The 72,089-nt window shown below is 36.4% G+C and overlaps 1 protein-coding gene across 1 annotated transcript; it reads left to right on the top strand.

The window, feature by feature from the left end:
* The first annotated feature begins 48,719 nt into the window (after nt 1–48,719).
* Nucleotides 48,720–50,708, top strand: LOC149925893 (uncharacterized). The gene has a single exon (XM_090161813.1). The coding sequence runs from the start codon at nt 48,720–48,722 to the stop codon at nt 50,706–50,708; it is 1,989 nt and encodes a 662-aa protein (XP_090017939.1).
* Nucleotides 50,709–72,089: the final 21,381 nt, after the last annotated feature.

Below are 72,089 nucleotides of genomic sequence, written 5' to 3'. Positions count from 1 at the left end.
GGCTGACTGCATGACACACGTGTATTGCAGTAAGCCTACTTCCAGTGAAAGACAGAGTAAAGCGAAGATTTATGTAGTCGGCCTTTAAAGTTTACCATAAGAAGGCGATAGAGTGTAAACTGCGAGGGTAAACATAGTCATTCTTATACAAAAAACAACCCTTTTTTTAAGTGGGTACGGGTTTTTTATTTCGAACCCGGCTTTAAACAATCGATTGATTGAAAATTCTATAATTTGACATACAAAAATACAAAGTAATTACGAAAAAAAACATAAAATAATTAAGAAAATTTAAAATATTTTATCTAAATTATTAGTTAACGCTTTACACTGGAGGTAGCGTCAGGCTCGCGTATTCAATGTTAACTTCACTACTTTAACCTTAGTTACCTTACTACTTTCATAGTCTTTCATGGTAACACCTTTCGTAGGTTGTAAAGAAGTTCACCCTAGAGTAGTGGTTTTCTACAAGTGGAGCATGGACAATAAATTAAGAGGACAGGTTTTCGATACCCTTCCACAGTGCATTTTATTTCTCCCCGCGTATCAATCAGCTCGAGAGACTCCGAGGGAGTCTTGCAAGGTCGTTTGTACCACGTGATCTTAAAATTTCAAAATGACAATCTAATGCGGTTGATATTGTTACGTAATTTTTTTCGCTTTATATTTTAGTTATTTTTAATTGTGGTTTTTTAATTCAATAAAAACTATCAACTGATATTTAGTATATCATATTTAATCTATAAAAACGTGAAAAAATACCGTTTGGCGTAAAAATGTACTTCGTGTTTATCTTTTTTCTTTTTTCGAACAGTATCGTCCACTCTTAGCGATACTTGGTTTTTTCCAATAACCTTGGACGACTCCCTTAGTGTGATTGGCTTACGGGGGCTAAATACCAGGCTTTTTACCGATCCTCTAAAATCTACTATCCATGCCTGACCAGGGCTTATGACTAAAACTCAGTTCACACTATACAATTAATTGGGCCACTTAAAGGTATCCAACTAATTGTAATCAAGAAAATTGCATAGTGTGAACAGAAATACTTGGAACCATTGTTACAATATTTCTGTTCACACTATATATTTTTCTTCCTTACAATTAAGTGGCCCAATTAACTGTATAGTGTGAACTGGGCTTTAAACGCCACCAATTTTGAAATTCTGTTGACGCCACTATATTAGGATACTCTGGCATTTTTCAAATCACGATAAAAATAAAATCTGTAGCTTTTACAGCAGCATAAAGATAGAAAATTATTAAATCATCAAAAGACACGTTTCGTGAAGTGAATCGAAAATATTCTGAAATTGTAGGTGCAGGGCCGTGCAGAGGGGTCGGGGGCAGGGGGGGCAAAATCCCCGGGGCCCGGGTGAAAAGGGCCCACGAGGGGGGCCCATAGCTGTAGGGCCCATCGAAGAAGCTCAAGGGGGGGGGGGTGTGCAAATCGAAGGGGCCCGCGAGTAAGTTTGCCCTGGGCCTCAGGATACCTCTGCACGGCCCTGTGTAGGTGGCGCTTTTGAAATGTTTCAGGTGGCTCAAGCTAGTAGTTTGCCAATGGTACAAGCGCCGCGTAAAACACCCGGCCATTGTCCTAATAATCGAGGGAGTTATGCTAGTGTTATTTACCACTCACGTGTTGTACTACACCAGAAAAGCAATAGAAAATAACGAGTACACTTAACGATACACTGATTTTGCACGAGTGAATGCAAATGTCGCCACTAGATGGAGTGCCTTTATTTCGGATGTTGGAAGTTATAAAAAGAAGCTAATTTAGTGCGTCCATTGCAATAAAACTCCCCCTTTTCTCAGTCGTTTGTCGTTGTGATTAATGACGACATTCTTTTCGAACCCCCCCCCTGCCTTCCCACTTTTTCTTTCGTCGTCGCGTTCGCACTCTATTAGACCCTTTTATTGTTATTTACTCGCGACCAAACAAGGCGTCGCGGGCCAACCTACTCATCCGGGAAATGACAATTACTTTTTGAGGGCTTTTGATTTTTTAAACTTTTTATCGATATAAAATGTCTAATAACAGTAAACTTTCTACAACATTAATAGGGTTACATTGTTAATCAGTTTAAAGTTAATCTAGAGGTTTAGTTTGACTTTTTGATTCGAAAAAATGAGGCGAAAATGCCGCTTTATTTAAATTTACAAAAAATATTAGACTAATCATGGAATGAACACTTTTTTCCCCGGAAAAATACGAAATATTTTCCGACTTACAACACTATGTTCATTAGATATTATAAAAGTTACTGAGGTAAGTTAACTTCCGTATTCAACAAAACAGGTCTGTGCAGAAACTCCAAATAAGCTATCTTTCGTATATCTCTACTAAATTGTTGTAATGAAACTTAACTAACTAACTACTTAAAATAATTCATTAATAAATAAATTTACTAGCAAATGCTTGTCTCGTAAGCACATTCAAATCTAATCTTATAAGAAAACACATTGATTTTAAACAGGGCAATTTCGACTCTTTTAAATTTATCCCATTTTAAAATGGCCAGTGAGAATGTAAATTATTTGTGTTTAGCTAAGGTGACCTACGTGAACAGAGTATTTTTCAAAATACAGAAATTTTATAAAAGGAATAATCATACAACATTTTGATATCGTTCTTTCACTGCCTACAATAGGTTGTATTAGAAAAGTTGTCCGATAAATAAGTTGGGTTTCGCACTTAGATTTAATATCCGGTATGAGGACAGGAGGTATGTGGGACGAATTTTCCATAACCCCACCTTCAATCACTGCTAAGTAAGCTGCAACGGCAAGAATCTTTCAATTTTCCAATATTCAATTGAATGACTGACTGCAGTGTCGAAATACAAAATTCTGGTAAATTGCTACTGTCATACATGGTTTTTTAGCTATAACGACAATAGCAATTTGTTAACGTATTAAAATAAACCTAAGTACTAGTAGAAATAATTAAACCTGGCACCAATGTTATGTTAGACATACTCAGGGACCGAATGCAACTTTTCACTGTCTTAACAAGCTTTATCTGCTGCGAAGGAAGATAATTTCAATTTTCCAACATCAATCTCCCTGGTGGACTCCATTGTCAAATTACAAATTCTGGTAAATAGTTATTGCCAATCTAGGCTTTAAAGGCAGAAAGACACTGGTAATTTGCCTATGAACAAAATCAAATCAAATACTGACAGAAATAATTTAGCCTGGCGTGCTGCCAGGCTAAATTATTTCTGTCAGTATTTGATTAATATAACTTTTCAGTATCTAAGCCACCTGGGTCTTCTTAAAGGGAGTATAACCCGTCTTGTTTGGTAGGGTGCGCTTAGACTATACTGAGTAGCTTCCACCAGCCTTACCAGCGAGGGGGGGGGGGGCAGGGATTAATTTTATCAGTTTTTACTCCCAAATTCTGACAAAGGTTATACACCCTAACTAAACTAACATCTTGCCGCCCCTCGCTAACTAGGAAGGCTTGTGGAAGCTACTCTGTATAGTCTAAGCGCACCCTACCAAACAAGAGGGTTTATACTCCCTTTAAGAACGAAGAATTTTTCCATTTTCCAATATTTAATTTAATGGCTGACTGCAGTGTCGAAATACAAAATTCTACAAAATTGCTAACCATAACTTTTCGGCCAAAGCTATAGTAACCATGGCAGCCCTATACCGAGCCAAAGGTATCCTAGGGGCCCCGGTTTGATCAAACGAGGTACACTTCTCCCGGGTTCCTATCTTCTGTAGAAACGGTTGTCTTGGGGCCCGGGATTATTATTTTACCGGGGCCCGGACCCGCTCTTGAGGGCCCTGACCATAGGTGCCCGCTGCAATTTTTTGAAAAGGGGGGGGGCTTCGTACCTTTATAAGTGCATTCATAGCTCGGCCCCATTTAACCTCCCATGATAGCGACACAGCCTTATCATCTCATCCTCCGTTATAATCAGACAGACATATACGACCGCTAAATAAGCCACCCTAGTTTATTTGGTTCCAGACTATACTCCCGTTTAAAAAATGAGCGCGTCACTTGCAAAATCATCGGCGTGAAAGGGCGGACACCAGCTTATTTTCCGTCGCCTATAGTCAGGCGGGTGACCGCTCCTTCGCTCGAACGAAGCCAGGGATTAGGGTAAAGTCTTTGCTCTTAAATCTGACGCGTTTCTGTCGTGCTGGAAAAAATGTAGTAACGGTTGTTAGAAAGTAGGCCTACTAATCCGCTTTCCGACTTCATTTTCTGGGTCAAAAAAAGTCGAGCGAGACCACTATATTACCCTCCGTCTGCACTCCTACGTAGTTAATTTTCATACCGATTCGAATAGTAATTTTCAACTCGGTTATTCGAAAAACCAAAATAAATTAATTCTAAAAATTCAGATTTTCAAAAGGAGCATTCAAATTAACGAATATTCGGTTTAAACGGTGAAATTCGATTTCTAAACGATTATTTTTTCGAATATTACGTTTAAACGGTAAATTAATCGAGGTGTGATAGAGGAAAAAGTCGGATAAAACAGTATATCCCAAAGCTATAAAAAAACTAAATTAATTAAATTAAATTAAGTTAAGTTAAATTAAATTTAGATTGAATTAAATTAAATTAGATTAAATTGAATTAGATTGAATTAGATTAAATTGAATTAGATTGAATTAGATTAAATTGAATTAGATTAAATCGAATTAGATTAAATTGAATTAGATTAAATTGAATTAGATTAAATTGAATTAGATTAAATTGAATTAGATTAAATTGAATTAGATTAAATTGAATTAGATTAAATTGAATTAGATTAAATTGAATTAGATTAAATTGAATTAGATTAAATTGAATTAGATTAAATTGAATTAGATTAAATTGAATTAGATTAAATTGAATTAGATTAAATTGAATTAGATTAAATTGAATTAGATTAAATTGAATTAGATTAAATTGAATTAGATTAAATTGAATTAGATTAAATTGAATTAGATTAAATTGAATTAGATTAAATTGAATTAGATTAAATTGAATTAGATTAAATTGAATTAGATTAAATTGAATTAGATTAAATTGAATTAGATTAAATTGAATTAGATTAAATTGAATTAGATTAAATTGAATTAGATTAAATTGAATTAGATTAAATTGAATTAGATTAAATTGAATTAGATTAAATTGAATTAGATTAAATTGAATTAGATTAAATTGAATTAGATTAAATTGAATTAGATTAAATTGAATTAGATTAAATTGAATTAGATTAAATTGAATTAGATTAAATTGAATTAGATTAAATTGAATTAGATTAAATTGAATTAGATTAAATTGAATTAGATTAAATTGAATTAGATTAAATTGAATTAGATTAAATTGAATTAGATTAAATTGAATTAGATTAAATTGAATTAGATTAAATTGAATTAGATTAAATTGAATTAGATTAAATTGAATTAGATTAAATTGAATTAGATTAAATTGAATTAGATTAAATTGAATTAGATTAAATTGAATTAGATTAAATTGAATTAGATTAAATTGAATTAGATTAAATTGAATTAGATTAAATTGAATTAGATTAAATTGAATTAGATTAAATTGAATTAGATTAAATTGAATTAGATTAAATTGAATTAGATTAAATTGAATTAGATTAAATTGAATTAGATTAAATTGAATTAGATTAAATTGAATTAGATTAAATTGAATTAGATTAAATTGAATTAGATTAAATTGAATTAGATTAAATTGAATTAGATTAAATTGAATTAGATTAAATTGAATTAGATTAAATTGAATTAGATTAAATTGAATTAGATTAAATTGAATTAGATTAAATTGAATTAGATTAAATTGAATTAGATTAAATTGAATTAGATTAAATTAAATTAAATTAAACCAAACTAAATTAAATTAATAATCTTATTTGAATATGAATAACCGTTTTATCACCTCGGCAATGATAATAAACTGTAATTTTTAATTTTGCACTTATTCAGATTGACGACAGAAAAACCCAAAAATTTTTATAGTTAAAATAAGAATTTCATAGTCATTTTATAGTTAAATATAGGAAATTATAGGAGTAATTTTAATAAAGATAAAACCAATGCTTATAAAGGAACTTTGATTTAATAGTTATATCACATTTAATATGAAAACATCACAGACTTTGTGACTAGATATATGAATTAAGGTAATATTACATTTTCATTTTAAAACACTAGAATGCCTTAAAAGCTCACGAAATTAGTGTTATAGTATAAGGTTGGCAGTTTTTGAGCGCCTTCTAACGAACTATATTGAAAGCAAAGCTAGAAGTACGAAAAATAGGAAATATAGGAAAATTGTCAAATTAAAGGAATTTATAGGAAGACAATCTAAATATAGGAAAAATGATAAAATATAGGAAGTATGGTCACCGTGCTTATTTCTTAATCGGATGGTTTTTAAAGAATAACAATTAAAGCTCTATCATTGCCACCTGTATTATGAAAAGGCCCCTGTTATTAGAGATGGCCATGAATCTATCCGAATCTTCGAAAAAAATGACTTTCGTGGAGAGCGTGGAGCCATCTATTAATGGGAACGGAAGCTAAAATTCAAAATAGCGAAACAATAACGTCGTCAGAGAGTCATTATAGAGTATTATATTTAGACCACTTTTACTCTACTTACGAGGAGACGACCCGAGGTGGTTCAAAGTTGGGGGATTGTTAGACCTATATGTAACATGAAACCCGTTAAAGGGAAAAGTTACGCTGGGCTTCCGTTTTGCCATGGCAACCAAAAATGTTTTTGACAACATAAAATAAGAAAAAGTCTATGTAAAATAACATGCGAAAATGTCAAATTCTAAGGGTTTCCCCCCCCCCCCCCTTGTGCAAAACTTCAATTAATCAAAAACAAATAGTAAATTTAACATTTTTGGATTACTTTGGACAAATAGGGGGGAATAAAAACCATTTTGGGTGAACTCGAGCGAATTTGAATAAATACGTCGAAATTTTAGGTATAATACAAAATTTTTGTAAAACTTATGCCGTGATAACTGCCATATATTTTCGCCGATAAATCTTAAAATTTCTATATTACATTATCTGAACGATGTAAACAGATTTTTAGATTTCGATAGAAAAACGACGCCATTTTATAAAATGGCGGATATAAATATAAATCATGGTGCAATAAGTTAGGTAATTTGTATCCGATTAACCTAAGATTTTCTACGTTACATTATCTGCCCGAATTAATTCGTACTATAGATTTTTATAAAAAACCGACACCATTTTGGAAAATGGCGGATTTCAATAAAACTCATCGTGCGATAAGTTCGGTAAATATTCGTCGATTAATCAGAAATTTTCTACGTTTCATTATCTGCCTGAGTTAATTAGATCTATAGGTTTTCCAATAATAATCCGACGCCATTTTGAAAAATGGTGGATATAAATATAACTTATGATGCGATAACTGCCGAAATTATTTGTCGATTTACGTGAAATTTTCTACATTACATTATCTGATCAAATAAATAAGCCCCTTACACTGTGATAGAAATATGACGCCATTTTACAAAATGGCAGATATCAATATCTCATAATGCGATAACTGCCGAAATTATTTGTCCAGTTACTTGAAATTTTCTACTTTACATAACCTATTAAAGATAATAAATCCTATTAATTTTAATAAAATTCGAGGCCATTTGGGAAATGGCGGATGTCATATAAGTTCCGTAATTATTCGGCGATAAATCTGAATTTTTCTGTTTCATTAAATGATCGAATAAATAAGTCCTTTCTATTTTGAATAAAATGGGTAAATTTTAATACATTTCGGCCAAATCCAATATTATTGGGTAAGTTCTTATATCATTGGATTAATAGAAAAAAATTATGGTTAAATTTATCATTTAGGCATAATTTGGGAAAAATGAAATATTATTAAATTAGTTCAATTGGAATTGTAGAATTATTGGTAATTTGGGAAATTATTGTTAATTCAGAAAATGGTTGTTATTCAGGAAATTTTGGGTAATTTGGAAAATTATTGATAATTTGGGAAATAATTCGTAATTTGGGAAATAATTGGTAATTTGGGAAATAATTGGTAATTTGGGAAATAATTTGTTATTTTGGACACTATTGGTAATTCTGGAAACTATTGGTAATTCTGGAAATTATTGGTAATTCTGGAAATTATTGGTAACTCGGGAATTTATGGGTAACTCGAGAAATTATGGGTAACTCGAGAAATTATTGGTAACTCGGGAAATTATTGGTAACTCGGGAAATTATTAATAACTCTGGAAATTATTGATAACTCTGGAAATTATTGGTAACTCGGGAAATTATTGGTAACTCGGGAAATTATTGGTAACTCGGGAAATTATTGGTAACTCGAGAAATTATTGGTAACTCGGAAATTATGCGCTATTTTGCATACGGCAGATTTCAAATTAATGTACAAATAATTTCGGCAGTTATCGCATTATGAGATATTGACGCCATTTTACAGAATTGATATCTGCCATTCTGTAAAATGGCGTCATATTTCTATCACGGTGTAAGGGGCTTCTTTATTCGATCAGATAATGTAATGTAGAAAATTTCACGTAAATCGACAAATAATTTCGGCAGTTATCGCATCATAAGTTATATTTATATCCACCATTTTTCAAAATGGCGTCGGATTATTATTGGAAAAACCATAGGTCTAATTAACTCGGGCAGATAATGAAACGTAGAAAATTTCTTATTAATCGACGAATATTTACGGACCTTATCGCACGATGAGTTTTATTGATATCCGCCATTTTACAAAATGGTGTCGGATTTCTATAAAAATCTATAGTACGAATTCATTCGGGCAGATCATGTAACGTAGAAAATCTTAGGCTAATCGGATAAAAATTACCTAACTTATTGCACCATGATTTATATTTGTATCCGCCATTTTATAAAATGGCGTCGTTTTTCTATCGAAATCTAAAAATCTGTTTACATCGTTCAGATAATGTAATATAGAAATTTTAAGATTTATCGGCGAAAATATATGGCAGTTATCACGGCATAAGTTTTACAAAAATTTTGTATTATACCTAAAATTTCGACGTATTTATTCAAATTCGCTCGAGTTCACCCAAAATGGTTTTTATTCCCCCCTATTTGTCCAAAGTAATCCAAAATTGTTAAATTTACTATTTTGTTTATTTTTTTTAAATTATTCTTTTTTGATTAATTGAAGTTTTGCACAAGGGGGAAAACCCTTAGAATTTGACATTTTCGCATGTTATATTACATAGACTTTTTCTCATTTTATGTTGTCAAAAACATTTTTGGTTGCCATGGCAAAACGGAAGCCCAGCGTAACTTTTCCCTTTAACGGGTTTCATGTTACATCTAGGTCTAACAATCCCCCAACTTTGAACCAAATCGGTGAGAACCACCTCGGGTCGTCTCCTTGTTAGTGAACTTTAACCTAAATTATATATCCCATATAAAATATATTGTAAACAATTAATATAATTAAAGTTAATGACAAATTTGCAAACGAGCCAATCAACGCGAAGCATACTTTTATGTCCCGCCTTTTGGGTCAAAATGTAGCTTCAGCATCTTCTTTTGATTTCGACGCTAGCGACATCTGTTGAAAAAAAGAGCTACTTCACCTAGAGCCGACACTTGCTTTAAATAAGAAAATCTGTCGTACAGAGTAAATATTTTACGTTAAATATCGATTGATTTTGGAATACACTAAGGTCATGTAGGGTACCTTAGGTATAAAATAGAAATCAAATCAACCACTTCTAGATTAAAAACACTATCAAAAATTAGGTTCACCGTCGAATAATTTATATAGGTGTTTTAGAGGGCGGGTTTTCAGCCAATTCGAGATTAAAAACACTATCAAAAATTAACGGCTTCGATTCTTCACTTCGGAGGCCAAAAGATTTATTACTATTTTTTAACTTGATCATTTTAATTCAGAACACATAATGGGTTTTTCAAAAGTGTTAAAAACATTTTTATAGTTTATTAAAAATTAAAAAAAATTAAAATAAAACATTTATCGTATTAAAATAATTTCAAGTACAGAAAATGAATTATACATATTTTTATAGTTTTCTAAAAATTACAAAAAAATATTTAAAATAAAACTTACATTTATCGTATTAAAATAATTTCAAGTACAGAAAATTTAATTATACATTTTTAACAAACATCAAGCAAAAATTCGAATAATTAGCTTCTTAATGTTGTGTCTTTTAAATGTAAATAAGTTTTTCATCCTTTTAATTTTATTGGTTAAAGGGAACTTAATCTTAAGTTTTATAAATGACGATTTTTCCAACAATATTTGTTTAAAACTATCTAATTTCAATATAATCCAAGAGGCAAAATTCAGTTGTTTTTAAGAACAGTCTCTTTAGAAAAGACGCATTAGACTGTCTGATTGACGAAAAATATTTTCGAACGCTCTTTAAGAGAACACGGAGAACGTATTCAGGTCAACAGAGAATATGCAGGCCTCTTGATTCTCGGGCAAATAAACCACGCCCCTGCGCTTTTCCTGGCGTTATCTTTCCCCTTTATTTTGTTAAGAGGGGGAAGACACTCCAGTACAATTGCAGGCTCTCTCCGCGTGCGGGGGGTCATAAAAGCTGAAGCTAAAGATGCAGCCACACATTTTCTATTAACCTGAATACGTTCTTAGTACAACTGACGAATATGCGACTGCTAAGCGTAATGAAAAGGGTACTTTGACAGATTTGAGGTAATATAATTTTGAATTTTTATCTCTTACGTGCTTAGCTGTCTTCAGAAGCTTTGTTTAGGACCTTTACTCTTTATATTTAATCTGAAATCGTTTCCAATTTTAAATAGCCTGGTTCACAAATGGCTTACATGGATACAAACATTTAAAAGGTTCTATTTTTAATGCGTTTATTTATAATAGATGGCTGCCAAAATTAAGGTTTTTAATGGGAAGAGAATAAATTTTTAACTGATTTACGAGGGGCAGGTCTCTAGGCCTTACGGTGTCCTGATAATCATGATTAAATAATTAACAATTTAATCACGATTTAATCTATTTAATCTAGATTTAATCTATTTAATCTGGATTTAATCTATTTAATCTGGATTTAATCTATTTAATCTTGATTTAATCTATTTCATCTTGATTTAATCTATTTCATCTTGATTTAATCTATTTAATCTTGATTTAATCTATTTCATCTTGATTTAATCTATTTCATCTTCATTTAATCTATTTAATCTTGATTTAATCTATTTAATCTATTTAATCTTGATTTAATCTATTTAATCTTGATTTAATCTATTTAATTTTGATTTAATCTATTTAATTTTGATTTAATCTATTTAATCTTGATTTAATCTATTTAATCTTGATTTAATCTATTTAATCTTGATTTAATCTATTTAATTTTGATTTAATCTATTTAATCTTGATTTAATCTATTTAATCTTGATTTAATCTATTTATTCTTGATTTATTCGGATTTAATCTTTTGAGGGTGTCGTAATAATCATAATTCTACTCAGAATAATTTCACGAAAAGAAAATAATATTTTTAGCGGTTTTTAAATAATTTTAAATTTCTACGTTCCAGACTATTGGCGCCATCTGGTAAGACTTCGGGTATTTAGAAATTAGGCATCTCTGTTTGCAAAATGTGTATCGGTCTATACGGGTTTAAACAGGGCTTCCAATGGCCAATTCTTTTCAGATATCCGAATTTAATCAGTAAATCAGATCAAATTATTTTTGTATATTCCCCTCGCCAAGAAATCTCGAATTGTATCTGAGTCATTATCTGAAGTAACCGATCTGAACTGATTTGCTATAATTCATATCATCAGGTTCAGTTAGCCGAACAGTTATTTGACTTCTACGTTTGGTTTTGATACCATCTTCAGAAAAGTCAATAAAAATAAACAAATAAAAATTTCTTAAAGAACTTAATCGAGTGATATGTAAAATTAGAGACTCGATACCAGAAACCTTCAAGACTCTATTACTGTAATAATTTTTTCAATCATAAGCTTCTTGCTGAAAATATTTTCCTATTGCATACTTCTCCCTTAATGGTGAACATATCGAGGTATGCTTAACATTTTAAACTAAACACTTAGATTTTAGCCAAGCGGCAAAGAAGCTTATTATTAAACTCAAAATATATATTTTTACGAAGTCATCCATTTTGATCAAAACAAAATATTTTAGAGTTGATTATCTAAACCTAAATGTTTTATTTAAATTTTTCGAAAAGTATATTACAGAATTACACCAACAGTTATGAAGAAAGGTGTATCAGTTACTCAGTAGATGTCCTTTTGAAGTAATGTAGCTTTAGTTATTGACCAATAAGCAGCGACATAACCTACAACCCAATAATAAGGGTCAGAGGTACGCGCAGCTTTATGTGCAAGTTTCTCTACATGTACTATATAAACTCTAGTTTAAAGGACCACATAATCTTTTGAAAATTTCGACCAAAATTTCAATAGTCCTCTCGTCACGATAGCAGATGCAACCAATAAAATTCTTGTTACTGGCGGGGAAATGACTGAAATTCAAATAATACTGTGTCCCTTTAAGATTTGTAGACTACTCTTTGTGGTAAATTACTGAAATTCAAATAATACTGTATCCCTTTAAGATTTGTAGACTTCTTAGCTGTAGCAAAAATAAATAGACATTTTTGGCTGTAGGTACTCTTCGAAGAAAACATGGCAGAAATAGTATTAGAAGACGGATTCCAGGCCCTTTTAAATTTCATGCAAAATTTTAGTCAATTTAATTATCATGTCGATAAAAATATTCTTGTTGTGCAATTTACATCAATCATAGCAGAAGTCAACAGTAAACACCTTGGGAGTTAAAGGTATGTGTCGGCTCGACGTGAAGTAACTCTTTTTTTTCAACAGATGTCGCTAGCGTCGCGATCAAAACAAGATAGTTAAAGCATGGTTAAAGCGAGTGTCGGCTCGACGTGAAGTAGCTATTTTCAACAGATGTCACTAGCGTCGAAATCAAAACAAGATGCTTACGCTACATTTTGACCCAAAAGGTGGGACATAAAGTACCCCTCGTGTTGATTGGTTCGTTTGTAAATTTGACGATAACTTTTAATTACACTAATTTTTAACAATACTTTTTATATGGGATATATCTTTTAAGTTAAATACCACTAAGTCAGAGTATAAAATGTCTAATTGTTATTGTTTCGCTATTTTGAATTTTAGCTGCCATTAATAGATGGCGTGGTGCCATCTATTAATGGCAGCTAGAATTCAGTAAAGTCGTTTTTTCGAAGAATCAGATAGATTCATTACCATCTCTAATAACATGGGCCTTATCATAATTCAGGTGGCAATGCTAGAGCCGACAGTTGATTGAAGTATCTAAGGCCAGTTTTGACCTTGTAATCCTTATTTTCCTCGGCTAGTAGGGACTACATTCTGAATTAGTATTATTTTTTAAACTACCCTTATTTGATAATAATAATCAGCTAAGGAACCACACAGGCCTAAGTCAACTAGTGACTTGTGTACCCAATCACCCAAATATTTCGCACTATTTTGTTAACGCGTAGTTAGATACTTCCCCTTTGGGAGTTTATTACGAACATCTGATAATACTTATAAATTTAGCTGCTAAAACTTAACAAAAAAACCCCCGTCGATTGTAAAACAATTGTAGGTCCTATATGCAAATGAGTAACAAATCACATTTTTTTTAACGGAAAGCAGCCCCTTTAAGTTTAACTTCTCCTCTTTCTTCCACCAATTTCCTGCCTGGGTACGAAAAAAAAGATTACTACCTTTAAGGGCTTTTTCTCCAAATGGGGAACCGTATAAAAAAGAAAATAACCCCCCCCCCGAACTTGGCAAATTAAATTAGGTCTTGCATTGATGGCCGCATTTTGCGAAGTTCCGATTTTATTTGTTATATTTTTTCATTCAGCTTCGAATCGACTTTTGTCGGGCGGTTCTTAAATGCAGCCGTTGTCGACTTTCCTCGCCTTTCACTGCACTAAATATAGGCCTTGGCTTTATTTTTAACGTTGTTTGGGAGGGGTGTAACAGTGAAGGTAGTATATTAAGTGTATAGCATATTATTTAGTTTTATTAGATCAATTTGTGTTAGCCATTTAAGAATAATTTTTTTTAAATATTTTTAATCTTGTTCTAATAAATTTTATATCTTAGGACCTAGATAACAAGCATGTTTTTGCCCGATTGTTTCCCATTTCTTTATATCCAGCGTTATAAGTTTTTGTTAATTTCATACATTCCTTACGTTTAAAAGTGTATTAGAATTTCCTTAGTATATAAGTGTGTAACAGAATAAACTTTAAATTCGTTATATAACGATTTGGGTAATAATAATTGCGTTTCAGACAAATACGTAATATTTTTCTTTGTAATATTTCTATTGGTGCAATAGTGGTTTCCAAAGTGCCACCCCAGCCGATTATTCCAAATAATGGTAAATATATATTGTTTAATTAGATATTACAATATTTTGCTACATTCAGCTTCCTCCACTTATTAAAAGCAGTTTCCACTTCTAAACCAAAGAAAAACCTGTTACTACTTCTTATTTCGAACGTCTAGCAGACGAAATTATATGCGCATATATGCTAATCTAGTAACACTGCCTGCCGTAAAATGGCGCTATAACCTAAGCCAGGAATCCATACCTCTACTTGGAATGCTTATCGCGGCAGATTTTCTTCTCGATGTAGGTGACGGTTTTTTTACGTCACTATGTTAACTTAACAAACAACAACGTGAGAGGGGATTTTTTTTCTCTAGTAGGAGGGGCCAAAGCCGTCAGAGTGATCTTACCATACCTGATACGGCAGGATAAGCATTCCAAGTAGAGATTAGGTTTCCTGATATGATATAATTGATTGAATTAAAGCAAAGTTTACCTTTTTTAACCAAGGCAAGTCTAGAAAATGTTTTATATCGCGGAAATTACACATACATAGTCGAATTTTATTAGTGATTTAAGTTACATGTTCATTCCACTTTAGATTACTATCTATTATTTACCCTAAATATTTAATTTAATTTACTCTGCCTAATTTTAAACATTTTGTAACGCAATTTCTTTTATTACTTTCGTGAATCTTGAATTCATATGGTAAATCTATAATCGTTCTTGAAGAAAGGCAGATATAATTAGTTTTACTTATGTTAAGTGTTAATAAATTTAATATAATGGTCTTATGAATTTCACCTAATATCATTACTTGTAAGTCATTTACGTAATATCCTTTGCTACCATTCCAACAAAAATTAAACAGCATGTGCATCCGAAAACCCACCGGAGATGGCGCCACCATGCGCCACTAATATACACGAAACCAATGGATTTTTGTTCCCCTAATCTCGCTTGTACAGAATTCTCAGAGATCCCCGAAGTAATCCGGAACCACCTCCCAAATAAGGAAATATTTTTTTGGCGCATCTCCCGTTTTGAAGTGAGCTGATTAACTTGATAATGAGAGATGTATAATATTTACTTCCGAATTATCTCAAGGCGATGACGGCCGGGTAGGTGGGGTAGGGCTAATGTTTAAGCCATTCCTTTTAAGTGATTGGCCCAATTAAAACTACTTTTCACGTCCTCCTACTCAGAATTTGTTCTCTAATTAGCAAAAAAGGTTCATTTGCATATTTTTTTCCCTACGCTCTTTGCTATATTGTATCTTTTACTCGATCTCGACCTTTTTTCTATCAATTTGAGCATGTACGGTATTTTTAATTAGAATTATAAAGACTTTGTTTTTACAAACCATGACCGGCAACACTGCTCTAGGGGTGATTTATAAATATACATTGTATAGCAATAGTAGTTGCATAAGTTTCCCGTTATGAATACTTACACTCGGCGTAATCTGCGTAAATATTGTAATCTTACTGCGCGTCCTCCTCGGCGTGATCCGCGTACCTCGCGTGATCTTACTGCGCGTCCTCCTCGGCGTAATCCGATTACCTCGAGTGATCTTACTGCGCGTCCTCCTCGGTGTAATCCGAGTACCTCGAGTGATCTTACTGCGCGTCCTCCTCGGCGTAATCCGAGTACCTCGAGTGATCTCACTGCGCGTCCTCCTCGGCGTAATCCGCGTACCTCGCATGATCTTACTGCGCGTCCTCCTCGGCGTAATCCGCGTACCTCGCATGATCTTACTGCGCGTCTTCCTCGGCGTAATCCGCGTACCTCGCATGATCTTACTGCGCGTCTTCCTCGGCGTAATCCGCGTACCTCGCATGATCTAACTGCGCGTCCTCCTCGGCGTAATCCGCGTAGCTCGCATGATCTTACTGCGCGTCTTCCTCGGCGTAATCCGCGTAGCTCGCATGATCTAACTGCGCGTCCTCCTCGGCGTAATCCGCGTAGCTCGCATGATCTAACTGCGCGTCCTCCTCGGCGTAATCCGAGTACCTCGAGTGATCTTACTGCGCGTCCTCCTCGGCGTAATCCGAGTACCTCGAGTGATCTTACTGCGCGTCCTCCTCGGCGTGATCCGCGTACCTCGCGTGATCTTACTGCGCGTCCTCCTCGGCGTAATCCGATTACCTCGAGTTATCTTACTGCGCGTCCTCCTCGGTGTAATCCGAGTACCTCGAGTGATCTTACTGCGCGTCCTCCTCGGCGTAATCCGAGTACCTCGAGTGATCTGACTGCGCGTCCTCCTCGGCGTAATCCGCGTACCTCGCATGATCTTACTGCGCGTCCTCCTCGGCGTAATCCGCGTACCTCGCATGATCTTACTGCGCGTCTTCCTCGGCGTAATCCGCGTACCTCGCATGATCTTACTGCGCGTCTTCCTCGGCGTAATCCGCGTACCTCGCATGATCTAACTGCGCGTCCTCCTCGGCGTAATCCGCGTAGCTCGCATGATCTTACTGCGCGTCTTCCTCGGCGTAATCCGCGTAGCTCGCATGATCTAACTGCGCGTCCTCCTCGGCGTAATCCGCGTAGCTCGCATGATCTAACTGCGCGTCCTCCTCGGCGTAATCCGAGTACCTCGAGTGATCTTACTGCGCGTCCTCCTCGGCGTAATCCGAGTACCTCGAGTGATCTTACTGCGCGTCCTCCTCGGCGTAATCCGAGTACCTCGAGTGATCTTACTGCGCGTCCTCCTCGGCGTAATCCGAGTACCTCGAGTGATCTAACTGCGCGTCCTCCTCGGCGTAATCCGAGTACCTCGAGTGATCTTACTGCGCGTCCTCCTCGGCGTAATCCGAGTACCTCGAGTGATCTTACTGCGCGTCCTCCTCGGCGTAATCCGAGTACCTCGAGTGATCTTACTGCGCGTCCTCCTCGGCGTAATCCGAGTACCTCGAGTGATCTAACTGCGCGTCCTCCTCGGCGTAATCCGAGTACCTCGAGTGATCTTACTGCGCGTCCTCCTCGGCGTAATCCGAGTACCTCGAGTGATCTTACTGCGCGTCCTCCTCGGCGTAATCCGAGTACCTCGAGTGATCTTACTGCGCGTCCTCCTCGGCGTAATCCGAGTACCTCGAGTGATCTTACTGCGCGTCCTCCTCGGCGTAATCCGAGTACCTCGAGTGATCTTACTGCGCGTCCTCCTCGGCGTAATCCGAGTACCTCGAGTGATCTTACTGCGCGTCCTCCTCGGCGTAATCCGCGTACCTCGAGTGATCTTACTGCGTGTCTTCTTCGGCGTGATCCGAGTACCTCGAGTGATCTTACTGCGTGTCTTCTTCGGCGTGATCCGCGTACCTCGCGTGATCTTACTGCGCGTCCTCCTCGGCGTAATCCGAGTACCTCGAGTGATCTTACTGCGCGTCCTCCTCGGCGTAATCCGCGTACCTCGAGTGATCTTACTGCGTGTCTTCTTCGGCGTGATCCGAGTACCTCGAGTGATCTTACTGCGTGTCTTCTTCGGCGTGATCCGCGTACCTCGCGTGATCTTACTGCGCGTCCTCCTCGGCGTAATCCGAGTACCTCGAGTGATCTTACTGCGTGTCTTCTTCGGCGTGATCCGCGTACCTCGCGTGATCTTACTGCGCGTCCTCTTCGGCATAATCCGAGTACCTCGAGTGATCTTACTGCGCGTCCTCCTCGGCGTAATCCGCGTACCTCGCATGATCTTACTGCGCGTCCTCCTCGGCGTAATCCGCGTACCTCGCATGATCTTACTGCGCGTCTTCCTCGGCGTAATCCGCGTACCTCGCATGATCTAACTGCGCGTCCTCCTCGGCGTAATCCGCGTAGCTCGCATGATCTTACTGCGCGTCTTCCTCGGCGTAATCCGCGTAGCTCGCATGATCTAACTGCGCGTCCTCCTCGGCGTAATCCGCGTAGCTCGCATGATCTAACTGCGCGTCCTCCTCGGCGTAATCCGAGTACCTCGAGTGATCTTACTGCGCGTCCTCCTCGGCGTAATCCGAGTACCTCGAGTGATCTTACTGCGCGTCCTCCTCGGCGTAATCCGAGTACCTCGAGTGATCTTACTGCGCGTCCTCCTCGGCGTAATCCGAGTACCTCGAGTGATCTTACTGCGCGTCCTCCTCGGCGTAATCCGAGTACCTCGAGTGATCTAACTGCGCGTCCTCCTCGGCGTAATCCGAGTACCTCGAGTGATCTTACTGCGCGTCCTCCTCGGCGTAATCCGAGTACCTCGAGTGATCTTACTGCGCGTCCTCCTCGGCGTAATCCGAGTACCTCGAGTGATCTTACTGCGCGTCCTCCTCGGCGTTATCCGAGTACCTCGAGTGATCTTACTGCGCGTCCTCCTCGGCGTAATCCGAGTACCTCGAGTGATCTTACTGCGCGTCCTCCTCGGCGTAATCCGCGTAGCTCGCATGATCTTACTGCGCGTCTTCCTCGGCGTAATCCGCGTAGCTCGCATGATCTAACTGCGCGTCCTCCTCGGCGTAATCCGCGTAGCTCGCATGATCTAACTGCGCGTCCTCCTCGGCGTAATCCGAGTACCTCGAGTGATCTTACTGCGCGTCCTCCTCGGCGTAATCCGAGTACCTCGAGTGATCTTACTGCGCGTCCTCCTCGGCGTAATCCGAGTACCTCGAGTGATCTTACTGCGCGTCCTCCTCGGCGTAATCCGAGTACCTCGAGTGATCTTACTGCGCGTCCTCCTCGGCGTAATCCGAGTACCTCGAGTGATCTAACTGCGCGTCCTCCTCGGCGTAATCCGAGTACCTCGAGTGATCTTACTGCGCGTCCTCCTCGGCGTAATCCGAGTACCTCGAGTGATCTTACTGCGCGTCCTCCTCGGCGTAATCCGAGTACCTCGAGTGATCTTACTGCGCGTCCTCCTCGGCGTTATCCGAGTACCTCGAGTGATCTTACTGCGCGTCCTCCTCGGCGTAATCCGAGTACCTCGAGTGATCTTACTGCGCGTCCTCCTCGGCGTAATCCGCGTACCTCGAGTGATCTTACTGCGTGTCTTCTTCGGCGTGATCCGAGTACCTCGAGTGATCTTACTGCGTGTCTTCTTCGGCGTGATCCGCGTACCTCGCGTGATCTTACTGCGCGTCCTCCTCGGCGTAATCCGAGTACCTCACATGATCTTACTGCACGTCATCTTCGGCGTGATCCGCGTACCTCACGTGACATACTGTGTGTCCTCCTCGGCGTGATCCGCGTACCTCGAGTGATCTTACTGCGTGTCTTCTTCGGCGTGATCCGCGTACCTCGCGTGATCTTACTGCGCGTCCTCCTCGGCGTAATCCGCGTACCTCGAGTGATCTTACCGCGTGTCTTCTTCGGCGTGATCCGAGTACCTCGAGTGATCTTACTGCGCGTCCTCCTCGGCGTAATCCGCGTACCTCGAGTGATCTTACTGCGTGTCTTCTTCGGCGTGATCCGCGTACCTCGCGTGATCTTACTGCGCGTCCTCCTCGGCGTAATCCGAGTACCTCGAGTGATCTTACTGCGCGTCCTCCTCGGCGTAATCCGCGTACCTCGAGTGATCTTAGTGCGTGTCTTCTTCGGCGTAATCCGCGTACCTCGAGTGATCTTACTGCGTGTCTTCTTCGGCGTGATCCGAGTACCTCGAGTGATCTTACTGCGCGTCCTCCTCGGCGTAATCCGCGTACCTCGAGTGATCTTACTGCGTGTCTTCTTCGGCGTGATCCGCGTACCTCGCGTGATCTTACTGCGCGTCCTCCTCGGCGTAATCCGCGTACCTCGAGTGATCTTACTGCGTGTCTTCTTCGGCGTGATCCGCGTACCTCGCGTGATCTTACTGCGCGTCCTCCTCGGCGTAATCCGCGTACCTCGAGTGATCTTACTGCGTGTCTTCTTCGGCGTGATCCGAGTACCTCGAGTGATCTTACTGCGCGTCCTCCTCGGCGTAATCCGCGTACCTCGAGTGATCTTACTGCGTGTCTTCTTCGGCGTGATCCGCGTACCTCGCGTGATCTTACTGCGCGTCCTCCTCGGCGTAATCCGAGTACCTCGAGTGATCTTACTGCGCGTCCTCCTCGGCGTAATCCGCGTACCTCGAGTGATCTTACTGCGTGTCTTCTTCGGCGTAATCCGCGTACCTCGAGTGATCTTACTGCGTGTCTTCTTCGGCGTGATCCGCGTACCTCGCGTGATCTTACTGCGCGTCCTCCTCGGCGTAATCCGAGTACCTCACATGATCTTACTGCACGTCATCTTTGGCGTGATCCGCGTACCTCACGTGACATACTGTGTGTCCTCCTCGGCGTGATCCGCGTACCTCACATGATTTTACTGCGCGTCCTCTATCTCGGCGTAATCCGCGTACCTAGCGTGATCTTACTGCGCATCCTCCTCGGCGTAATCCACGTACCTCGCATGATCTTACTGCGCGTCCTCTTCAGCGTGATCCACGTACCCCGCATGAGCTTACTGTGCGTCTTCTTCGGCTTAATCCGCATGCTACGCATACTTCGCGTGATGAGCGTAATAAACGCGTAATTTGTTTACTTTCCGTGATTTATCGTTAACACTCCTCGTAATCGATGTACAAGCAATCGCTAAGTGATCAACCTCTCGGTGGTTACTTCTCTGTGAAGGGAAATAGCATATACTTCTGATAGAAATACGGGTCTTAAACGTGGCGTGGGCGCGTGCAACAAAACGAATGCTACGAGTGGTACGTAACTCTAATCGATCCGACATTTTACGTCAGGCAAATAAAAAGAACGTAGATCTAAGAACTAGGTAGTGGGGCTGCAGTTCCCGGATGCGACGGTAGAGGACGCTTTAATCTCGCTGATATTAAACTGCATCTTCTCCATTCCTACACATCCGCGTCTTAACAACCTCCTCCCGCTCTGGTTCATCGCTGCAGCTTTACAGAATAAAAGATAGACGATTGTTGAGGGGGGGGGCGGTGAGAAGTAGCCAAAAATGAAAGAGAACAGGGGCGGGGGGAGGTGCAATGGATGAAATACTCTTTTCATTTCTTGTAAGCAAAAAATACTCAGAGCAGTATGGAGGACTGTTCGCATTTACCGACTATGTTAGATAACGGTTGTGGTTTTTTTTTTAGTTAGTCTTAATTTTTTTAGTTAGTCTTAATTTTTCTTTACAGTCTTATATTTTGTTATTTAGTTTTATTTTTTCATTTTTATTCTTATTTTTCTTATTTTGTCTTATTTTCAAATTTAGTCTTATATTTTCAAATATAGTCTAATATTTTCAAATTTAGTTTTATATTTTCAAATTTAGTCTTATATTTTCAAATTTAGCCTTATATTTTCAAATTTAGTCTTATATTTTCAAATTTAGTCTTATTTTCTTGATTAGTCTTATTTTCTTGATTAGTCTTTTTTATTTAGTATTATCTTTATTAATTAGTCTTATATTTTCTTATTTAGTCTTATATTTATAATTTATTCTTATTTCTTCGTATCTATTCTTATTTTCTGAATCTGGCTTATATTTTCTTATTTAGTCTTGTATTTCTAATTTAGTCTTATTTGGTATTTTTCTTATTTAGTCTTGTATTTCTATTTAGTCTTATTTCTTCGTATTTATTCTTATTTTTTAAACTTTTTTTCTTCTTTGTAAGTAGATTGTTCTGGAACTAGAGTAAACGTGAAAACGACATTAAATAAAAAGCTTAAAAAAACTGGTAATTTAATAACATAAGTAACACTTTCTAAAACTATTAAAGAGGGAAATTGATTTACTAATTAGCATAGATTCCTTCGCGGTGTAATTTTAACATTTTACACGCTTAGTAAATTAATACGCGAGGTCAATTTTGAGGGGAAATCCACGTCGAACCTGCAAAGGTACATGTTTCATCTTTATGACCTAGCTCGTAAGAGTTACATTATCAACCTCTGTTACAGCGTATTGAATATATTGTAAAATAGTTAATCTACATGGTTACTAGTTTTAGAGCAGTGATTTCATTTTTTCCCGAAAGATTACCCTGACGTTTGGAAGCGTATTTTCTAATACATTTTGGAATATTTTCAATTTATTTTGGTGGTTTTAACGAAAGTTAACAGTTTAAAGTGTACAAAATACTTTGTGACGTCAATAGGCTTGAAAATTATCCCCCAAAAATTTATCTATGTATTATGGACTGTATTATGAACATAACATAAGTAACATAATAAAAATACGTATGGCAATTAGCCAAATTGTTAGCTGAACTGATTTTTAGGGCTATTGATCAATTATGGTTTAGTTATCAACTTATCAGCACAGAGCCCTCTAGTGTCTAAAATATGCCCAAGGCGAAATATATTACTACCAAGTATGATAATATTATACCCAGTTCGGTTACGAGTCCGAGAAAACAATATAAAGTGTTATCCTTATGTTTAATATGTTACTTATGACATAATAATTTAAGGTGGTCGAGTTTGATAAATACCCGAGCAGTCTTTTTCTAGACATTTGGAAATCGTAAGGTGAAAAGTTAAATGACCTAAAATCCGTTCTGAAATAGACCGATTTCCATATACGTGTGAAGCCATTAGAGCCTCGATTTTAACATTAAACGATGTTTTATGTAAAAATTCTAAGCTCAAGACCAACTTCGGGAAAAAATCGACATAAAAACACGAAAAGATTTATATTTTTCGAGGTATTTAGCTGATTTAGAATTTCTAGCTTTGAGATTTTTGGCGCCATCTGTAAGGATTTCGGGTATTTAAAAATTGAACTCTAACGGTTTTAACCCCTGTGAAAAGAGCTTCTCCCTTGTCTGCTTTCTTGGGCTGTGAAAACGAATGTCCAAGTCACGTGACTTGCAATCTGAAATTCAGCCCGTATTTTTAAAACATTTCTGCGAACTTTTAAATCAATATTCATACAAAATAGGTTTGATTGAACAACAAGATAGTACTGTGGCGTATCTTTACGCAAAGGGGGTTCCGAGTTTTTACCCCCTTTATCTTGAAACACCATAAGTAACGTACTAACCTAAATATGAGACTAGAATAAAATATTTACTACATCAATTCCACACTGAAGCAAAAAGTCGAAGTAATGACCAACGTTTTGCTAAATTTATAAGGATCCCATAATGAAAACTAACGCTTATTTAGCAAATAAATAGTTTTTTACTGAATCGTAACTTAAAATTTACTGTTATAAAACATTTGATTCGTAACTTAAAATTTACTGTTATAAAACATTTGATTCGTAACTTAAAATTTAGTTATAAAACATTTGATTCGTAACTTAAAAATTACTGTTATAAAACATTTGATTCGCAACTTAAAATTTACTGTTATAAAACATTTGATTCGTAACTTAAAATTTACGATTATTATTATTATTATTATTTATTTTATTTTGGTTGTCTAATTTAGGTATTACAGTTGGTAAAAAAACATTTGATTTGTAATTTAAAATTAACTATTATAAAACCTTTGAATCGTAACTTAAAATTTACTATTATAAAACATTTGATTCGTAACTTAAAATTTACTATTAAAACATTTGATTCGTCTCTAAAGATAAATGTTTTCTAATTTGAGATCTAAAAGCATTTGGTGGCGGATAAAAGTGGTAGTAAGAAAAAAATGCACCTATATTCATTTAATTTTTCACAAAAATAATAATGTTTCTTTATTAATGGGAACAAACCCTAAAAAGAAACAGATAAAAAAACTCCGGCAATTGATGCTAGTATGCACTGCAATCTGCTTTAACGTTTTTTACACACAACAACCGAGGGAACTGGGTGTATTAAAATCACGTACGATGTAGTCGCCGCCGTCGTTGTGGTACGTTCAACTGACAGACAATTATTTCAACTCGATAACCCAATATTGATTTCGGTGAGGAGAGTATGGAAGTTGGTTATTTAGTCATTTTAGTTATTTTGACTATTTGGCCTTGAAATCTACATACGTTTCTTAGATAAGTTTCAGTAGGCTGCCACAAGCGCAAAACCAAGCAGCACTGACACGTGAACATTAAGGTTTGGGTTCGTGTGATAGGTAAAAAAAGAACTTTGTAATAAATCGAGGTAACCAGCGTACAAAAGTAAACTTAAACAGTACTTAAAGTCCCTGCTGCTTGGGTTTGCGCTTGTTGCAGGCTACTTCCAGGGGCTAGTAGGCCACACTTTGAAGCTCTCTGGCACTCTTTTAACTCATCGTAAGAAAATGTTGAAAAAACAGGCATACTTTTCAACTCACCCCCTACAACTCCTTAACATTTTTGCATCACCTTTTGAAACACCAGGGCTGTAGTATATTAATCGATAGGGAAATAACTTTATAACTCTTCTCACATCAGGACGAGTGTGATCACAAATGTCCTTTACATATTGTTTTCTCTCTTCGTACGCGTAGTTTTATATAAAGTCTATCTCTCTCTCTCTCTGAAATGGCCGCCTGACGTCATAACCCTTTCCCCCTGCCTCGGGTGGCGAAATGGATCGATATTTCCCAAGACGTAAGGGGCCTTAATCCCCCCTCATAGGAGGCGCTGCACCCGGCTATAGCTGTCGTTTCCCGGAGCCCTTTTCCGGCTGATTTGAGATCGTCCGAACTCGTCTGCAGGCCGAACGGGGAAGTACTTATCTTAAACGCCTTTAGATGGCGCTACCATCCCCTTTCAGCGAGCGGAATATAGCCCTCGGACACGCAACGCCTCGCCCTTATTTCAAGTTCTTCCAGATCCGAGGCCTCTTCCGTTCCCGGGTTTACAGTCACTTGACACTGCGGGCCATGGCGGGAAGCCCCTTTTAATTTACCCTTCGGACGCCTTGTCCGCGCTGTCAGGTTTATTTATAATCTAATTCCAAAGCGTACCGCGATTGACCGATGTCTATTTTCCCAACTTCTTCATTGTGGGCCGCTTTCGAAATGATTTCGTCGTAGAAAACCATATTTATAAAGCGTTCTTTCCTAGAGGCCTGTTCGCTTCTACACGCCATTTTAGTTTAGTTTTTATATTAAAATAAATAATTGAAAACATTATTTCTGTAAAGTCTAGAACGGATTCCCAGATAATAGCTACGTTCTCTGAGTAATAGAAATAAATTAATTACCAGCCAAATAACCTGATCTGACCAACTGATTATCTTTGGATATCAGAGAATAACGAGGCAATTATCCTGATTTGACCAACTGATTACCTTTCGAAATCTGAGAACTACGAGCCAAATAACCCGATCTAATCAACTGATTATCTTTGGATATCTGATAATATCGACCTTAATAACCTGATCTGACCAACTGATTATCTTTGGATATCTGAGAATAAAGAGCCAAAAAACCGGATCTGACCAACTGATTATCTTTGGATATCTGAGAATAAAGAGCCAAAAAACCTGGTCTGACCAACTGATTATCTTTGGATATCTGAGAATAAAGAGCCAAAAAACCTGGTCTGACCAACTGATTATCTTTGGATATCTGAGAATAAAGAGCCAAAAAACCTGGTCTGACCATCTGATTATCTTTGGATATCTGAGAATAAAGAGCCAAAAAACCTGGTCTGACCAACTGATTATCTTTGGATATCTGAGAATAAAGAGCCAAAAAACCTGGTCTGACCAACTGATTATCTTTGGATATCTGAGAATAAAGAGCCAAAAAACCTGGTCTGACCATCTGATTATCTTTGGATATCTTAGAATAAAGAGCCAAAAAACCTGGTCTGACCAACTGATTATCTTTGGATATCTGAGAATAAAGAGCCAAAAAACCTGGTCTGACCATCTGATTATCTTTGGATATTTGAGAATAAAGAGCCAAAAAACCTGGTCTGACCATCTGATTATCTTTGGATATCTGAGAATAAAGAGCCAAAAAACCTGGTCTGACCATCTGATTATCTTTGGATATCTGAGAATAAAGAGCCAAAAAACCTGGTCTGACCAACTGATTATCTTTGGATATCTGAGAATAAAGAGCCAAAAAACCTGGTCTGACCATCTGATTATCTTTGGATATCTGAGAATAAAGAGCCAAAAAACCTGGTCTGACCATCTGATTATCTTTGTATATCTGATAATATCAACCTTAATAACCTTATCTGACCATCTGATTATCTTCAGATATCTGAGAATGACGACCTTTCGTTTTTTTCGACCTCAACCTCGTAACGAAGAATGACCCCACCCCCAAAGTGACGTCACCCTGAATTATAATAGCAGCATAACCCTTAAATGTATTAAATTTCTTTAAAAATAATCCTAATTGTTTTAATTTTAGAAAACTAATCAAATTATGAATGAGAATCAGAAGTACTAAATTGCGAGTCTAAGTTAAAACAATTCATAATTTATAGTTCCGGTATAGAATTATGGTATGACGTAACATACGAAAGCTTGTCATGGTTAATTGTTTTGGTCCAATTGATACAAATATTAATTATTCGCGTTACAACTTAAATTCACAGTTAAAAAAAAGTCTTTCAGCTAGGCTAGGCTAATACCTAAGGCACCACCTTAGGCCTTTTATTTTTAACATATTATTATACACCTTTAAAAATACCAAATTTACGTTTTCTTTAAAAAAATGTTAGGAAACAATTTTAATGCATTCGATAAATTTTAATATTAACTTTTCTAAATTGTTTTCGTTAAATTAAGGGCGCACAAACAATTATTTTAATATCTTTCTTTTTTGCGAAATCCAAGTTGAAATCAGTCTGTTTAAAAGCTTTTCGGTTCTCTCCCTTTCCTCGGATTTAATTCCAATTTTTGGCGTCGGCGTCTCTAGCAAACGGAGAATAAATTAATTCCGCGCTCGCTAGAGGTCGCTCTTTGAGAACGAAGCGCCGAAATTATCTCTTGGCGTGGATTTCATTTCCCCCCGGATTTAAAGCACAGACGCGCCTCGCTACAGAAAAATATAATAGGAAGGATCGTAGAGAATGAAGTAGGATAAATCCTGGTAGATGGCGCTAGTGGTCTAAAACTTCCTAGTTCGCGGAGACCACCAGATTTTTCTTCGCGGCGTTGGAAAAAGTCAATTTCGTATTACACGGGCTGGTCCCGCTGGGAGGCGCTGTCTGTAACCCTTCGCTCTTGCCTTTTTTACGCGACATCTAGCGTCTCGGGACGTAATAAAGTCGCCCACTATATCCCTCCTCAGCTCCCTCTAGTGGCATTTTCTTAGTTCCACCAATAACTTATGTTCCTGGCTGGCTTTTTTCCGATCGGGAAGCGTAAAGATAACTGAGAATATGGCGGCCTGCTGCTGAGACAACTTTATCATTTCTCCTACCAAGATGTCATTTTCCTCTCCTATTCCTGAATTCTCTTTGAACCTACCTGATATTTTGTTTATTCTTTTAAGACCTAAGAGGATATAAGGATGTATTTATTTCTCCTTGGCGAGAATGACTAAGTTGAGACGATGTTTAGCGGTGCTTCGAATCCCCCTCACGCTCTGAGAGTTGGCTCTTTCCCCGCAAATTCGGGGGACGTTTTCTGTTGGGATCTGATTTGATTTGTCCATGATGTGAGGAGAGTTCCTTCTGATATTTTAGTTTTACCTGTTAGCAGAAGTATTAAATATTTACTAAGAGAAAAGTGTCTATTTTTGGTATAAAATGAAGTATGCACCTACACTGGAACAAAACAGTTAACAATTTCCACCGCATGGGCTTGTATAATATAAAAATAACACTGCGTACGACAAAAATTTACTTTAGAAAAATATTTTGAAAAAGCAGAGATATTAGAAGAATAGGTATAGTTATATTAATGAGAGTTCCCAGTTTTGAAGGTGTCAGAGTAGCTTTAATATCCATTTCCATTTTAGAATAGTTTTAACTACCAGGTTGGTTAACATTTATCCTAAGAAATGAGTCTCGAACTACTTCATTGGACAGTCTCTTATGAAAATATTTTTCCTTGGTGGATCCCATACCATCCACAAAATGTAAATTATAAACGTGCTGATGTTGTTTTAAAGTTTCAACAGTAATGCCATGGACGAATCCTTCCAAAGAAACTATATCCTTAAAGCACCTAGAGTCGCTACGACAATTATCATAGCAACAGTTTCTCCCCATTACTAAAATTATTGAACTTGTAAAAACAACATTAGGTTCTATGAATTTACACACTAAATAATTTCCAAAAGTGAAGTTACGGCGAGGAGTATTCGTCCTATCCAAGTATGGGCCAATAAATCAAGCAAAGGAATTTTCATATTCGAAAACTAGCAGACGAATTTTTTTTAAACACGTAGAAAAGGTGGCGCTAAATACTTATATTCTGGAGCATTGGGAATACAATTTTCTGTTCCAGGGTACCAAGTTTTCATATTCCTAGATATATCTACGAAAAAATTCGCATTATTCCGCAAAACAAATTACTCGTAATTCGTGAAAGAAATATTTCAACTACAACAAAATAAGTCATACTACATTATAAAGGTAGGGAAGATATTAATACCTTCATTTAGTTTTGTTATATCGAATAGATGCGTACTACCATTATTAGATTTATATATTTCGTGCTAAACCTCGGTCACGAAAAAACCGTTGTATTCACGCGTTTTGAAATTTTTAATGTTTAGGCCATTGAGTTGGGAATATTAATCTAGAGATCCAATCAAATCTGCTCCCCGCGAAACAAGTTTTTGAATAATACGAATGTGCCGTCTGCTCTAAAATGACGAGCAAACGTTATCATATGACCCGTGGCGCCATCCATTATTTTGAAGAAAAAAAATCTTTTTGCTTGAAAACGCGTCTTATTTGAACGAACTATTGAGAGATAGACGGCGCCACGGGTAGAATGATAACGTTTTCTCGTCATTTGGGACGCCGATGGGAGCAGACGACAGTATTCTTATTTTTAAAAACTTGTTTCGCGAAATACTGAAATCCGACGTTTTGATTGGACCTCTAGATTAATATTCCCAACTCAATGGTTTAGGCTTAGTTTATCATTTCGGAGTAATAGTCACAAGCTAGTTTTCCCGCCGCTATTTAGTTTTTTATTCAATTTTTTTTCAATCATTGGACAATACAATTTTTTTTTAAATAAACCCCCGCTTTTCAAGAAACATTGAGAATTTAAGTTACATTTCCAATTTAAAAAATTCCGTTGTATTCTCCAATATAACTGGATTATACGGCACAATTTTGGTCGTATTAATACATTTTGATATATCGTAGGGTACACGATGGAGGTATTATTTCGTTTGGACTGAACTACGATTTGAGTTATTTGATTATATTATAGAATCATTCATGTTAAATGGTTTTTTTCAACGGATTTGGGTTATTTTTTATTCCACCACCCTACGGGACCAGGGCTAAAAACAGGGGATTTGGGTTGGGAAGATATATATATTCATTATTCTAATTTTATACGCAGATTAAATAAAATTAAAGTAGTGAAAATATAGGTGCAAATCATCAGTTACGCGTTTTGAAATTTTTTATGTTTAGGCTTAGTTTCTCTTTTTGGTGTAACAGTCGCAAGCCAGATTTCCCGCACTGACTGATGAGTCCCAAATAGGAGGAATTTCTGGCTATTTTATTTAGTTTTTCACTCTTAAGATCTATTTGGTCCGAGATTCACGTCTTTATGTTTACTCGAAGACAACTAATTATAGGCTTTGTCTCTGTGGTCGCCTGCTTGTCGAAATAAATATTATTATTTTTATTATTATTGGTACGAGCTATTTGTAAGTTTAAATTTCTTCAAAGGACATCGCACTTCTTCTATGGGATTTGTTAAGCTTGGTCAAAGGAGCAAAATTGTCTACTGCCAAGTTTCCCTAGCTCCTTTAGTTTGTACAGTATCAGCGGTCGAAGGTGGACAAAACTTAGTATGGTCTATTTATAGTATAGTGAATCCGGACTAGCGACGCGCGAACGTAGAACGCTAACCGATGGGCCGTGACTTCCTTTAAAAATAGACTATACTAACAAGGTTTTGTTGAAACTCGGGGGTTGGGTAGACCTTATGATAGTATGAAAATTGCCAAAGGGAAAAGTTGCAATGGGCTTAATTTTCCCATGGCATCCGAAAATAATTTTGACCTCTCAAAACAAAAAATCTCCATTTAAAAAAGCATGGAATTTTCCCTGTTTTACCTGTGAAAATTCTTCAACATTTTTAAAAGCACACCCAAAATGATCAATTTCACCTATTTTGGGTAATATCTTCAATTTTTGGGTAAATTTTCAATAAACTACAAGAATAAAGTAATATTGAGATAATTAAAGTTAAATTAGGTAAAGTCAAATAAAATTGTTTGAAATTGACTAAAATTTTGTAAAAATATCTAAATTCGTTAAAAATTAGGTAAATGTGATTAAATTTCGATAAAATTGGATAATCCGCAGAAAATTGGGTAAACCTTATAAAGTTGGAAAAAAATTGTGTAAACACAATAAAATTCTTTAAAAATTAGGTAAATGTAATAAAATTCCATACACGTCGTCTGCATCGTTTACAATTTGGTTACTGAAATTTTACCAAAATTTGCCCAAATTGGGCCAAAATTTACCCAAAACTTAAGATGATTTTCCAATGTCCTTGAAGACATTGTTCAAAGCTACTTGGACGAGAATGTGGTGATATGCACTTTTCTAATTGAAACCGAGTTTCTAAACCCCTTGCATCGCGAGATAAATTTTCACGACCTTGAACCGCGTTTTCAAGGTCATCCAACTTTATCAACTTTAAAGAATCCCATCATGGTGTGTTTTTCTAGCAGATTTCGATAATGTAACACGACTTGTTTTCGAGTTTTTAGCGCTTTCTTGCAATTTTCCTTTTTACGATCTGTGTGATTTAGTGAATATTTTCTCGACTACCTATTGGTCAAATCCGATCGTGTTAGAGCTATTCAGACCTAAAACGGGACAGGGAATACTTTTCTAATTGGAACCAACTTTCTAACACTTATAGTTTTCGAGATAATATTTGGATGACCTTGAACCATGTCTTCAAGGTCATAGAAATTTTCATAATAGTTATTCCCCTTGCACACTCTATGCGACCGGGAAATTTCAAATTCGTACCTAAATTAGATTTTGAGATATTCACACTGTTTCAATTTTTTAGTAGACACCTTGTATGGCCACTTTATCATACACAACTACGCAACCAAATTTATTATCAAATAAATAGTTATTTAAACCTAGGAGCAACAAACACAACACCCCACACAAAGAGAACGCAACCCGTCAAAAGTCGTGGATTTTCTTGTGTACGTTTTTCATTGGCTAGACGCTTTAGCGCCTGCTGCCGTCGGTAGGGGAAAATTCGGAAATTGTCTTCCTCCCCGCCCGTAAAACGTTCAGCGTAAAGGCTCGTGACGCTCGTCCAATGAAATTCGTACACAACCCTTCGTTAGCGTGTTTAAAGGCTGGCTGCGTTCTCCTTGTGTTTGTTGCTCCTAGTTTAAACAATAAATTTTTTATTAAATTTTTTTTACTGATCACACTTACCCCCAAAATGCGGGTCAAGTGTGATATAGGGGTGGGGTAATTGTGATCACGTGAAGTCCTTAACGAATCGCGATGAAATTACATACAGAGGTTAAATATGGTGTCCCAATAAAGCTATATTTTTTCGTAGCTATTTAAACTAAAGTACCCAGATGCTTATAAAGCTAGCTAAAGCTTAACCTTTCGTTTTATAGTAAGATTACATCAAGAAATTTATAAAAAGTGGTCTTTTAAACCATAAGTTATTTTACCAAAATTGAACATTGATTAACTGATCACATTTACCCCGCACTGCAAATTTAGAAAGAGGTTTTCCAGATTAAATTTTGAAAACCTCACATTATTAGCAAAAATACAAAATTTTCCCATCAGGTAAAACGATAAGCAGACTACAAAATACCGAAATATGAAACCGGTTTGCCAGTTAGGAAAAAGTTACGGAATTTTTCTATAGAGCATAAAATCTCTAAACACAAGTAGACGAGAGTATAAAGTTTTTTCAACTAAAAGTTTTAAAAACTAAATTTAATTTAAATTAATATTGAAAATATACAAAATTTGTATAATTAAGTATATTTCAATATCCATTCATCAAATAGTTTATTATAATCATAATTGGGGAAATAATAGGGGTGATCACACTGACCTCCATTGACCATATGTCTTTTCAAGTTTACTGATATTAGACGTTTTATATAGATAAACAGATAGAGTTAAAAACCCTTAAAAAGTAATTTATGTTTGATTTTTCCGCATTTTATTTTCCCGAAAAATTAACAACACTAACCCGCATCATTCTTTCATTTTCTTTGCCCCCCCCCAGACAACCTCCCGGCCCCCGAGTTACTTTAGTTTTTTAATATTTGCGCGCTTTCTGATACGATTACCCAGTCTACAACCTAAAAATCCTTCCAGTCGTAGCAGCGGAACGGATTCATCAATCCAAAAGAGACTTCGCTCAGAACTTAAAGCTTGAACCTGGCAAAATGAGCAGCCGAGAACAGAAGAAACACAAGTGCACTGACAATTGTAAGTGCGTTCATGCCACGAACAAAAAGGGACCTTTTATTGCTCACAAAAGAAAACACACCGGAGAGAAAACTTTCCAATGTGATCAGTGTAGTTACGCGACTGCACAAAAGACTCATTTGAATACCCACGAAAGATCTCACACGGGCGTGAAACCTTTTGAATGTGATCAGTGTAGTTACGCGTCTTCACGAAAGGACCGTTTGATTACCCACGAAAGATCTCACACGGGAGAAAAACCTTTTGAATGTGAACAATGTAGTTACGCGTCTTCACGAAAGGACCGTTTGATTACCCACAGAAGATCTCACACGGGAGAAAAACCTTTCCAATGTGAACAATGTAGTTACGCGTCTTCACGAAAGGACCGTTTGATTACCCACGAAAGATCTCACACGGGAGAAAAACCTTTTGAATGTGAACAATGTAGTTACGCGTCTTCACGAAAGGACCGTTTGATTACCCACGAAAGATCTCACACGGGAGAAAAACCTTTTGAATGTGAACAATGTAGTTACGCGTCTTCACGAAAGGACCGTTTGATTACCCACGAAAGATCTCACACGGGAGAAAAACCTTTTGAATGTGAACAATGTAGTTACGCGTCTTCACGAAAGGACCGTTTGATTACCCACAGAAGATCTCACACGGGAGAAAAACCTTTCCAATGTGAACAATGTAGTTACGCGTCTGCACGAAAGGACCATTTGACTGCCCACAAAATAACTCATACGAGAGAGAAACCATCTGGATGTACAAAGCGCGGATTCCGGGCCAGAAAAGAGATACATTTAAATAAAACCAAAAAACGCGTGACGCTCAGAGGGCAAGGCCACACAAAGGCCTAGTTGGCGACCAAAACCTCGCTACCAAAAGAACCCTTCCAACTCACGTTCGAATTCATAGTCTTCCCGCAAACGAAAGTGGCGCTTCGACCAGTCACGGACCAGACCCAGGACACCGAACACCGTCACGACCACGGCGGATTGGGAGCCTCGTTCGTCAAACGGGAGTTGGGTCTTGCTCGGTGCAGCTTCGACGCCTGACAAATGGACAGATTCAATCTTGCACCGAAAACCCCGATTCCGCCCACGTCGTAGAACGCGAAGTTCCCGACCCTGACGCGGACCCAAATGTGACCTTTCCCATTAAGAGGGAAGTGGGATGTCCCTCAGTCGATATGAGCCCCATCAAAGAAGAGCCCATTTATGACTTCATGGAGCTTGTGGGTATTCCGTCAGTCGTCAAACTAGAAGAGTTGGGACATCGACCAATTGGGGATAGTAACGCTGGTGTCGCTATGAACCCGGACACTTTTGTCAAGGTCGAATGTGGTTCCGAAGAAGAACACTTTTGAATTTTAAAATAAAATTACAAATTTGTTTTTCTTTGTCATTTTTATTTTATCTTTTTATCAAATAATTAGACTTATTACAAGATGTATTTAGCGTTTTTAATCTTTTTTAAATATCGTTCAAAAATTCAATAAGATTGTTGGTTTTTTTTCTTTCCAAAATATTCGGTTTTATCCAAATAAACGTGTTTTCCTTCAAAACAGTCCTGGTATAACTGAATTCTTGTTCTAGCAGACGACATTTCGAAATGTCACTACCAGTCTACCACCAGTCCACCATCCCAAAATTCTTTGCTGCGACAGTCCTTTGCTACTTACAATAGTCGCTGAGAAATTAGGAAAAGGCTTAGCAAACCCGTAAACCGACATGATTGAAAACGTTAGTGGGTGGTGTATTTTTTCTAAATTCCATTTTGGCCATCGGATAACGATTCACTAGGGGTGTGCAAAATATTTGGTCAGACCAAATAATTCGATCGAATAAAAAATCGAATATTCGATTCGTCGAATCGAATAGCGCTTGGAAAAGTTCGCGAATAATCGAATTTTTTGATCAAATAGTCGAATATTCGAAAAGATAGGGAAAAAGTATTTGGTATTTTCAAATAGTTTGCAAACTGGTCGAATAACCGCGGGTCTTTTTCTAATTTGTTGAAGTTCAAGGCCATCGCAGGAGAGCGTAGTCAAATTTCCGAACTAGTCCTTATTTCTGGCACCTCTCTTTAGGCCGCAGCGCCAAGGACCATATAAAGAGTAGCTTGCACGTCTATTATCCATACCGTTTGTATTAAAACTTCTTAGCGAAAGGCAGAAGCTGTTTATTCTAGCGTCTATTGGCCAGAATACTCGCGTGTTCTTTTTTGTTATGTAAATTTCTAGAATAGCAAAGTAAAACTAAAATTGAGTCTAAAACGTAAACCAAGTCCAAAACAAAACTAAAAACCGGGAGGAAAGTTGAAGTAAGTAACTTTATGGATTTTTCTGTTTAGAATGTTTGAGTTAACTAAATTAATAATTATTGATTTAAAATGAATATAAATGCAATTTTTTAATTTGTAACAAAAGATCTGCTCCCTCGCGTTTTAAATATATTTAAAAACGGGAAATTTTAATTAAGTGTTTGCAAACTATGAAGTATGTAGCATTTCCTTTGATTTTAATTGTAGTTAGTAGTTACTAAAGAAGACTTGGTCCTGGAGTGTTACCTACGGTATTAGCCTAGTTAATTATTATTATTATTATTTTGCCATGGTACCCAATTAAAATATGTATGATAATTGATAAGTTGATATGCACTATATTTTTGTAGGTTACGATTAACTCATTTTGATCAAATCGAAAAAATTGTTCGAAGGAAGGTTGAAAATAAAGACATTTTGTACAACAATTAGAATTAATTTGAATGGTAAGTTAGAGTTTACCACAGTGGCGTAATATAAAATTATGGGCCCACCTGCAGCCTGAGACAATGGACCCCCTTCAGTGTTTTTTATTAAGAGCATTAGAGAAGGCTAAGTAAAATTAAAAATTTAAAAGACCATCTTTTAGGACGGGCCCGTCATTATACCACTGATTTACCAAGTTCGCCCAGGGCACTTTGTTCTAGGCTATACTGTATTTGGTTTAATATTTAACTATTTTCAAGTAAAACGAACAGTGATTTCATTTACTTTTTTTTGTCAAATATGCTAACTATTTGGCTATTTGAAAACCAAATATGTCGAATAATTTGATATTCGAAATACTATTTGGTATTTGATCAGTTAACTGATCTAAATTTTTGCCCTAAAAATATTCGACCAAATTAATTGACGTTATAAATATTCGATTTGGTATTTGCCGTGCTTTGAAAAAAATATTTGATATTCGATTCGATCCCCAAAAAATGGTATTTGCACACCTCTACGATTCACAGATTTTAAACTTGGTAGTTTTTATTCTATCCAGGGTTATGAGACTTTTAGGAGGTTGGATGACGACGCTCTGCCAGTAATAGAAAAGCGTGTTCCACAACTAGTCAGACTTCATAAATATATGGTTTTTGAGAAAGCGAAACTAGTGTATTCCAACGTTAAATGTCACCCTTCGGAGATTATTACGTACCGTAAGAACTGTCGTTGTTTTCCACAGACGGCTTTGAACCTTTTAGCTTAGTTTCAGAACAAGACATACACTCTTGTAAAGTGTCTACGAATCGTCATGTTGACCGGCGAAGATAATTTATCTGAATTCTTTTACAAATGATATGTTGATCACTATAATAGTGCTGTGTTCATTTTAAAATTTAATCTTTATTTCGTTGATATTTAATTAAAATATAATAAAAACAATTAGGTAGTATTTAAAAGTTCGGAAATCATTTGCGGCTCTTTTATCGGTAGGTTGACAGTTCCACGAAAAAGCCACTCGATAGGAGATACATTTCACTGTGGTATATGAGTCTTGCTATTCAATATAACTGGTAGTTGCCGGCCATCTTGTATGGTGGTGATGGATTTCCATTGGCTGTTGAAAAAGGCTAGAAATTAATTAAAGACTAAACTCGCTAAATTAATTATTTTTTATTTATTTATGTTTCACGCGTAACATTATTAATTCTTCAAGAATTTCAGACTAGAAGTAGCTAACTCAGTCGAGATTATTTATTTTAGGTATCGCGAATATTAGAAATATCGCGATTATTAGAAATATAGCCAATATTATAAATGTGGCGAATATTAGAAATATCGAATATAATTATCGCGAATATTATAAATATCGAATAATATAATTATCGCGAATATTAGAAACATCGCGAATATTATAATTATCGCGAATATTAGTCCCGAATATTATAATCATCGCGAATATTAGAAATATCGCGAATACTATAAATAACGCAAATATTTTAAATATAGACCATTACAAAATATTGGAAATATATAAAACCATCACAAAATATTGAAAGAAATCTCACGAAATATCCAAAGAAAATCAAAAATTACAAAATATGTAAATTTTACAAATATTTTAAATTATGAATCTATCCTACATTTTTTAAAGTGGCTAAAGGCCCTCGGTTGTCGGAAAATATGTTCGTATTCAATTGCTCTTTAAATAAAATACGAGAGGTCACGTGATTACGTTAGATTTATCGTGCAGTTAAAGTTAGAGAGCGCGCGCATATTTTGGTTTTTGTTGAGCTCGCGCGAAAACGCACGAAACCCTCTACACGGCAATATTAGGAAGCGCGCGCTCCAAAAAATAACACTTTTTATACATGTATGCGTATATATTATTTTATAGAAAGAGCTATTTCAATAGCTCTTTCTATAAAATAATATATACGTTTTTGAACAATTTTATCATTGCGGCATTTCTCCTACCAAGAGGTCATTTTCCTCTCCTATTCCTGAATCCTCTTTGAACCTACCTGATATTTTGTTTATTCTTTTAAGATCTAAGAGGATTTAAGGATGTATTTATTTCTCCTTGGCGGGAATGCCAAAGTTGAGACGATGTTTAGCGGTGCTTCGAATCCCCCACACGCTCTGAGAGTTAGCTCTTTCCCCGCAAATACGGGGGACGTTTTCTGTTGGGATCTGATTTGATTTCTCCATGATGTGAGGATATTAGTTTTACCTGTTAGCAGAAGTATTAAATATTTACTACGAGAAAAGTGTCTATTTTTGGCATAAAATGAAGTATGCACCTACGCAGGAACCAAACAGTTGACAATTTCCTCCGCATGGGCTTGTAAAATGTAACAAGTTAGCAAGCGTAACTGTATCCGTGGTTCTGCGGTAGAACGCTCACCTGTCGTGCAAGAGGGCTCGGGTTCGAATCCCGGCCGATTAAAAAATTATACTACACCCAATGACAAAAAGAGGACGCTTTTGGAAAAACCTTTTCCCTGATTACGCAGTGATTACCCTTTGCCCCGAAAATGCGAACGCGTTCGCAGGCCTGACTGACAGGAGGAAGCCAGTCAACCGTTGTGATTTCTGGCTATTTAATTTAATTTAGTTTTTCACTCGAAGATCTATTTGGTCCGAGATTCGCGTCTTTATGATTACCCGAAGACCTATTGGTAGGATCATTCCTAAGATAATAGTATAGAGTATCCGCCGCCATTTTGTTTTTTATTCTATTTTTTAAAAACATTCGATGGACAATGCAATGTTTTTTAAATAAACCCCCGCTTTTCGAGAAACATTGAGAATTTAAGTTATATTTCGATTTTATAAAATTCCGTTATGTTCTCCAATATAAGTAGATTATACGGCGCAATTTTGGTCGTATTAATACATTTTGATATATCGTAGGGTACACGATGGAGTTATTATTACGTTTGGACTTAATTACGATTTGAGTTTTTTGGTTATACAGGGTGTCCACTAAAAAACGATCCAGCGCGAATATCTCAGAAACCGTTTTCTCTAGGAATTTAAATTTTTTATTTTACGTAGCTCGTGCAGGGGGCCAAAGAAGAATGATAACCTCGATGACCTTGAACTGTGTCTTCAAGGTCATCCAAAAACTATCTCGAGAACCGTAAGTGTTAGAAAGTTGGTTTCAATTAGAAAAGTGTTCCGAAATTAGAATTTAAAGTTATAAATACTTAAAATGTGACGAAGAACAACTTTCTAATTGGAATTTTTGATCTAAACCTAATGGTTCTCGAGATAATTTTAGTATGACCTTGAAAACATGGTTCAAGGTCATACAATTTTCCAGCGTAACTTTTCCCTTGGTGAAAATTCATGTTACCCCAAGGTCTACATACCCCCCGAGTTTCATCAAAATCGGTGATTTACACCTCGGGTACATTCCTCGTTAGTATAGTCTATTTGTTAAAAGAATTCACGGCCCATCGGTTAGAGTTCTACGTTCGCGCGTCGGTAGTCCGGTCTCACTATCAATAGAGTTTTCTTGCCAAGATTCGGGATGCTTCCCAAAACAGAGCGTCGGATTTGGGTTCGTTCTGATCGCACGATGAACGAACAAAGTAACTAAATAGTTAAATATTGAATAATAAGTAATTCCACGTACGAAAATCATCGAATAATTATTTGCGAGAAAAAAATAATGAATGTTGAATAATGAAGTAGAGGTGTAAAAATCTTGGCAAGAAAACTCTATTAATAGTGAGCCCGGACTAGCGACGCGCGAACGTAGAACGCTAACCGATGGGCCGTGAATCCTTTTAACAAATAGACTTTTGAGGATTTGGTCTTAACTGCAGCCGGGAGAACATTAAAAAATTTCACAACCCGTTGAGTGAATAAAACCCGCCTAGCGACCCCGTTGCACCACTTTTTACGGATTGTGGGAGCCTTTCGCCCCTCCCACTTGATGTCGAAGAAGTCAACTGCAGTAACATCATACAGGCCATAAATTATTTTGAATGTTTCAACTAAGTCAGCGCGAAGACGTCTGCCCTTAAGGGACAGAAGACCCAACCTTTTTAACCTTTCATCATGTCGTAAGGTTCTGAACCCTGAACCAGGGTTGGCTAGTTTTAAACAAAATGTTTAAAACCAGTGTTTAAAACACGTTTAAAACAAATATTTTAAACAAACACCAATTTGTTTTAAACGTTTTAAACTATCTGTTTTAAACATGTTTTTTATAAGGTAAATTTTCATTGTTTTTTTGTAAGATTTTGGTTATTCAATATGAGGGAAAAGGTAGAAAAACCATTCCAAGGCTCTAAGAAAGAAGAAAGGTAAATTGTATCGATAATGGGTAGTTTTATTTTAAGATTCTCTGAAAAGAGCGACTGAAAGAGCTCGATATGATTTCATAAATTTCCTACCAGTGCAAAAATCCTACGAACGCAATGGATTTTGTCTCTTTGTTTAAATAGAATGTATATAGCTGCCAATATACATCTATTTGGGACACTACCTATGCACGAGATAAAAGTAGAGTTGCTGTTTAGTCGGGTTGTGCCGGTACAAGAAACACGGCCGGTCTGCGGGTTAAAACCGACTATGCGGCACTCCTAGATAAAAATTAAGGGATTTCGGTCGATTTTTTAGACATTTTATGATGTGATGGAAGTTTTAAGATTATAGAGGTATCTAAGTTCTTATTTTTTATAACATTGTTTATTTGTGATGATTTATGACTGCAGACGTGCACATTTCAATAAACCAAAACTAAAAACAATGTGTGTATAACTAGCTATTTTCCCTTTTCTTAGTACTATGCGACCAAAAATTCCAGGATGATAGCTACATATTAAAAACCCTTCTACAGGTTAGGTAGTATTTGCATGGGGCATCGAAAACCCTAAGGCCATCTATGGTTGGTCAACAACGCTTAGCGAAATTCCTGGCTCGTTTAAATAAGCGTGTACTCTCTGGTTCTTCTTCCTGTGAGTTTATTTATAACACCAAAAGGAGCACAATTACCCTAAGTGTGCAAATAGGAGCCTTTCCCACATAAAATCTTCAATTGGAGCTTGTTCCAAACAGACCAAAGAAACGTAGGACTCGCGAATTCCGTTCAAGTACCCTATATGGTATTTTTAATGCTGGCGCCGCAGACGCCGCTTCGCAAACACATTACGTAAATTTCGTCACTGGAAAAAATGACGTCATTTACGTCACTTTCGTTAAACAAGGTATCATTGAAAAATTCATCTTCTTGACACACTTAGGGTAATTATGCCACTTATGATAATACGTTTAATGATACGTAGTATTTCATTAAATGAGTTTACTCGTGAGTCTGATTCATAAGTATAATGAATAGTTTAAAACGTGTTTTAAACATAGTTTTTTATTGTTTATTATTGTTTGATTTAAAAACAGTTAAAAACAATGAATCTTGTTTAAAACAATAAAAAACATTGTTTTTGTTCTTTTTGAAAAAAACAAGGATTTTGCCAACCCTGCCCTGAACTAGCTTCGCGAAGCTTCTTGGCCTTTCTTTTTACCCTTTCCAGCTTCTCAATGTCTTTGACCAGGTGGGGGGACCAAATGCTGCAGCAGTAGTCTAAGTGAGGGTGAATGTAGACACTGTAGAGGATTTTCAAAGATTTGACACTAAAATGAGAGAATTATCTCCGCAGCATGTATAAAGCCCTTATACCGCGCGCGGAAGCGGCTTTGCTATGGGTATCCCCGAACATATGGCCTGAAAATATGACCCCAAGGTCCCGAACCACAGCATGCGCCTCTATCGCTTTGCCCCCCAAACTGTACTTATAGCGAGGGTTATTAGCCCCGCAATAGAGAACGACCGATTTAGTAGTTCGAGGAGACCCAATGGGCCAAAGCATCAATGTCCCGTTGGAGTAAAAGCGAATCAGTCGGTGAAGCTATTTTATGACTGATCTTATTGTCATCGGCAAACAATTTGAGAAAAGACTCCTTGATTACCAGAGGAAGATCATTAATAAATATAACAAAAAGAGTTGGGCCTAACACAGATCCCTGAGGCACCCCACTAGTCACCTCACACCATTCCGAACAGACCCCACGCAGGACCACTCGCTGCGTTCGAAACCTCAAAAAATCCGCGATCCAATTAACAATCAAAGGTGGAACCTCTAAGTACTCAAGTTTCCGAATAAGCAGCGAATGCGGGACCGTATCGAAAGCCTCGCGTAGGTCTAGATAGACCAGATCAACGGAATGCCCTAAATCTAGGCACGTAGTGACTTCCTCGAGGGTTGAGAGGAGGCTCGTAAAACACGAACGTCTTAAAAGAAACCCATGTTGATCTCTCGAGAAGAAAGATCGGCTATGTTGAAAAAGGCGCTTGAATCGAAATTAAATATTGTTAATAAAAATATTCATTTTTATATTGTATTAATTAATGTTGTATAAGTGTAGTTTAGAATATACCTGTAAAATTTGTGCTAAAATAATTCTTGAATTTTGTAAATAGTTCTGTAAAAGGATTGTGGAAAAGCCCCACATTTCCTTTCTTTTATATCGAATTTTTTCAAAATAGTTCGTATATTGTAACAATGCTCGGGATGGGCACTGGCGACGTATAGTCCGGTTGCTGGCGCCTTGGAAATTTTCGGGGTAAAACCCGGCTATGCGCGCGCTCGTGGCCAGCCCCAGCTTGATCCCCTCCCAGAGGGTGATCTTATAAATAGGCTGCTCTCCTTCAGAGGGCACTTAGAAAAACTGTAAATCGTCAACGGGTTAAGACCCAAAAATAAAGATGGTAGAAAACTAAAAAAAAGTTTGTAGTCATTAATAGAAATGGTTAAATAGTATAGTTATAGATAGGACGCGACCTGATATTCAACTAAAGTTTCCCAGTAAAAACAAATAAAGTCTTCAGTCTAATTAAATATAGCGGGTCTTGTTAGATACCTTGAAAGAAAACCCTAAAAAACTACAGGCTAGTAAGGAACGCCACCGAGGAATCTCTTACGATGATCTCCAGTTCCTTACACGGCAGACAGGTTAGACTTATACCCCTAAAAGTGTCAACCGCGTTGGAGTTAGGAATTTGTTTGATCACGGTAACATTAGCCAGCTTCCATAAAAGTGGAAGACGACCCGACGAAATAGAGTAATTGAATATGGCCAATAGAGGGGAAGCTAAGATGGCTGAACCCTCTGAAAGTAATCGCGGATGAAGGTCATCAGGCCCTGGGGATTTAAAAGTTGGCAGTCGCTTTAAATATCGTCGGACTGTAGAATACGATAGGCCAAAGTCTAGGGGACTGAAAACAAAATCAGAGAAAAAGTCACCCAGATATACTGCCTCCAAATCGGGCTCGCGGGTGAACACGGAACTACACACTCAAAACTTACTTTTGAAAGCAAATACGGTTTATAATTTACAGCAAGGTGCAGTTGAAGTGGGTTAACAGCAGTTGGTCGTAAAATTTACAGCTTTCTGCTGTATTTTGAAGAAAACAGTAGCGACTGTAAAAATTCGTACTGTTTTTAAAATGACAGTTATATTATGGCACGCCATCCCGGTCAAAATTAAAAAGAAAAAAAAACTGAGTTTTTCGTTAAAAAAAAAACGGATATTTAAAAAAAAAATATTTTTAAATATAATTTTGAAAAAAAATTAAAAAAATATAATTTTGAAAAAAAAATAAAAAAAAAATTTGAAAAAAAAATTGAAAAAAAACTTTTTTGAAAAAAAATTGAAAGAAAACAAAATATTTTTGGAGGAAAAAAATATTTTAGCTATAAATGAAAAAGGGCATATACCACACTAGAGAGCTGCAGAGCAGTGAAAATAGCAAATCGTTTCCGCTCCGTTTTGTTTTCTGGTATGGTACATATGTCCGTTTCCGTTCCGTTTACTTTATCGCCAATTATTTTTACCGTATATTATAATCCCATGACAGTATTAGTAGTCCCTGCAAGCGTAAAGTAGAGCCATCTATGTGTGGTATAGAGAGCTGCAACGGAGCGGAAATTATTCCGTTTCCGTGGACTCCGTTCCGTTCCGCGGTGCTGGAACGGAATCGGAGCAAAAACTCCAAATATTAAAGCAACGGAACAGAATCGGATACAAATTTCAAAAAATCGTCGTCACGGAACGGAATTGGAGTCCGAGCGAAATTCCGAAAATGGGGTTAAAAGAAGCTTCGGTCTTCTCCAACGAGTGGGCTAGTGGCTTCTAGGCTAGGATGCTCTCTGCTAGGATGGTGACGGGGTAAAGAAAAAGGGGAAGGGATTCTTTTTCATTTCTCTTAGCTGCTGATTGGGTCTCCCACTTTCTCAGACAGAAAGATCATAATCCCCTTTTTCCCATCCCCCTTTTTCACGGGCTCGTGGGAAACGAAAATGCAACTTGCACCTTCTTTCTCTACGATTACGTTACGTAGATTGGTGCGCAGTATAGTACAAGTTACAAACTGCTGAAAACGGACGAAAATAATATACGGTAAATGAAACGGATCGGAAAACGGACGCAAATAATAGGCGATAAACAAAACCGAACGGAAATAATTGGCGATAAAGAAAACGGAACGGAAACGGACGGAAATCATATACGGTAAATGAAACGGAGCGGAAATAGACGGAAATAATATACGGTAAATGAAAGGGAGCGGAAACGGACGGAAGTAATAGGTGAGAAAGAAAACGGAGCGGAAACGGTCGGAAATAATAGGCGACAAAGAAAACGGAGTGGAAACGGACGGTTATTATGGACGAGAAACAAAGCGGAGCGGAAACGGACTTATGTACCATACCAGAAAACAAAACGGAGCGGAAACGATTTGCTATTTTCACTGCTCTGCAGCTCTCTAGTGTGGTATATGCACTTTTTCATTTATAGCTAAAATATTTTTTTCCTCCAAAAATATTTTGTTTTTTTTTTAAATTTTTTTTTCTTTCAAAATTAATTTTTTCTTCTTTCAAAATTATTTTTTTTCTTCTTTCAAAATTATTTTTTTTTCAACAAAAATTATATTTTAAAATATTTTTTTTTTGGAAAAATATCCGAATTTTTTTTTCTTTTTAATTTTGAACGGGATGGCGTGCCATATTATATTAAAATTAACAATATGAAACCGTGGTTGACGTTTTACTTCAAAAATGCGTAAAATTTACCACACGGTGCTGTTTTTTCTGTTATAAACGGCAAGCGCTAGTATATCAAACTAATTATTATTTAGTTGTCAAAACTTTTTTAAAATCGCACAAGTTTCATTTTAGTTTTAAATATAATAATATCCGATAAAAATATTTTTATATACTCTTTTGTATAAGCAGCACCCCACGCAAAATGCTATATTAATTACAACCCTTGTTCATCGCGTTCTTAATAATTTGAAACGAAGTTAATAGTTTACTTTCCTTTGGTTTTCCCTATAACTCTGAAATACAAAGGATCGAGCCAAACATAATCAACTAGAGTTGTAGTTATGTTTGGTAATTACGATTAAATTTTGCTATTGAACTATGAAAATATTTTGTCAAAGTGTTTGTTATAATAATTTTAATAATTGATAAAAAAAATTATATATTTCTATCATGAATTGATTAATAAAATATTTGAAATTTTTTAATTAAACCAATATGTTAATGGTTTAATCCGTAAAATTTTTGATGAAATTTTAAGGTTGTGAATAAGTTCTGTACTAAATACGTTTGACAACTAAAACTACGGGAAACACTGGGATTTTACTGTAAAAACTGCAAGCATTTGCCGTATTAAATACGTCTGGAATGAAGGTTAAATAAACAGCAATACTCTGTAAATATAACTTTGTCTTGATGTATTTTTAAACGGCAGTGTCCAGTAAATTTAACAGGAAGCATAACAATAAAAAAAACAGTCAGAGTTGGTTGTGAATTTAACAGCATTCTGCTGGTATCTATGCTGACCGCAGCTTACTGTAAAATTTACATTAATATTTTTCTGTGTGTAAAGAAATCATTAAGCGCCGTTACCATCGCAACCGGATCGCGAATTAATACCCCCGCAGAGTTCTCCACAACCATAAGAGAGGGTTTGGGTTTAAGATAACGGGAAACACGCGAGTAGAGCGCCTTGGGGTTGGTAGGCATTGCCTCAATTAAACGGGCTTCGTACCTATATTTCGCGGAACGAATGTGTTTAGTAAGTAAGTTACGTTTTTTCGCAAATGCTTGTCTGTTGTCAGTAGAAGGTGAAGCTCTGAATACACGAAAGGCAGAACGCTTGTCTCGAATTAGGTGCTCGGTTTTCTTGGACCACCAGGGCTCCCTCAAAAGACCCGAACGATTAGTGGGTTTAATGGAGATCAAGGGCACCGACACGTCCCTGGCTTCAGTAACGTAAAGTAGAAGAAAACCAACCATTTCGTCTAAGGTAGGGGCATTGAGGATGGCTGACCAATCCTTCGGAAGCCGGGCAGCGCGAAATAGGTCATAGTGCCCACGACTATAGGCATAGCGTGCAGACGGAATATGGGCACTGGAAGGGAACACTGGAGCTCGAAAGAGAAAGAGACAAAATCGTTTATCAAGGGAGGGGAGGTGGGAAAGGTCATTAATAGAATCCCAATCAAAAGTAAAAATGAGGTCTAAAAGCGAAGGGATATTGTTCCCACGGCGGCGAGTGGGATATGTTGTTTTAGTTGAAAGGAAGACACGGTATCAAGGAGCCTTTTCTCAACAGATCTAACCCCCTTGGACCCGTGGTACAAGAAGTGCAGTTTATCGCAGGCGCGTTAAAATCCTCCATAATAACCACACGGTCAGCTAACTCGCTGGCTTTCCCCATCGTCCCCAATAAGATCTTCAAGAACTCAAAGAGTCACCGAAGGGCTACGATAGCAACATAACACAATAAATAATATTTTATCAAGTTTAAGTTGGCGAGCCAAAATGTTTGGAGAGGTGAGGGAGTGATTAAGAGTAGCCACATGGTGCGATCGAAAACACAGAACACATCCCCCGCTTCTTGACCATTCACAATCGAAGCGAAAGGAATTATAACCCGGAATGTGGAACAATTCAGAACATATGTCCTTATTTAACCAGGTCTCTGTTATGGCAATACAGTCAGGAACCAGTTCCCAAACCAACGCACGCGGTTCAAGGATTTTACTAATCAAAGACCCAGTATTTGTTGCCAAAAAGGTAAAAGGACAAGGCGCACATTTTCGAGGATAAAAAACTTCAGGAGACGGTAAAGATAACACAGCCGGACCGGTATAAAGGACAAACGGCAGAAAGTCATTGTTGAGATCAGTTACTGTTGAGGAGAGGATATTGTCAAGATGGGATGTCAGCGAGAGAGAGGGCCCTAAGGTAGGCCGCGCCGAAGTCAGTGGCGAAAGCGCGGCGTGACCGAGTTTTTTGGCTGGAGACAATTTTGCGAATTTGGGCCGCCGTGCTGAAGCGGCTTGTAGACGCCATTAGCTGGATAAGGAAGCCCATGTCCTGGAGGTGGCCCTGGGGCCGTGACGCGTTTCCCGAGGCTGCGAATTGGTCATACGCTAGAGAAACCACGACATTGTTGCGGATAGCGAGGTGAGTTTCGCCATTGGCCAAACGATGGCTAAGTTCTTCGCAAGCGCGACGGTAGTTCGCCAACTGAACGTCTCTTTTTTATAAGACCGAGGAAGGAACGTTTCCCCACCGTATGTGGGAATGTGATAAGAAGCGGACGAGGGCGGGCACCTGTACCCGAAGACGGAACCACCCCGAGCCTGTGATACGGAACGGTGGTCGGTACCAAAGAGGACAGCATTGAGCCGTCTGGATTCACGAGCCAGGTCTTCAGAGGTGACATAATCAGTGGGAGAGGGAGGCTGGCGCATACACACCAGTTTTTCCACAAGTGAATTTTCCAGGGTTGTAAAATTGTCGCTTAGGGAGGAGGAAAGCGAGTGCACCTCAGAAGCGAGCAAAGTTAATGATTCGCCATTTGTTAAAATAGCCTTGTCCAGGCCGTCCACGCGATTTGATTAAGCGGTAGAGGCTGTATGGAGCGTATCCTGGACGGATTTGAGGTTTTCAAAGGCCGTTTTATAATGGCCTTCAAACTGCGAAAGCTCGTCGGCCGCCAAGCGGATGTCCGCTCTGTCGGCCATTTGCGCCACCTGGAAGCCCCGCAGTTGGTTTTCAAAATCGGAAAGAGAGGCTTTGACTGACTCATGAAGGTCCAGAGGAGTGAAGGCAAACTCCGAAAGGTTATTTTCTAACGCAGCAATCTTCGCCTGCACAGCTTGAAAGGAGTGCCTCCCAGACGCGGGATTACAGCACTTCGCCAACCTCTCGGCCCCCGAGTTACTTTAGTTTTTTCATATTTGCGCGCATTCTGATACGACTACACATAAATAATATTCTTTAAAAAAGGCTTTTACGCAACTCTGCCCCGTCTACACCCGGGTACCCGATGACGAAATGCTTTTTTTCGACGTATTTGGACCAAATTATTTCCGATTCGCCACTTTATTCCGACTATTTCATTTGCTCAAATTAAGATAATGATTAAATTGGTAACATTAACAGTTAAAATCTAAATACCCCCGATTAAATAAAAACTCCTCGTAAACAGTTACAACCTTATTTAAATAATTCCCAATCATTCGCCAAGTTAGAATTGAACCAAAAGTTACACAAAGCACACTCATTAAGCCACTCTAAAATGTTTCTATAAAATGCATTTGAAATCATCAATTACTGGTGCCTTTCTCATTTTGAAATTGAACGAGAAAACCTAATTATTTCTCATATGTTTCCTTTATTTAGCCTATTTGGTTTCCGTTATTTCCCCTCAAATTTCCCAGTCATTTCGCTGGCTGCTCCGATGAACAATATTTAATTCATTCAGAAATCATTTTCCGAAGGGTTAACCGCCGAATCCATTTTTATGAAATATTTCGTGATTGCTAATCTTGGAATTTTATTTGGTTTAGGCCCTTATAAAAGTGGTTTTCATCGATAAGCAACGCTAAAAATCCTTCCAGCTATAGCAGCGGGACGGATCCATAAATCCAAAAGAGCCTTTGCGCAGAACTTAAAGCTTGAAACTGGCAAAATGAGCAGCCGAGAACAGAAGAAACACAAGTGCACTGACAATTGTGAGTGCTTCCATGCCACGAGCAAAAAGGGACCTTTTATTGCTCACAAAAGAAAACACACCGGAGATAAACCTTTCCAATGTGAACAATGTAGTTACGCGTCTTCACGAAAGGACCGTTTGATTACCCACAGAAGATCTCACACGGGCGAAAAACCCTTTAAATGTGAACAGTGTAGTTACGCGTCTTCACGAAAGGACCGTTTGATTACCCACAGAAGATCTCACACGGGCGAAAAACCCTTTAAATGTGAACAGTGTAGTTACGCGTCTTCACGAAAGGACCGTTTGATTACCCACAGAAGATCTCACACGGGCGAAAAACCCTTTAAATGTGAACAGTGTAGTTACGCGACTGCACAAAAGACTCATTTGGTTACCCACAAAAGATCTCACACGGGCGTGAAACCTTTTCAATGTGAACAGTGTAGTTACGCGTCTGCACAAAAGAGCAATTTGATTACCCACAAAAGATCTCACACGGGCGTGAAACCTTTTCAGTGTGATCAGTGTAGTTACGCGTCTGCACAAAAAAACAATTTGATTACCCACAAAAGATCTCACACGGGCGTGAAACCCTTTAAATGTGAACAGTGTAGTTACGCGACTGCACAAAAGACTCATTTGATTACCCACAAAAGATCTCACACGGGCGTGAAACCTTTTCAATGTGAACAGTGTAGTTACGCGTTTGCACAAAAGACTCATTTGATTACCCACAAAAGATCTCACACGGGCGAAAAACCCTTTAAATGTGATCAGTGTAGTTACGCGTCTGCACGAAAGGCCGATTTGATTACCCACAAAAGATCTCACACGGGCGTAAAACCTTTTCAATGTGAACAGTGTAGTTACGCGTCTGCACAAAAGAGCAATTTGATTACCCACAAAAGATCTCACACGGGCGTGAAACCCTTTAAATGTGAACAGTGTAGTTACGCGACTGCACAAAAGGTCAGTTTGATTACCCACAAAAGATCTCATACGGGCGTGAAACCTTTTCAGTGTGATCAATGTAGTTACGCGTCTGCACAAAAGGCCAATTTGATTACCCATGAAAGATCTCACACGGCCGTGAAACCTTTTCAATGTGAACAGTGTAGTTACGCGACTGCACAAAAGGTCAATTTGATTACCCACAAAAGATCTCACACGGGCGTGAAACCTTTTCAGTGTGATCAGTGTAGTTACGCGTCTGCACAAAAAAACAATTTGATTACCCACAAAAGATCTCACACGGGCGAAAAACCCTTTAAATGTGATCAGTGTAGTTACGCGTCTACACGAAAGGACCATTTGACTGCCCACAAAATAACTCATACGAGAGTGAAACCATCTGGATGTACAGAGCGCGGATTCCGGGCCAGAAAAGAGATACATTTAAATAAACACCAAAAAGCGCGTGACGCTCATAGGGCAAGGCCACACAAAGGCTTAGTTGGCGACCAAAACCTCGCTACCAAAAGAACCCTTCCAACTCACGTTCGAATTCATTGTCTTCCCGCAAACCAAAGTGGCGCTTCGACCAGTCACGGACCAGACCCAGGACACCGAACACCGTCACGACCACGGCGGATTGGGAGCCTCGTTCGTCAAACGGGAGTTGGGTCTTGCTCGGTGCAGCTTCGACGCCTGACAAATGGACAGATTCAATCTTGCACCGAAAACCCCGATTCCGCCCACGTGGTAAAACCCGAAGTTCCCGACCCTGACGCGGACCCAAATGTGACCTTTCCCATTAAGAGGGAAGTGGGATGTCCCTCAGTCGATATGAGCCCCATCAAAGAAGTGCCCATTTATGACTTCATGGAGCTTGTGGGTATTCCGTCAGTCGTCAAACTAGAAGAGTTGGGATATCGACCAATTGGGGATAGTAACGCTGGTGTCGCGATGAACCCGGACACTTTTGTCAAGGTCGAATGTGGATCCGAAGAAGAAAGCTTTTGAATTTTAAAAGAAACTAATTCAGACGTATTATAAGATGTATTTAGCATTTTTAATATTTTTTCGATATCGGTCAAAAATTCAATAAGATTGTTGGGTTTTTTTCTGGCCAAAATATTTGGTTTGATCGAAATAAACGTGTTTTCCTTCAAAACAGTCCTCGTATAACTGAATTCCTGTTCTAGCAGACGACATCCCAAAATTATTTGCTGCGACACTATTAAGCAGACGACAGTCCTTTGCTCCTTACAATCGTCGCTGAGAAATTAGGAAAAGGCTTAGCAAACCCGTAAACCGACATTATTTGAAAACGTTAGTGGGTGGTGTATTTTTCCGAAATTCCAATTTAGCCAATCGGATAACGATTCAATGATTTTTTAGTTAATTAGTTGTAGTTTTTATTATGGGACTTTTAGGAGGTTGGATGACGATGCTCTGCCAGTAATAGAAAAGCGTGTTCCACAATTAGTCAGACTTCATAAATATATGGTTTTTGAAAAAACGAAACTAGCGTATTCCAACGGTAGATGTCACCCTTCTGAGATTATTACGTACCGTAAGAACTGTCGTTGTTTTCCGCAGAAGGCTTTGAACCTTTTAGCTTAGTTTCTGAACAAGACATACACTCTTGTAAAGTGTCTACCAATCCTCATGTACTACAATCTATGTTGATCACTATAATAGTGCTGTGTTCATTTTAAAATTTCATCTTTATTTTGTTCTAACGAAAAGATAAAATAATTGGTGTTGGTCCATTTGATCGAAAAATATGTGATCTACAGTCGATCCTTATACGTTGCAATTGATCGAAATTCCATTTGATCGAATCCCATTTGACATTTGTTTCATAAGAGCGAACCTTCAAATGATCGAATACTATTTGATCGAATTCAAAAGTATTTATAGTACCAGTTGGTATGTTTTTATTTTACCGAATGCCAATATGAAGTGCAGAAGGAATAATGATGGAATAATTCATTGCTTAAGTGCAGAAGGAATAATGATGGAATAATTCATTGCTTTAACTGTATTAAGCCACAAAGATGAAGAGATTTTTACTTTATACACTATATGATGGAATTTTTTATGACATCGACGATAACGGCCCGTTGTTTTTATATATATAAATAGGGTCAGGTTAGGTTAGGTTAGGTTAGGTTGATGTACGAGCGCCGTAGGCGCGTACGCACCGTTGTATACGAGGGGTCTGACCACGTTCACGGCCCTTCTATTGCTAAAAATTAGGTACAGAGTTGGTTTTTTTAATAGGTCTTTCTATTAATTATGTCCGAGAAAATATTTTGTTTTCTACGTCACTGCGCTCAGGTTTTTTTTTCTGTATTAGAGTCTACTGTATCTCATTCTGACTAGAAGTTGCCTTTTCGATTTACTCCAAAAAACTAGTAGTTTTACGCTACAGTAGCTTTCGATCAAATTTCGTTCCATCAAATGCCATTCGATCAAATGCAATTCGATCAAATGGAATCGATGAAATAGACTCAAACCAAATAATTTACCGAATAAAATTTGGCCCTAAGCCTCGGTCGAACCTCACACACTAGACCCCGACGTCATATTTATTGCGGATATCCAACTTAGCGTTACACAGCTATTTCACATAGTTAAATTAATTAAGAAGTACTACCATTAAAAATATAAAAAACATTTAGGTAGTATTTAAAAGTCATTTGCGGCTCTTTTATCGGTAGGTTGACAGTTCCACGAAAAAGCCACTCTATAGGAGATACATTTCATTGTGGTATTTGAGTCTTGCTATTCAATATAACAGGTAGGTGCAGGCCATCTTGTGTGGTGGTGATGGATTTCCATTGGCTGTTGAAAAAAGCTAGAAATGAATTAAAGACTAAACTCGCGAAATTAATTATTTATCCAAAGAAAATAAAAAATCCCAAAATATGTAAATTTTACAAATATTTTAAACAATTAATCTATCCTACATTTTTTAAAGTGGCTAAAGGCCCTCGGTTGTCGGAAAATATGTTCGGACTCAATTTCAATTAAGCGTAACAATCGTAAACGGGCGTGTTCTGTCACCATCAAAGAGTACCTACATAGATCACCCCGACGACATACCACCGCCTCACGATAAAGTCCCATCAATTCAAGTACTTTCCTGGCGGGGCCCTTTTCAATACACGGTAGACAACGAGCCAAGCCTGATCGGCCTTTCGCGGTCCCAGAGGCCTGTTCTGCTCTGATCTCTGTTGATCCACCTCGCTGCCTTTATTAAAAATTGATACTCGAATATTTCATCTCCGGGCGCTGGAAGACGGACGCCTAATAACCCCTTCGAAATGGCCTCGCGTCCTCTACCGGTTAAAGATGGTACGAATCAGCCTTTGACTAGGAAAGTGAGCAGTCGGAATTGGCAGCGGGTGCGAAAGGATCTCTCCGCGCACCTGATTCAACCTGATCTATAGAGGCGCTAGATGGCGCGATTGACGCCCGCTCGTAATGGAAGTAGAAGACGCTTCCTTTTTTTATTTCTCGGACACCTTTTATTCGCTGCTCGAGTGAAAAGATGAAGATGAATTGTTTTCGCCGGCCCGTTGATAGATGAGCTAAATTTGTGTCTTTCAATTTTAGCGCGGGCTTTCCGGCCCTGCCCCCTAGTGTCTATTTCTGGCCATTCTCTCTATCTCCCTCTCCCTCGGCTGTCTGCTAATATTATTGCCGCTGCACGCACCCCAAAAAACCTTACATTTAGGAGTGACCCGTTTCGCGTCTTTGGCTAAGCCTTTGCTTGGCTCGAGAAATAAGTTGGACAAAACATATATAATAATTTGGCGATTAAAATTGGACATACGGTTATTAAATGCAGCTTACGACTAAAAACGTTTTATGAACATTTAAAAAATGGTGTAAAATTAGTGTGAAAATGACCGAGGCCTTTTTTCCGGAAATTTTTCCGTATTTTTCCTAAAAATATAAAAAAGGTTTCATTCCATGATTAGTCTAATATATTTTTTGCAAATTTAAATAAATCGGTATTTTCGCGTAATTTTTTCGAATCTGAAAGTAAAACTAAACCTCTAGACTAGTTTAAACTGATTAACAATGTAACACCATTAATGTTTTGTAGTATGTTTACTGTTATTAGACATTTTATATCGATAAAAAGTTAAAAACATTAAAAACCCTAAAAAGTAATTTATGTTTAATTTTGACGATTTGCGGAAAATAAGTACACTAAATCCCAAATAGAATATAGAAAAACGTTTGAAATATAAATTTACAATTTCAAATAACGCACCTTAAGCGTAGTTTCCACTGGCGTGTGTCACACCTCTCATTGTGTACCCCGGATGAGGAATCCCGAATATTTAATATTTTCCCGAATATTTAATACTTTCCCGAATATTTAATATTTTCCCGAATATTTAATATTTTCCCGAATATTTAATATTTTCCCGAATATTTAATATTTTATCGAATATTTAATACTTTCCCGAATATGTAATATTTTCCCGAATATTTAATACTTTCCCGAATATGTAATATTTTCCCGAATATTTAATATTATCCCGAGTATGTAATATTTTCCCGAGTATATAATATTTTCACGAATATATAATATTTTCCCAAATATATAATATTTTCCCAAATATATAATACTTTATCGAATATTTAATATTATCCCATATGTATAATATTTTCCCAAATATGTTCAATATTTCCCAAACATTTACGACTTTAGCCAATCATTTAAATATCTCCCAAACATATACGATAATTCCCAAATCCTAAATATTTACGATATTTCCCAAACATTTACGATATTTCTCAAATAGTTACGATATTTCCCAAATCCTAAATATTTACGATATTCCTTAAACATTTACGATATTTCCCAAATATATATGATAATTCCCAATCATTTACGATATTTCACAAATAATTACGATAATTCCAAATATTTAAGATAATTCCAAATATTTACGATAATTCCCAAATATTTACGATATTTCCCAAACATTTATGATATTTCCCAAATATTTACGATAATTCCCAAACATTTACGATATTTCACAAATAATTACGATAATTCCAAATATTTACGATAATTCCAAATATTTACGATAATTACCAAAACATTTACGATAATTCCAAATATTTACGATAATTCCCAACATTTCCGATATTTCTTGTTTTTATTCCAGAAATGATTATTTCGATTTCTCGCTACTTTTACCAAATATAAAAGAAGGGTGGACGAACGAAATACGAAGCGACGCTATGCTTTGCCCCAATTCTTTCCCCTAATCAATCTATCTTTCTTCTCTCTGTGGAATTTTGGAATATAAGGCTAGACTGGTGTCGGCTAGTATATTTTTGCTCCGTTTATTAGTCCGGCACTAGGCTTAGATATCTTTAAGTGCCGGACTGAAAAAGAAAACGACCAAGAACGTTCATCGTTGATTTTTCTGTCCACGTATGATGTACAGCGGCTGATGGGGATTTTTCATTCGGTATGTTTCGCAAAAGGTTAAATATCGCGATGACGTGTTTTTATGCTTTTGAGAAAGTGCAGTTTTAATTGGCGGTAGTTGCGCAGCCGATTTAGGCAAGTGGAGAAAATAGTGAATGGCTACAATACCAAATTCAACATCAAATTAAATTTTTTATTTATTTTTAAGCGTCTTACCCAATTGAATCACTAATTTTTGTCATAGTAGATAAATATTTAAAAAGATTAATAAATTATGGAATACTCATGAGATTTGTTACTTAATTAAAATTTATTAAAATCCATTAAATATACAAAGTTAAAAACGTTGCGCAACGTTCGCGACACTACGTTTTGGATCTTACGAAATCCTTTTTCAATATCAACTCAAATAAAATGGCCAGTTTCCTACTGTATATGCGCCAAGACGTCAAGGATATGTCTATTCCCATTGTGTAAAGTACCCGAAAATGTCTTGGAAATTCAAGAGGAAACTGCGTTAATTTTCACTTAAAATCAGGTGCCATTAGAACTTCTATTGACCGTTGCCATAGTGATGTAAAGAATCTTTCCTCATTATCATAATATATAGACTAATTTGGCCATACACGCGGGGACTAGCTAGGAATGATTTTCTTTTAATTGGTCTCCGGATAGGTGACCCTGGCCGCTCTCGCTGGCCAACGCGCATTTGTTTGGCAATTGCGAGTTTTAAATGGCGGGCGGGTGGGTCGGCCATCGACTGCGGAATCGATCCGTTTCCGCGCGCTATTTTTAGCCTTTGACTACCCGTCCCGGAGAAAAGGAAGATTCTGGAGAGAGCCGCTGCGGATGCGGAAAGGGATTCAGATCTCCATCCTACTGCCTCAGCCCTCGAGCATAGTTTTCACTGGCCACAGAGCGACTGTCTGAATTTCGATTCGTCGGGAAATTTGCTAACGAAAGAAGCTTGGAATTTTCACAAAACGAGTATACAAAAATTTCGTTCGCTAAGGCTTAGTGGTTAACGCTAAGCCTAACTTTTCGGAACCATTTATAATTTTATTTTAAATTTAGTAATCAGCTAGGTTAATACCCGAGAGACCAACGTAGATCTTGCTAGCTAATACGCCAATTTTAGTAATCCCGTCTGGGCACGCGCAGTTATCAGAAAATAGAAACGTAATTTCTTTGTTTCGACAAAACTGTTTTCTAAAAACAGCTGTATCTGGCGCCACAATAAATAACGAAGTGTAGTATTACTTCGAAAATATTTTTAATAACTAAGCTAATCCAACGCTTTTTAATTTATGTCTTTCTCGTAACCCAAATAAATATTTTATTCGCGTTTTTCGAGCATTTTGTAGCCACCCGGTATCCGAGAAAGTCCTGGCTTTTATTTGTCACTGCTCGAAGTCTAGTGTTCTGCTCAGTTTCCACTAGCGAGCGTAACGAGGTCACTCAACTTTGGGACGTAGAAACCATTTCGCGTAAAGGAAAATATATTTTTACGCGCGTTATTGGAAACTACGCTTAAGGGCGTAAGGGAATATACATTATTACGCACGTTATTGGAAACTACGCTTAAGGGCGTAAGGGAATATACATTATTACGCACGTTATTGGAAACTACGCTTAAGGGCGTAAGGGAATATACATTATTACGCACGTTATTGGAAACTACGCTTAAGGGCGTAAGGGAATATACATTATTACGCACGTTATTGGAAACTACGCTTAAGGGCGTAAGGGAATATACATTATTACGCACGTTATTGGAAACTACGCTTAAGGGCGTAAGGGAATATACATTATTACGCACGTTATTGGAAACTACGCTTAAGGGCGTAAAGGCAAATACATTGTTAGTCGTGTTAGTGAATACTACGCTTAAGGGCGTAAAGAAGAATACATTATTTCGCACGTTATTGGAAACTACGCTTAAGGGCGTAAAGGCCAATACATTGTTAGGCGTGTTAGTGAATACTAAGCTTATGGGCGTAAAGAAAAATACATTATTTCGCACGTTAGTGGAAACTACGCTTAAGGGCGTAAGGGAATATACATTTTTACGTACGTTATTGGAAACTACGCTTAAGGGCGTAAAGGCAAATACCTTATTAAGCGTGTTAGTGAATACTATGCTTAAGGGCGTAAAGGCAAATACATTGTTAGTCGTGTTAGTGAATACTACGCACGCTTAAGGGCGTAAAGAAGAATACAATATTTCGCACGTTATCAGTGGCGTAGCGAGGGGGGGCGGAGGGGCGGACCGCCCCGGGCGCCACCATTAGGAGGGCGGCAAAATTGCCCCTTTTTACAAGGATGATTTTGGCGCGTTCATCCCTTCTACTTCGCCTCTCTTCCTATCCTCCTTAGAATTATGATTCCGCCCCGGTCGACAATGGCCCACGCTACGCCACTGCACGTTATTGGAAACTACGCTTAAGGGCACAAGGAAGAATGCATTATTACGCACTTTATTTGCAACTATACACTTAAAAACCTAAGGGAATATATATTATTACGCACGTTTGTGGAAACTTCGCTTAAGGGTGTAAAGGAAAATACATTATTTCGCACGTTAGTGGAAAGCAACCTCTAGCGATGCGGATAAATATAAATTGCGGAAAGTATCAAAGTTTACCGCAGCGGTAAGTTGCAGCAACTCTATAAGCTTACGCAGAGCAACCAGTAAAAACTTGAATTTTGCAATGTTGGGAAATTTTCTGTCGTCGGCGGTGGTGCAGTAAATAGCAAATAACCCCACCGAACCCAAATAACATTTGATTTGGGATTTGAGCCGACGCTGGTTGGGGAATTAGCCAAGGGTTTTCACGTATGGCTGTTTGTGTAGTATTACCAATGTTTCTACATCGAAACTTTTAGCTTTAACGAAATTTATCCTTATTGTTTGTTTTTGAATGACGTCACTATCTCGAGCGAGATGTTTAAGGGATAGTTCCAAATTTTGAACGGCTGCAGACTGCCGTTACATGGTTGTCCATTTTATTATTATTATTTTATTATTTTATTTTATTATTTTATTATTTTATTATTTATTATTTATTTTATTCTAAAAATCGCCATTTTGAATGTCAAGTTAGCGATTCTCAAGGTTATTTCGACTAACTTTAAGCAGTTGTTTTTTAAAAGATTTTTGGGTTTTTGTACTTCGAAAGGGACATTTTCAAGGTCGAAATCTTCATTTACTAAAGATCGGCTATTTCATTATTATTATTTTATTATTATTATTATTATTATTATATAATATTATAAATATAATAATTAATTAATAATTAATAATATAGTAATGTAATTCGATTCTCTGTTTCAATATTTTCATATATATCCATAGCTTTATACAGTAATTCACACGAAAAACAATATTCAAATTGGCTTTAATTAATATATTGGATATGTTGGATACCGTAAAACCAATTTAATTTATTGCACAATTTAAAAAAGATTGATTTAGGGCTATCAGATTCAATACAAAGTAGGTAATATTTCTTTGTGTAAATTGCAAGGATTCCAGATAATAATTGTATCAAAGGAGCCCATTTTTGGCAAAAGTTAAGTTATTATTAAATTAAAATCCAAAATCCACGAAAACATCCGGAAATTATTTTGTATTTTTTTAATACCCTTAATTTCTAACAAATCCACAAAATCCGCTGAAAAATCCATGAGATCCAACAAAACAAATCCGTGGATTTATTTTTACAAAAAAATACTATAAGATTTTTTTAAATCAGTTGAATTCTTTAAACATCCGTTGAATTCTTTAAAATCAGTTGAATTCTTTAAAAATCCGTTGAATTCTTTAAAATCAGCTGAATTCTTTAACAACCAGTTGGACTCTTTAAAAATCAGTTGAATCCTTTAAAATCAGTTGAATTCTTTAACAATCAGTTGGATTCTTTAAAAATCAGTTGGATTCTTTAAAAATCAGTTGAATTCTTTAAAAATCAGTTGGATTCTTTTAAAATCAGTTGGAGGACTTTAAAAATACTGTTAGTAATTTTTATCTTTGTTGGCATTCGACAGCCCTTAGTTAGGTTTAACCTTTTACAATGAGACTAAACAACAATTTCTATTAAATCTATTTAAATTAATGTAATGTTCTTAAATTATTTTTTAAAGAGAGTATTAACTTCCACGTTTATTAAAGATCAACGAATTTCACTTTTATCCCACCAGGCTAGTCACGTTAAAAACAAGCTTGCGTTATGCAGCGTTCAGACTATGTGAAAATATTACGTTTCGGTTATGTTGGTCGCATCGGTTCGTTCATTTCACTGTTCAGAAAGGAACCAACCTTGCACGGAGATCAGGTCCCTCTCTACCATTGGGCTAGGTAGGGCTAAGCCCTAGGGCGCCGTGCCCGGCAGGGGCGCCGTCTGGCCCTTAATTGTTTAACACATACTATAAAAAATATATAAAAGGGCGCCTAATATAATTAGCCCAGGGGCGCCTGACGGAGATTAACATAAAAAGTGATTGTTCATCCAATCAGAGCTCAGTAATAACGGCGGAAAAACTGAAATACTTTTTTATCCACCTCTGATTGGTTATAGTATTTCGATGGTTCTGAAGGTCGCCACTACCTAGAGTCAGCGCTGATGAGGCATAAGGCTAATTGTCTGCTATGAACTTTTTGAGCGCAAAGAAATGAAAAAATTTAAACGACACGCGCGAAAATTTAAAGTATCTTTTGAAAAGTCTGAACGGTGTAAGAAATCGAAAGAACCGACACGATCGACGCAAACGTAATATTTTTACCTAGTCTGAACGCTGCTTTAGACGGAGTTTTTCTGTTCATGTGCCCATAAAGAAGCTACAGAAAATAAATTACATCCCAATTTGTTTGCACTTTGCTACGTCGTATTTTTTGTTTGTCTTTACTCTAGAAAATTGAAACTTTACCGCAACTGGATTCTATAGTGGCCAGAAATTAATTGAAGACATCTCAAATGCACAGGTCATTAGAATAAAGTAGGTAACGCTTCCAGAAATGTTTTCTATCCTAGTAAACGTTCGAAAAATTCCGGATATCTACTTGTTTTGGAATAAATCACGTGTGAAAATGTTCAAAAATGAGTTATATGGACTATAAAACTAATTTAGTTGTTTATATCACTATAGGTAATGGTTTTTTACCTAATTAGTTTATAAACTAGTTAACCCGGTAGCACGAGCACGTTTATACTAGGTTGATGTTCATATTCCGTGTAAAGCTGGTTTATATAACACTTATTCAGTAATGTGGTCCCCTACACGTAGTTTCTACGTATAGATATGGTATATATATATATCACTCGATTGGCAGACAGGTAGTTTTTTCGTAGATAAATAGTAGATTAATAACTAGGTTGGAAAAGTGTTAAGCTTTACGTTGTGCTCACGCAGATATACAGGGTGTTTCAAAAGGTTATGCAAAAATTTTAAGGAGTTGTAGGGGGTGAGTTGAGAAGTATTCCGGTTTTTTCCCACTTTCCTACGATGAGTGAAAAGAGTGCCAGAGAGCTTCAAAGTGTGGCCTAATAGCCCCTGGAAGTAGGCTGCAACCAGCGCAAAACCAAGCAGCAGGGACTTTAAATACTGTTTAAGTTTACCTTCTTACGCTGGTTCCCTCGATTTGTTTACAAAGTCCTTTTTCACCTATCACACGAACCGAAACCCTAATGTTCGTATTTCCCTTCTACTTGGTTTTGCGCTTATCTCAAATTCTATGACTGACCGACAACTCAAGCTTTGTCTTGAGATGGATGATCAAAGGCACGCTAAAGAGTTTATCTCCGGTTCCTCTAGCTCTCTAGCTCCAATATCAGTTTAGTCATTGACCTACTAAGAAGCCACTGCCTACTTAACAGACATCCTCACTTGATTGGAATCATTGATGATCCAGTCTATTGTTGTCAGGTTGAGGAGGAAAATTGATATCATGTACTTTATCGTTGTGAATATTACGCAGCCCAAGGGTTCGAGCATCTTGCTATGCATCAGTTGGAAACCTCGGATTTCTTTAATATGTCGGATATCGGACTTTTAAAGTCTTAAGGTCTGGGGTTGCACAATGGACCTCTGGTTGAAGTGCACAAATGGGCACATCTATCGCCCTTCTCCCCACTTATCAATAATAATAATAATAATAAAAGATGAATGCTAAATGAGCCTAATTTAAACGTGCTCCTGCTACCTGATGTATTTGCAAATATATCAGTAGATTGCTAATTTAGGTTTCAAAAAGGGGACAAAGAACCATGTAGACAAGCGAATGGTTCCTTTTACACACCCTTCCTTGAGCGTATCTTTGACTATGTAAATTCTTTATCCCCTTCTTTACGCCATTTTAACTTTTACGTCTGACTCGACTTTTGAGTTTCTGGCTACTTCACTGCAAATAATAATTAAAAATAAATCTTCAAGCAAGATTTTCTACCTTTTAAAGAACAAATTTCGCATATTTGTTAGTACGTTTCGGCCGTTCCCAGATACTAACAACCATAGGTCAACACCAAGAGCTGGGCTTGAGCTCACCTTACTGAATTCGTATATGAGCTAACGGATGGTCTCGGGCTCACTTTGGTCACACCAAAGAGAGAAGGGTGTCTATCCGGTGAATGAGAATTTCATTCTCAATCACCGGATAGACACAAAGAGCTTGGCTCCCGCCGTTCACCCGCGCCTATCCCGTTCCTCCCCCACCCGCGCCTCTCTCTCAATCACCAGAATTTCTAATCACCAGAATTTCTAATCACCAGAATTTCTATTCACCAGATTCTCCCGTTCACCGGTTGCTTTCCCCCAAACCCCATTCACTGGATACTTTATCTCTCGTTCACCAGCTCCTTTCCCCCATTGCTTTCACCCCTTCTAATCACCAGTTGCTTTCCCCCATCTCTAGGCAATAAAAACAACCATAATTGTTATCTCTCATACTATCGAACCCAATCGCTAGAAATTGGCTTTTTCCCCATTCGCTATAAATCGCAGCAGTTTGCCAGAATTAGTTTTATCTCTCCGAAATAATTAATGTACCCAAAATTGGACCGCCAGTTTATTATTCTTTTTAGGGGAATCTCTATGGGAGTTTAACATTACAATAAAGCTAAAAGGTCCAGTTTGGGGTACATTTGGTCCGAAATGGGGTACATAGGGCCGAAAATGGTGACTTTGGTCGTTTTTGGGGTACATTTGGTCCATTTTGGTCCATTTTTGGGTACATCCCTGCTTTCCCCCATCCCCATTCTCCAAAATTAGTTTTCCTCGCGCAGATATCTGGAGATTAGATTTTTACCCGTTTGCTTATCGCTTCAGAACTCCTTAATTTTCTAATCTCTAGGCAATAAAAACAAGTTATTTACATTTAATTTTTTATTTTAGAACTTTGTTTTACATGTTAGTAGGTACTATCAGATATTCCATTAGATGGTTATCTTGTACATTACACAATTAAAACAAATTAAAGTAGTTAAGTTTACAGGCATTTAAATGGGGTGAAACGATCTCCTGCAACTTAATTTAATTAAAAGTTCTAACTCACGTATTTGTAGTGTTTAGCAGCAGTATCGTCTTCTTCTTCTTCTTCAGGTACAGGTGAGATGTATTTGTCAGCGACCGTAGTTGCTTTTGGCGTCGGTGGAATGTCCCATTCTAGCGAGATGTACTTTTTTTCCGATGGTGAATTATCCCTCGACGGACAGTGTGGAAAGAATCTGGCATGTTCCCATTCTGGTACGTCTCCTGATTCCCATCCTTCTAATACGCCGTGGCATTTGTAACATCGTACTTCATCGCCCCGCTGAATATAGTAGAATCCAGCCTTCGCTAGTTGCTCCTTAGTAACGTGGGGATTTTTCCAGTGACGAAAAGTTTCAAGTCGATACACTTCGATGTCCATAGCTGATCTAGACCAAATACGTTCTATAGTTTCAAATGATACATTCTCTAAGCCTACATTTACCCCTAAGTCTACTAAACCTAATTTTATCAATATGGTTTAATTTCTACGCTAAAATTCTCAATATAAACGCTTTTTTCAATATGCAAATTGTTTTAAATATGTCTAAAAATATAGTCTATTACAAAGAAAAAAATAGTTACTTACTTACTTTACGGGTAGAAATCCATTGTCGAGCTGTAGAAAAGACTGAGCGATCCGTCAGCAGGTCTTTACTCGTCAATGCGCCGTAGAGAAATGACGCATGGAAAATTAATTTATTCCTATCTTGTTGAGAATAATTCATCACGTGATCTAAACTTCAAATAACCCTCAAATTCTATTGGCTGTCTCTCTCTGACAGTTTAAACTGCCTCTAATGATTGACGACACATATTAACCCACTTGAGTATTTGGAAAAAACCCTTTGCTACTCGAAGGAGAGTTTTGGAAATACCACGTTGACGATATCAAAATCGAGCTCTCACTTGAAAATGTTTACGGAAAACAATCCTCTTGGAAAATTGAGTTACGTAGAAGATTGCTAAAAAATGGCTAAGTGTTATGTTTTTTTCAATAACGAGTCTTATTTTTACATTTTAAAGTATTTATTAAGAGTGAAAAATCCCATGACTACACTGACGGCATATCTTAAGTGCCGGTGGAAAAAAATCCATTGCTCAAAGTTCAGTTATCTTATTAAACGTGCGCGTGCACAGAAAAATGAACGAGTCACGTGATAGTAACTTAATTTCTACGCTAATCTTACCCCTACTAGGCCTAATTTCTGTCTAATACATTTCCAATATATATATATATAAAAGAATGCCTAAAAATTTCATTTTAAATATAATAAAATAGCCTAGCTGATTATTATTATTATTATTATAACTTACTTTTCAGCGTGACCTTCAATGACTATTCCCAATGCTAAGACTCTTTATTGAGATAACGAAAACTTTTAGTATACTATTAATACCATTTTGTGAACTACAGTGAAAAAAGTTACAATTTTACGGTAGAAACGTTTTCAAAATACCATTCTCATTTTAAACGCTTTTTCAATAACTTAATTGTCTAAAATATATACTCTACAACAAAAACAAAATAGTAAATTACTTTCTACGCTAATCTTGGCCTAAAAAAAAAGCAAAATACTAAATTTAATTTTTAACTCTAATTCAGATTCCTACCTGGTAAGCCTAAATTTGATATACTAAGTATAATATGCCTTAAAGTTCAAATACTGTCTAATACAATAAATATTCATGAAAAATTCTTACTTTGTATGTACAATGAACGCTCCAAAAGGCTGAAAATGTAACATGGGACAAGACAGAATTTCTACACAAACCTTTCCGATTGTATCGTCAAATAAAACAAAGTTCAGCTATCTTATCAATGGTACGCGCGCGCTCGCTCGGAAAAATGAACAAGTCACGTGAGAATCGGTACGTCACGAGCCCCTATGCATAAATGTTAGGGCGTCTTACTACCATTAGATCTAATCGCACTAGCACATTCTCGAAAAATAAACCAGTTCTTGGGAATAAGAGACGGTTTTTTTTATCAAAGATAAGCCAATTTATAGTTTATTGTATGAAAATATTAATTAATTCGGAAATATATTCGATGCTTACTGTTTTTTTATAAGAATACGCTGAAATACATTTTCCAATACGTCAAAAATTAAAGCTAGACCTAAAAACCTGTAAAGTGTAAATAGTTAAGACTAAATTTCTAACCCTAACCCATGAAAGTACATTTTCCATAAATCATATCCTAACATGAATGCATTTGTTAAGAATACATGGTTTTTTTTAAAAAAATACGCTAATTAATTTCGTAAAACAAGCATAGATTTTAGTTAGCCCTTCCTCCAAAATGTCCAATAGAGCTAGTACATTCTCGATAAATATACATGTTCTTGTGGGAATAAGAGACGTTTTTTATCAAAGTAAGCCAAGTTTAAAGCTTATTGTCATTGGTTCCATAACAAAAACCATATTGTAACGTGATAATGGCTGCTCACTAATCCCAATTCCATGTGAAACTCTTCCAGTTTCTTTAAGTTCCTTTTGAGTTACAAAATAGGGTTTTAGAAATAGATTTTTCCTATTTCATTAAATATAAGTATTAAAATTAGAATTGCTTCATTAAATTATGCATTTGTACTGTACTGTACACAATACCTGCATTTGAAATTGTATAACATAAAAACACAGTTTTTAAAAAAAATATATCAAGGTTTTCAATTCAGTTAAAAATAATTAAATTAGTTGTATTGTGTTTATATTTTTAACTTAATTGCATTGATGTTTTAAAAGCAAACCTCGGGCCTAAGAAACAGGCAAAGTGTAAATTGCTAAGACTAAATTTCTAACTCTAATAATGTGTAAATCAATTATACAATTATCTATTCATAAGTGTTAGAGACTTTATTACAATGAAATAAAACCATGTAGAAATGTATATGTTATAAATTTAAGAAAACTCAAACATTCTGTTTTAAATCAACAATTTTATTATTCTTTCTTATCATTTTTTTTATACAACCATTTGTTTTTATATAGATAACCTGAGGACGGCTATAATATGAACATATACCTAAAAAAAATCGGGAATTAAACAAAAACAACCTTAAGTTTACTATTTTTATATATTCACACGTCCTCAATTATGCAAATTTTATATAAACATTTCGACTATACATATTTCATAATTAATATTTACATAAATAATTATTTTTTATATAAAATCGTACAATTCTATCAGAACTTAAACCGGAAGATTCAGGCATATAATTTCCAAAAACACAAACTACATTTGGAGTACTAATATTTATACTCACACAATTATATTTCGTACTAACAATTTCACCATCTTTTAAACTTTCAAATACTGCCAAGTGTTCGTCGCATATTTTTGTACTTCTCAAGGTGTTAAAGAAAAAGTGGTTCACACCAGAGCAAACTTTTTTCAATTGAAAAAGCATTTCACTCCCCGAAACTGTCACTTGCTGACAATGTACAAAATTGGGCTTACGGGATTTCAAGTAATTTAACATCCACGATTTTCCTTCATTTCCATCTTTTCCTATTACAAATATTATTTTTCTGTCTGAGAGAATTAAATGTTCCAATAAACTTTTTTGCCATGGTCTAAGTTCTATATCTTTGTTTATTCGTTTAGGGGTTTTCATTTGTTCCACCCAAGCACTTGTCAAATTTCCAAAGAGATGCGATGGTAGTCCAGATCGAGCAACGGCTTCTGCGCGGACTCGTTGTTTATCAATTTCCGCTTCTACTTTGCCTAAGTTTACTTTGTGTGGGCTTATACTGCAACGTCTAATATGTCGACTCAGTTGTGATTTAAACGATTTATTGCACGTTGTACACGATGTACGTTTACATTTATGGGTTCTTAATCTATAGCTACGTATTCGTTTCTCGCAACTTGGACACTGAATATATTTGTTTCGACCCATTTTGAATATATTCAAAGGAGACAAACACGTACGTTTTACTCGAACCGAGTTTATTCATAAACTGTTATCGATTTTTGTGGGATCTCCGTATATAAAGTATAAAATGTGGGTTCTGAGGGTAGAAATAATATCAGCCCTATTTTGATTTTCTTCCAAATTAAGTGTTTCAGATAACGTTTACTTATTCAACACCTTCATTCCATTTTTTTTACATTAATTTGATATAACCTTGTATCTTCCAACAATTCAGTTTTATGCTATGTACAATTCCCTTATTCATTACATCATTCCAAATTTAGCCTAATTCATACACTGGCGTTGATCTTCTGAAATGGATATTCCAATAAAAACCTTTTCTTATATCATCGCTTCTAATTAATCTGAATGTTGTCAATATAAAAAACATCATATGCTTTATTTAAATATAAAGAATAAACACTGGTTAGGTTAAGGTTAGAGTGAAATGGAATAATTAAGTAAATAAGCATAAATTTTAGATCGCCTTTCCTCCAAAATATCTAATAGCTCTAGTACATTCTCGATAAATATACAAGTTCTTGTGAATAAGAGACGTTTTTTATCAAATAATCATAGACTAAAAACTTTGCTCAACGAAAAACTAAATAACGATAAATAATGTACAATTAATTTATTAAATAACGAGAAAATGTCTTATGGTAATAAAAAAAATAAAACAAGCGATTAATTAAAAGTAAATTATTATCAATTTGATGATTGTTTAAGGATATCGATTATGATCAATGTTTGTACTACAGTGTTCATATCCGAAATGAAGTTAAATGAAATAATTTCGTAAACAAGCATAAATGTTAGATCGCCCTTCCTCCAAAATGTCCAATAGAGCTAGTACATTCTCGATAAATATACATGTTCTTGGAGGAATAAGAGACGTTTTTTTTTCAAAGTAAGCCAAGTTTAAAGCTTATTGTCATTGGTTCCATAACAAAAACCACATTATAACGTAATAATGGTTACCTCTATCTGTAAACTTATCAAGATAAGAAATGGCATATAACTAGATAATTATGTATTAATTTTTTAATTAGTTAAGAATCATTAATTTTAGTTGGTCTATATTTATTATGCAATAATAAAATATATTTATTTATTTTTCAAATTATTAAGTATATATTTAATCATAGACTAATGTTGACTTATAACCCTAACTTAATAATTTAAGCAATTCTTTCTCTCTCTCTCTCTCTCTCTTAAAGAAATCTTATTGTAATAAGCTTAAAAATTTAGGAATAAACTTATATTATAGGATGAAGAAAAGTCAATAGACATTTATTTGTAAATTATTCGCAATTTTATTTATTTATTTATTTATAAAACGAACTACAGTTCGGTCTCTGGGAGGCTTAGGGTAATGACAGCATCCCATGAAATCGAACTCCACGCACTCCTCCTGTCGTCGGCTGCTCTTTAGCCCTCTTCTTCCACAGTGCGTACAACGAAGATGGGGCGGGAAATCCGTTATCAGATGCCCGGGGATGTGTTTGGAATAGACATTACCATGACGAAAAATTACACTCCTTTGATAATGCTAGCACTCTCTGCCCCAGCAAAGGAAGAGTCCTCCGCCTCTTACAGTCAATTCTTCTGTACATTCGTCACAATGAAAGCAAATCATAGATTCAGTTGTCGTACCGACGTACTCTTCTCCGGATGCCAATTTTATGGAAATATGGTCCATTTACTATACAAATAGACAAAATAAAATATAGAAAAAAGGCAAATTTTACATATATGGAAATATGGTCCATTTACTATACAAATAGAAAAAAGGCAAATTTTACATAAATTAATTCAAATTTAAATTCAGGGTATTAATTTTTAATTCTACCATAAATTATACTGCCAAGAAAAAAGAGAGAGATAAAAGTATATTTACCAAGTTTTGTTTCTACGTTTCTAGAGAGACTAGAAGAATGAATAAATTTGGAGAGCAGTATCGGTTTTTATACTAATTCATAAACACATTTCGTAACTTGAGAAATATATTTAAAAATAAAACTGGTATTGAGATGATTGGAAACTTTTTTTAAATATATTTCTCAAGTTACGAAATGTGTTTATGAATTAGTATAAAAACCGATACTGCTCTCCAAATTTATTCATTCTTCTAGTCTCTCTAGAAACGTAGAAACAAAACTTGGTAAATATACTTTTATCTCTCTCTTTTTTCTTGGCAGTATAATTTATGGTAGAATTAAAAATTAATACCATGAATTTAAATTTGAATTAATTTATGTAAAATTTGCCTTTTTTCTATTTGTATATTAAATGGACCATATTTCCATATATGTAAAATTTGCCTTTTTTCTATATTTTATTTTTTCTATTTGTATAGTAAATGGACCATATTTCCATAAAATTGGCATCCGGAGAAGAGTACGTCGGTACGACAACTGAATCTATGATTTGCTTTCATTGTGACGAATGTACAGAAGAATTGACTGTAAGAGGCGGAGGACTCTTCCTTTGCTGGGGCAGAGAGTGCTAGCATTATCAAAGGAGTGTAATTTTTCGTCATGGTAATGTCTATTCCAAACACATCCCCGGGCATCTGATAACGGATTTCCCGCCCCATCTTCGTTGTACGTACTGTGGAAGAAGAGGGCTAAAGAGCAGCCGACGACAGGAGTAGTGCGTGGAGTTCGATTTCATGGGATGCTGTCATTACCCTAAGCCTCCCAGAGACCGAACTGTAGTTCGTTTTATAAATAAATAAATAAATAAAATTGCGAATAATTTACAAATAAATGTCTATTGACTTTTCTTCATCCTATAATATAAGTTTATTCCTAAATTTTTAAGCTTATTACAATAAGATTTCTTTAAGAGAGAGAGAGAGAGAGAGAAAGAATTGCTTAAATTATTAAGTTAGGGTTATAAGTCAACATTAGTCTATGATTAAATATATCCTTAATAATTTGAAAAATAAATAAATATATTTTATTATTGCATAATAAATATAGACCAACTAAAATTAATGATTCTTAACTAATTAAAAAATTAATACATAATTATCTAGTTATATGCCATTTCTTATCTTGATAAGTTTACAGATAGAGGTAACCATTATTACGTTATAATGTGGTTTTTGTTATGGAACCAATGACAATAAGCTTTAAACTTGGCTTACTTTGAAAAAAAACGTCTCTTATTCCTCCAAGAACATGTATATTTATCGAGAATGTACTAGCTCTATTGGACATTTTGGAGGAAGGGCGATCTAACATTTATGCTTGTTTACGAAATTATTTCATTTAACTTCATTTCGGATATGAACACTGTAGTACAAACATTGATCATAATCGATATCCTTAAACAATCATCAAATTGATAATAATTTACTTTTAATTAATCGCTTGTTTTATTGTTTTTATTACCATAAGACATTTTCTCGTTATTTAATAAATTAATTGTACATTATTTATCGTTATTTAGTTTTTCGTTGAGCAAAGTTTTTAGTCTATGATTATTTGATAAAAAACGTCTCTTATTCACAAGAACTTGTATATTTATCGAGAATGTACTAGAGCTATTAGATATTTTGGAGGAAAGGCGATCTAAAATTTATGCTTATTTACTTAATTATTCCATTTCACTCTAACCTTAACCTAACCAGTGTTTATTCTTTATATTTAAATAAAGCATATGATGTTTTTTATATTGACAACATTCAGATTAATTAGAAGCGATGATATAAGAAAAGGTTTTTATTGGAATATCCATTTCAGAAGATCAACGCCAGTGTATGAATTAGGCTAAATTTGGAATGATGTAATGAATAAGGGAATTGTACATAGCATAAAACTGAATTGTTGGAAGATACAAGGTTATATCAAATTAATGTAAAAAAAATGGAATGAAGGTGTTGAATAAGTAAACGTTATCTGAAACACTTAATTTGGAAGAAAATCAAAATAGGGCTGATATTATTTCTACCCTCAGAACCCACATTTTATACTTTATATACGGAGATCCCACAAAAATCGATAACAGTTTATGAATAAACTCGGTTCGAGTAAAACGTACGTGTTTGTCTCCTTTGAATATATTCAAAATGGGTCGAAACAAATATATTCAGTGTCCAAGTTGCGAGAAACGAATACGTAGCTATAGATTAAGAACCCATAAATGTAAACGTACATCGTGTACAACGTGCAATAAATCGTTTAAATCACAACTGAGTCGACATATTAGACGTTGCAGTATAAGCCCACACAAAGTAAACTTAGGCAAAGTAGAAGCGGAAATTGATAAACAACGAGTCCGCGCAGAAGCCGTTGCTCGATCTGGACTACCATCGCATCTCTTTGGAAATTTGACAAGTGCTTGGGTGGAACAAATGAAAACCCCTAAACGAATAAACAAAGATATAGAACTTAGACCATGGCAAAAAAGTTTATTGGAACATTTAATTCTCTCAGACAGAAAAATAATATTTGTAATAGGAAAAGATGGAAATGAAGGAAAATCGTGGATGTTAAATTACTTGAAATCCCGTAAGCCCAATTTTGTACATTGTCAGCAAGTGACAGTTTCGGGGAGTGAAATGCTTTTTCAATTGAAAAAAGTTTGCTCTGGTGTGAACCACTTTTTCTTTAACACCTTGAGAAGTACAAAAATATGCGACGAACACTTGGCAGTATTTGAAAGTTTAAAAGATGGTGAAATTGTTAGTACGAAATATAATTGTGTGAGTATAAATATTAGTACTCCAAATGTAGTTTGTGTTTTTGGAAATTATATGCCTGAATCTTCCGGTTTAAGTTCTGATAGAATTGTACGATTTTATATAAAAAATAATTATTTATGTAAATATTAATTATGAAATATGTATAGTCGAAATGTTTATATAAAATTTGCATAATTGAGGACGTGTGAATATATAAAAATAGTAAACTTAAGGTTGTTTTTGTTTAATTCCCGATTTTTTTTAGGTATATGTTCATATTATAGCCGTCCTCAGGTTATCTATATAAAAACAAATGGTTGTATAAAAAAAATGATAAGAAAGAATAATAAAATTGTTGATTTAAAACAGAATGTTTGAGTTTTCTTAAATTTATAACATATACATTTCTACATGGTTTTATTTCATTGTAATAAAGTCTCTAACACTTATGAATAGATAATTGTATAATTGATTTACACATTATTAGAGTTAGAAATTTAGTCTTAGCAATTTACACTTTGCCTGTTTCTTAGGCCCGAGGTTTGCTTTTAAAACATCAATGCAATTAAGTTAAAAATATAAACACAATACAACTAATTTAATTATTTTTAACTGAATTGAAAACCTTGATATATTTTTTTTAAAAACTGTGTTTTTATGTTATACAATTTCAAATGCAGGTATTGTGTACAGTACAGTACAAATGCATAATTTAATGAAGCAATTCTAATTTTAATACTTATATTTAATGAAATAGGAAAAATCTATTTCTAAAACCCTATTTTGTAACTCAAAAG

Source organism: Leiobunum rupestre, chromosome 10 (assembly GCF_980474605.1).
Source record: "Leiobunum rupestre chromosome 10, qqLeiRupe1.1.hap1, whole genome shotgun sequence".
NCBI classification, from domain to species: Eukaryota; Metazoa; Arthropoda; class Arachnida; order Opiliones; family Sclerosomatidae; genus Leiobunum; species Leiobunum rupestre.
This window is presented reverse-complemented; position numbering and strand designations above follow the sequence as displayed.

Bases quoted from the DNA above. Each gene is read 5' to 3' on its own strand.
- LOC149925893 (XM_090161813.1), top strand. From the start codon at position 48,720: ATGAGCAGCCGAGAACAGAAGAAACACAAGTGCACTGACAATTGTGAG.